Below are 71,705 nucleotides of genomic sequence, written 5' to 3'. Positions count from 1 at the left end.
GGAAGAATGTGGGACTGTTTGGCATTCATGATTTCATGTGATTTTCATATGCTGGGTTGTTTTTCCCCTTCCTTCCTACTCAAGGTCATAGGCATTTATTTATTTCACATGCACATTGAAAGTCTCCTATGTGCCTAAAGGCAAGGAAAATAGAGCCCCTATTCCCAAGGATCTCACAGTCTTCTTGGGAAAAGCTGTATCAACAAAAGAACAAGAGTTTTGACTGAAGGGAAGGGAGACAGGTCACTTGGATCCAGGACAGGTCAGGGTGAAGCTGTGAAAAGCATGATGATTCCATCCCCCAAAGTGACCAGAGAAAGGGGTCCAGAATTGGAGATGGGAAGGTGGTGGAGATAAATTCTAAATAAAATTTTCTTAAGTAAAACTAAGTGAGAGTTTTTTTTAAAGATCTAGTTTTTTTGTTTGTTTGTTGTTGTTTTTTTAAGATTTTATTGGGGAAGGGGAACAGGACTTTATTGGGGAACAGTGTGTACTTCCAGGATTTTTTTTTTTCCAAGTCAAGTTGTTGTCCTTTCAATCTTAGTTGTGGAGGGTGCCGTTCAGCTTCAAGTTGTTGTCCTTTCAGTCTTAGTTGTGGAGGGTGCAGCTCCAGCTCCAGGTCCAGTTGCCGTTTTTTAGTTGCAGGGGGCACAGCCCACCATCCCCTGTGGGAGTCGAACCGGCAACCTTGTGGTTGAGAGGAGTACTCCAACCAACTGAGCCATCCGGGAACTCAGCGGCAGCTCAGCTCAAGGTGCAGTGTTCAATCTTAGTTGCAGGGGGCGCTGCCCACCATCCCTTGCGGGACTCGAGGAATTGAACTGGCAACCTTGTGGTTGAGAGCCCACTGGCCCATGTGGGAATCGAATGGGCAGCCTTCGGAGTTAGGAGCATGGAGCTCTAACCGTCTGAGCCACCGGGCTGGCCCCTAAGTGAGAGTTTTGAAGTCAGAGTAATGGTTACCTATGGTGAAGGGAATTGACTGGGGAAGAGAATGAGGCAATCTTCTGGGGTGGTTACACAGGCATATTCACATTTTTGAAAACTGTTAAGCTATACACATAAGATTAGTGCACTTTATGTATGTTATATATAAGTAAAAAAGTAAAAGTTTTTCCCTTGGAGGCTTGGCCCTCTGCCCCAGGTAGGGGAGGTTTAGGAGAGCTCTGCTTGTTTCTCTATGTGCTGTACCACATTGTTCTGTTAACAGGACTCAGACTTGTATTATTAATACCATGGTTCTGCTACATTATATGTGGTCTTACAATTAAGCTCTCGAACTTGTTGCAACAATGTCGCTAACCTTTTTTGATATCAGAGGGATTATTCATTATGAATTTGTACCAACTGGACAGTTAACCAAGTTTATTATTTGGAAGTGCTGAAAAGGCTGAGTGAAAAAGTTAGAAGACCTGAACTTTTTGCCAACAATTCATGGCTCTTGCATTAAGACAATGCACCAGCTCACACATCCTGTCTGTGAGGGAGTTTTTAGTCAGTAAACAAGTAAGTGTATTGGAACACCCTCCCTACTCACCTGGTCTGGCCCCCAATGACTTCTTTCTTTACCTGAAGATAAAGGAAATATTGAAAGGAAGACATTTTGATGGCATTCAGGACATCAAGTGTAATACGACGACAGCTCTGATGGCATTCCAGAAAAATAATTCTAAAATTGCTTTGAAGGGTGAACTAGGTGCTGGCGTCGACGCATAGCTTTGCAAGGGGAGTACTTCGAAGGTGACCGTAGTGATATTTAGCAATGAGGTTTGCAGCACTTTTTCTAGGATGGGTTTGCGAACTTAATTGTCACAGGTTAAAAAAAAGTCTTAATTTCGGAAGCTAAATACCATTTAAAATTAAGTCTGTATGAAAGTGCAATTGACTTACAAAAGAACACCAGAAGTGCAAGTCAGCAAACATTTATGGAACACCTTTACTATGTAAAGAATGGTGCATCGTGCTGAGCAATTCTCCAAGATGAATAAGACCAGGATGCTGTTGTCAGGAGCTTGACCTTTCCCAGGTTGGGGTCTTTCCCGTGTTACTATTGATTCAAGCCTTGAGTTTTGAAGTTTCAGAAATAATCAAAATATGATGTCTTAAGAAAAGATATTCAACATCATTAAGCATCAGGGAAATGTAAATCAAAATTACAAAAGGATACCATTTCACATCACTAGGATGGCTATAAAAAAAAGATTAAAAAGTGTTGGCAAGGGTATGGAAATATTGGAATCCTCATACACTGCTGCTGGGAATGTAAAATGATGCAGCCACTTTGGAAAACAGTTTGGCAGTTCCTTAAAGGTTAAACATAGAGGTACTATATGACTCCAAAATTCCACTCTTAGATTTCTATCCATGAGAAATGAAAACATGTCCACACAAAAATATTTGCATGAATGTTTATAGCAGCATTATTTATAATAGTCAAAAGGTGGAAACAACCCCAGATATCTATCATCTCATGAATTAAAAAATGTAGTATGTCCATGCAATAGACTATATTATTCAACAACAACAACAAAAAAATAGAGTACTGATATGTGCTACAGTGTGGATTAACTTTGAAAACATTATGCAAAATGAAAGAAGAAAGACCACATATTGAATGATGCTATTTACATGAAATATCGAGAACTGGCAATTCCACAGAGACAGAAAATAGATTAGTGGTTGTCTAGGTCTGGGCAAAGGGGGGAAAAAGGAGTGACTGTTAAAGGGTAAGGGATTTCTTTTGGGGGTGATCAAAATGTTCTAAGATTGATTGTGGTGATGGTGGCACAATTTGTGAATATACTAAAAAAAATCATTAAATTGTACACTTTAAAAGGGTAAATTGTATGCTATGTGAATTATATCTCAATACAGCTGTTAAAACAAAACAAAAAGCAGTATCTTTGAAGAAAGCCATAAGAAAACCTAATGCAAAAAAAAGTGAGTGATTAAGAACTATTTTGGAGCAGACCATCTGGGTTTTAATCCTAGCTCAACCATTTACAACTGTAATATCTGGCACGTTCTTTAACCTCTCCATGCCTCAGTTTCCTACCTGGCAAGTGGAGATACCCCTGGCAGGGCCTACCTCAGATGTACATAGGCTTTATGCATAAACTGAATGTGTTAACTGGGTCAAAAATAGCACTCACATTAGAGCTAGATAAACGTTAGCTATTATTTGTAGATAGCTCTAATGTTGTAAAAGCTCTCTTACGTACATTTTCTCACTTGATAACACAAGCACTTGGGAAACATACATTCCTTCTGCCTCAGTAGAATTTTGAGCAGTTTGTTTTTGGCACTGGAAACTCCCTTGATGTCTGTCACTCTCTCTATTCTTTCACTGCACAATTTGCCCAGGGTTTATCTCTATTTGATTCTTGCTCTTACCTAGTTTCTGCTAAGATATCAATAAATAACACTTAATAATGTGACCCAGACAAGGAAATTTCCATGTTAAAAGAGAAATCTTAAAAACCAAAATAGCTTGTGGAATCCAAAGGAATGGATTCTCCAATCATATAACTGTGTATAATTACCCGTGGCTACAGAGGCAGTGGGGGGGTCTGATTTTTATTACTATATAGCATATATATTTATTTTGCTTTTTCTAAACTTAGCTTACGAGTTTTAAAAATGTAAGAATCCTCTCATATATACAATTTATATTTTTTGTTAGGTTTGTTAGGCCTTTTAGTCTAATAAACCAAGATTCTAAAATTTGCTTTAATTGTGAGAATTTTATTACAAAATAAAGCTGTTTTTTTCCTTGTTAAAAAATCAATGACTGTAAGAAAAAAGGGTAACAGAAAACACTCATATTCCTCCCACTTTGATGGGCGCTTCCATTTTTGTGTGTATATACATACAATATATATTTAAAATAATAGAAATCATGCCCCATTGTGCACCATTTTTCTCCTACCTAACAGTATTTGATTCTTTCATGATTTTTATTTCTTAAACATTTTATTGACTTCATTTCATTACATAGATGTGGGATAATTTATTTAACCAACACCCTGTGGCTGAATATTTAACAAATCTTGATAGGATCACAAATATTTCTACAATTATTTCAAAAGTGAGCAAAATGCTAGGAAATTAAGGAAAGTAAGGCATTTCTTCCGAAAGTCAGCCTTTTGGGCCATTGTAATGGTGGTGCAGTGTCGAGTTCTATAATCTAAGATAAATATTGAAACCTGAGGATTCATAGGAAGACAGTAAACAAAGTATTGAGAAATAAGAACTGAAATTATTTAACCTTAAGAAGTGAAAGCTTATGGATGACTATATTTATTTATATAAAAAGAATGTCTCATAATGTCTTATATTTTCATTATGTCACTCTCACATTCCGTCAGCCATTAGAATTATTATTGTGAATGTCTCCACTTCTGAGAGCTCCCAAAAGGCAGAAATAATTGCAAAGCTTTCTCCGTTTACCCCATGGTGTGTGCTGTTTGAAGAGTAAATGTTCATTGAACAGGAGTTGAACATAATGATGACATCTCAAAGGAAGAGAGAGCAGTGAGAATTGAGTCCTGCCTGCAGTCACTATGCTAATTATCATAAACTTCTAAAGGAATTGTCAGCCATGTGACTGTAAATATTGCTAGTATGCTGTTGTTTTCTGTCCCATGAAGAAGAATTTAACAGCTTTTCCTCACTGCCTTACTCTAGTAAATCAGGTCCTTGTGTATAATATTACTGAAATGTAAACATAATTGTGTTGAAATTATGACCCACTTGCTCATTTGAACTGTATGAAGTGTTAACTAAATGCTTCTGTATTGACACAGGTATGTTTGCTTACTGGATAAGCATACTTGGAAGTGTTTCATTTAAGTGTGATGATCTGACAGTCTTGTGGCACAGCTAAAGGGCAAGTTTTTCATAATAGGAATACAATGCACGTTTTCTGGGCATTTTCTGAACTAAATAGTTAGGACACAAAGCTGTGAAATCGCTAAAGAAAAATTAAGAATGATAGCACCTGGGGCACACAGTAAATCCATGTATTCAAATTATGCTGTCTCAAACTTTGAAGGTTGTAAAATTTTGCTAGTCTCATGAGCAGTAAGGTAACTGTAAACTTTTCGGTTGTTTGAATCGCAGCTTTCTAAATTAGATGACAAAATAACTTAAGTGGTTTGTGCCTTGCTAAAGTAGGTCTGATTCTGGTGAGCTTTGTTTGGTGTTTGTTAACAGGAAACAGAAAATGTGCTTTCCAAACAGAAATCTTCATTTTTATTTGGTAGCAGGTAACAAAATAAAGGTTCTTATTTAGTTAAGTCTCCAGTTAATAAAGGTAAAATAAAAACACCATATCTTGTCTCCTTATGTATTATTCCCCCCCCAATTTCCCAAGCAAAATCAAATAAATAAGTTGGAGTTATGGGAGTTAACTATTCTTCTAAAATAGCTCCTTTCTTTATTCTACTGCTGAAGTTTGTGTGAAAGTGCTATAATGTATTCGAAGTGCTTACTACAGTGGTTGAACATAGTTATCTTTCAATAAACTTTAGCTATTCATTTTTTTTTAAAGAAAACATTTCCTTAACATAAAAACTCACTCAAAAAGTTAATGGGTGCAGTTACAATAGGCAGTGAATTTGATTTCAAAAAGGGAGAAGACCTGGGGTGGCCGGATGGCTCAGTTGGTTAGAGCATGAGCTCTTAACAACAAGGTTTCCAGTTCAATTCCCACAAGGGATGGTGGGCTCTGCTTCCTGCAACTACTATGTTTCCCGGAAAATAAGACCTAGCTGGATCATCAACTCTAATGTGTCTTTTGGAGCAAAAATTAATATAAGACCTGGTCTTATTTTACTCTAAGACCGGTCTATATAATATCATATCATCATATCATCATATCATATCTTATCATATCATATCATATCATATCTCATATGATATAATACTGGGTCTTATATTAATTTCTGCTCCAAAAGACACATTAGAGCTAATGGTCCGGCTAGGTCTTATTTTCAGGGAAACAGGATCAAGATTGAAAACGGCAACTGGATTTGGAACTGAGCTGCTACCTCCACAACTAGATTGAAGGACAATGACTTGGGGCTGATAGGCCCTGGAGAAAACACACTGTTCCCCAATATTTCCCAATAAAAAAAAGGAGAAGAATCAAAATGAAAGGAAAATAGCAATTAAGATAATCAAAGTCATCAGGGTAACTGAGATACATATTGTGTTGCAATTTTTTTAAACCTAATAAGCTAGTCTATAGTTCCTGAATAAGTTAGAGGTTACTTTTCCTTGTTCACAGTGCCACCTTCAGGAAAGAGAAATTTCGTTTTAATTTAGAGCAAATGCATCCTTATTATATAGATGGAGCTAGGTCAAGTACCTAAAGATCAGGCATAATAAAGACACTGTTTTAGTGAGTTTAATTGATTATCATGAGAATGTCTATTCTGATTCTTTCTGCCTTGTGTACAGTGCAGAAGACCAATGTGTGAGCTTTTAAATTTTGGTGGGGCATTAAAAAATTGATTGGAAATGAATGCATATGTTTGTAATTTATTTTCTTTTGAAACACCATACTTAGATCATAATACATAAATTATGCAATTTTTATGTTATCTCCAAGAGATTTAACAGTCTCCCTTGATGATTTGTTCCTTTAACCAGTCTCATAAGGGAATTTTTCATCATATCAAATAAAAAATGGAATTAAGCAATTACTTACTTGTAGCACTTAACATAGTACCCAATGGATACATAATTGGTTAAAGAAGCCAGAGCAGGTCAGATTAAACAACCAGGAAGGAAAAGGGGAAGAGCTACTATAACTACTAGAACTCTCGAGGGCTGCATTGTCCGATATGGTAGTTGTTAACCACATGTGGCTACTGAGCAATGAAATACAGATAGCATTATTTGAGATGTGCTAATACTGTAAAATACACACAGGATTTTGAAGATTTAATACAAAAAATTGTAAACTATCTCAGTAATATATTTTATATGGATTATATGTAGAAATGATGTTTTGTATATATTAGGTTAAATAAAATATATTATTTAAATTAATTTCACTTATTTATTTTTACTTTTCCTAATGTGGCTACTGGAAAGTTTAAAATGATATATGTGGCTTGCATTATGTTTCTTTGGGCAGCACTGCTCTGGGGCATAGAAATTCTAGTGGTAGCAGCATCCATAATAATGATTTACTGAGCACATACCATGTGCTTGGCGCTGTACTAAGTGCCGATGAGAAAACCTTAAAGTAAATTATAGTAAATTTCCATGATCACATGTGTTTTTACCTAGAAATTGAAGCCTGAGAAATTAAATACTTGCCCAAGATATCACAGCTAGTGATATCTAGATATAATATAAGAGGGGGTATTCGAACCAACTCAGACTCCAGAGCCCACTTTCTTAATATCTACCCTCTATTACCTCCTCAAATAACCTTTACCTAGAATCATAAACATCAAAGCAATGTAGAGATGGTAGAGACTTTCATTCAAACTTTCAGTTCTACCATTGGGAAAAATGAGGCCAAGAAAAGACAAGTGAACCCAACATCTCTTGTAGTGGAGTTGCGTATAGTATAGTTTACCACCTCATTTAGGGTGGGGTGAATTATCATAAATTCTAAGCAGGAAAAGAAGAGGATACTATGAAAGCAAATAATTGGGGGTGGGTGTGATATGGCCTGAAAAAGTCAAGAAAAGAAGTGATGTTTGAATTGAGTTCTGGAATAAAGGCAGAAGTTAAGTCAAAGAGGGAGGTAATAGGAGGAACAAAATATACACACATCCCGAGGCGAAAGGAGGGTGGCTGCCTTAAGGAAAGGAAAGGTCATTGTAAATAGAATACAAGAAGGCATGTGGGTCCAGGTAAGGCTGGAGAGAAAGAGAAAGGCAGGGGACAGATCACGCAGGGAATTTTAGGCCCTGTGAAGATTTTGGTCAATGGCTTGGCCAAGTCCACAGAGCAAGGACATGGAAAAGCTAAGATTCCAAACCCCGATCTTGTGTGTGTTTTTTCACAACTCTACGCTACAAAGGAGCAAAAGGACAGGAAGCCAACATTGCATCATTTTGAGTTTAAAGAAGATAATAAAATTCAATAAAAATAAAATTGATTAGGAGCAGAAATCCTAACATTTGTCTTGGAAGAGATTCCTTGCCAGTCTCTTTCGTTCCTGCATGTCTTGTTGAATATGCTAAAGATGTAAGGTCTAGATGACTCTTTATCTAGGCCATTTCTAAGAATTGATTAGCAATTATCAGTCTTTATGGAAAAGGTAATCTCTCCATGTGAGACAAAGATCAGGCTTGCTTCTGCTTACTATAAAAGCAGTGGATTCCCCAAGCTAAGTGTTCCTCTCCTCTAATGCAACTTACTGTGGGGCAGGCATCTATTTGGCCTCTACAATCACCTCTGTGGGATTTGGGGGCAAGGTGAATCGATATAAACCTGATGTTCATGCTGCTTACTGTGTTTTGAGTAATAAAGTCTTTTGTCTCTGACCCAGGAATCTCCTGTCAGCATTCATGAAACAGTAATAGGCTAACTTATTAAACAGTAAGTAGGATAAAAATCAAATCTCAGACCCAAATGCTTGTACCTAAATTATCAGTGGCCCCTGGAAAACTTGGCAAGAAGAAGGTATTAGAGCAAGCAATTATAAAATAGGTAAGAAGGGACAAATATGGATTTTTAAATTTGTCAACTTTTTGCATGGGTTTGTGTAAACTGTCCCTTCAATTCTTCACTCTCTGACTTTACCAAAAGAAGCCCTGATTTTAGGGCTTAAAGCTCCAAATTGCCCCTTGGTGGTACTCTGCTTCTTTTCATGTTAAACTCTAGAAAACTAACGTCTCATGTGTTGGTGGGAACTGTTCCAGTGGGCATCTGTGTTGCCATGATCAGACATAGTGAAGGGATGACTGGCTGTAACAGGCAGTTTCCCAGTCTGGTAGTACCATGCTGAGATCACTTTGGTTGGTAGTTTGTGAACTGTATTATACAGTAGTGGAAAGAATGTTAGAGATCCCTCAATCTACTCTAATCATTTTATACATAATCAGACTTTTGGAAGAGGAGTAACTTGGCCAAAATTGCACTGCAAGTTCATGGCAGAACAAGAATATCTGGCCTGGAGTAGAACTCGCCATTTTTTTCACCATTCCCATTCTATTTTACTTCTCCAAGACAGTTCTTAGATTATAGCAATTGTGGGGTACTGACTTACCAAACTCAAATATGGTGGATAAACCAGAATTCCATTCATTTACTTCCCACACTTAAGCTTAAGTCATAAATCAAAAGGTTACTTGGTGAGCACAGAGTTGGAATACATTTAAATGTGTATTCTCTAGTGAAATAACCATCAAACTAGAGTAGAGCTACATGGATCCCTCTTGATTTAGTGAATTTCTATTTAGAGAACTGGGTTGGAAATAATAATTTATTCATGCATATAATATTTATTGACCGCCTACTTACGTATGTAGGTTTTGGACCTAAGGATACTGTCCTCTGAACAAGTGCTTTATAGAGAAATACTTATTATCAAAGCACTTTCTAAAATTAGCCATGTAGCTACTACATCCTAAAAGAAAGGATTTGTACTTTTAGAGGTGTTATATTATCTCTCCTGATCCTCATCATACATCTGTACAGTAGATAATTATCACATTTTACAGATGAGGAACTTAATATTTAAAGGTGTGAAATGACATACTTCAAGTCATACAATTAACAAATGCGGACCTAGGAAGACCCAGATCTACCTTACTCCAAGTATCTATGCTTTCCACTACATCTTTTAACTTACAATTGTCTTAAAATCGGATTTGTCAAATTCTAAGCATAGTCATATTAAGGTCTTTCTTTTGCAACTCAGTAATCCTAGTTCCATGATTTGGGAACAGTCTTAATCCCATCTGCAAGTCAATTCAGCTGATGTTTATTGAAGGTTGACTATATAGAAAGCTTACTATGTGCGAAGCACTGAGCCATTGTCTGAAGACAATACACAAGACAAGATCCTTGTATCTTGGAGCTTACAATACACTTACACACATATAAAATCTGGAATTAAGCAGACTAGAATTACAAACAAAATATTATGGGAACATAAGGAAGAGGGGGAAAAATCCAATTAGGGACACTTGAGAAGGTTTTTTGGAAAAGAGAACTGAAATTTCAAGGGTACAATTGCCAGAAGTTAGGGAAAAAGAACTCAAAAATGAGGTAGCCTCAGCAAAAGCCAGAAGGCAGGAGAGTGCTGGGCACATCAACTACATCGTGGGGGACAGGAGATATTGGTGGTATTGTGGGAGATGATGCAAGAAAGGTAGGAGTTCAATTGTCAAGGGCTTGTATGTGAGCTAGAGAAGTTGGAACTTAATTCTATTCGTAAGGAAGATCCTTCCAGGGATTTTGGGCAGGGGAGAAATATGATCACCTCAGTAACAGTAATTATAATAATAACAATGATGATGTGTATTCCCTTTTGTAGCTTTATCATTGGACCTCCACTGCTTTAATAGTGCATGCCACTTGCTGTGTGCAAATCAGCATGCTAAAAGAATGGCCTTGAGAATAGACTAGGAATTGAATTATCAGTTAGGTTATTGTAATCGTTTTAGAAGAAGACAGATATAATCAATGCCGTAGATGTGAAAATGACTGTCTTTGATAGCTGGATTTGGGCACATGTGAAAGAGTTAAAGAAGGTGATTTTGACTCTGTTTCACCAGGAAGATAGATGGTGAGATTGGGGACAGGGTGTACACAGGAGGAATAGATGGTTTGGGGAGAATGGGAACAAGAAAATATTCTTGATTCTGTTTTGGATTATGTTGTGTTTAAAGTGCTAGTAGGATAGCTAGTAAAAAAGATTTTCAAGTCTAGAGCACTCACGAGCCCACTTTGCTTTGAGGGGGTACCACATTCATATGCCTGACTTCATCCATTGTTTTATACAGATTGTTTTCCTTCCATTCCCCCCAATTGTGGGGAAGTACCGTATTTAGTACCCTGTGCAAGAACTACCCTAAGGAGAAAGAGAAAGGGAAAACGCATTAAAGAAAAGAAGTGGTTGGAGGTGAAGTGATCTGATTTTCATGCTTTAAGCTGGCAAACTTTACCGTCCATCTTCATTAACTGACGTATGGATAGAGAAATATATCTTAAGGGACTAGCCCTCTTAGAAATCGGGCAGCAACAGACTCCTTGGTGGTACTCTGACAAAGTGTTGGTGGGAACTGTTCCAGGGGGCATTTGTGTTGCCATGATCAGACATAGTGAAGGGATGTAGTGAAGGGATGTTTTTATAACTGAAAAAATTATAAGCCGTGTAATCAGAGGTGATGGCTTTATTGACTATGCCTGTGAGTGAGGCTTTTACGCTGCTAGGACATTTACAAGGTAAGTTTGGAGAGTCCTACTCACAGTCTGAATTCGATGGCATTCATTCACTGCTCCCCATGCTCTGTTTTGGGCTGTGTATTCTGGGGAGCAGACGCACTCAGAGAGTTTATTAGACCAGGACACGATGGTTTCTTCCTTTCTTTCCCCTTCACTACAGTGTAGATATCCTGAACTTTCCCCTTCATCCAGTCTGCCTCTAATCCCCCCTAGGCTGAAGCTTTATCAATCCCCTCCAGGCGTGGCGCTTTCCTCCAACCCCCACCTTGCGGGAGCAAGTGCCCCAGGGACCGTTGAAAACACTAACAGTCCCTTTTGTCCAGTAGGTGCGCACGCAGGGCGGGTCGGGCTGGCGCGCCAGCGCGGGGGGCGCGAGCCAGGGCGGGCTGGCGCGGGAGTAGCTGCGGCGCCAGCCAAGGCAGCTGGCGCGGGACGAGCCTGGCGTCCAACGAGAGCAGTCGCGGGCCGAGGGGCGCGCTAACCGACGATTGGAGTTTGGTATGGAGAGCGCTCCGCTTCCGCTTGGCATTTGTGGAAAAGCAATTGAAGACAGTCAAGTAGAAAAAGCAAGTTACAAAATGATAAGTGCTGTAAGGTCCCATTTATGTAGGATGACACACAGCGTCAAACTGTGTGTACACAGTATGTAGATGCCTTGGAAAAGGGCTGTCGAAGCTCTGGGGAAGGAGTAGGTTGGGAGAGCGGACGGAGGGAGCTTACTTTGTACATTATATATTTCTGAGATACTTAACATTATTATTACTTAGAACGTAATCATGTAATTGAAAAAATAGCTGGATTTAGGAAGCCTGGGTAGCCTCTTGCATTCCACCCATAGGGACCTGGTCAGACTCTCGAAGCACCCGCAAGATGAGTCAAATAAAACTTTTTCACACTCACCCTTCTACCTTTCTCACAGCTCCACCTCATCTTCTTGCTACTCAAAATCCTTTGAATTAACCTTGTCGAGGAGGAGTCTTCACAGTCCTTCTTATAATTACAAAACTAGCTGCAAAACCCACTCTCAAAGAGGAACCATTTTGAAGGATGCTGAATTACTCATAGGCACCTGAACCAGGAATAATTGGACATTATTCCTAAACAATATTTGATAAAAATTAAGATGAAATATTTACTGTATGTTTCTCTTTTCTCCTAAATAGTTATATCACAGTGTTTCTTTAATCCGGTCACATAATGTTAAATATTTTTTCATTTTAAGTTTTCAGTTTGAAATAATTGACTTAGGAAAAAAGTTACAAGATGCTACAAAGAATTCCATTATATCCTTCATCTAGCTTTTCCAAACGTTAACATTTTAACATATAGCACATGATAATAACTAGATCAGCATTTCTACTGCTCTATTAACTAATCTACAGATATTATTCAAATTACAACAATTATCCAACAAATGTCCTTTTTTTGTGGTCCAGGATTCAGTCCAGGATATCACAATGCATTTTGTCATGTGTACTTAGTTTCTTCTGATCTGTGACAGTTTCCCAGTATCTCTTTTTTCATGACTGACACTTTTGAAAAGTAGTACTGGCCAATTATTTTTTGAATATTCTTCAATTTGGGTTTGTTTAGAATTTTTTCATTATTAAATTCAGGTTATGTATTTTTGGCAAAAATACCACAAAAATGATGTTACGTCATTTTCAGTGCATCATATCAGGGGCACAGGATGTCAGTGTGTCATTCATAGTGATGCTATTTGATTGGTTGGTTAAGATGGTATCAGCCAGTTTTGTCCAATGAGATGTTTTGATTTTTCTTGTTGTATTTGATCAAAGGAGGCAAACATCCTCATGATATACACACCAATTTTAGCATTCATGATTCTTTACTGCGACAGTTAGTAGTGGTGTTTGCCAAATGGTGATTTTTCTGTTTCCATCACTCTGATATTAAATTTTAATATGAATATTTAAATGCACAATGATTTTTAAATGCAGATATTTGACTAATTCTTTTCTACTTTATATTAGAGAAAAAAGGCATTTGGAGGTTGCTGTGATATGCTGTGGAATTAGAGGCTAAAATGGAATTTATGAATGTGCAGATAATTGAATTCTGAATGAATAGTTCACTATTCTCAGTATTTGTAAAAACTTGGATTCTAAAATCCCAATTTGCATGGATTTACGAACTCATTAATTGAGCTGGTTTTTGTTACTCCAGTGTTTGTACCGGGCCTTGTAAATGGGCAAATGTAAAATGGTGTTTAAAAATAGAGCAAAGAAAAATGTCTTTAATATTATTTCCAATGTATTGCTATTTTTAGTTGGCATTTGCAAACTTGATTCTTTAAATCAACAATACATCTGACTCTCATCCAATGATATTTCACTTTATTTAGCCTCAATGTTTGCTGAAAGGATTTACTGGAAGTTGGAATGAGTACTCCTTTGAATGCATTACAAGGAAAGTAGAATTCTTGTGTGTGAAACTTAGAGATCTTTTAATCCGTGGATTATTTGACTAGGAAGAATTTTGATAAATCTCATTGGAAGATTAAGTTACCCTGTGCAGCATTTTCCCTAACTTTTATTATTGTAGATGGAAAAATGGTCTAAGATTGGGTCTTAGCCTTGGTGCCATTTTTTTTTCTTCCAGTATGAAGGAAAGGAGAGTGAATTTAGGTTTTTTAAAAAAATCACTGACTTTTTTGAGTATCTGATATCTATGAACATTTCCCCCAGAAAAATGCACACTCATATGTTACAGGAGAGCAAAAGCAATCCAAAGTCAAACTGAGGCGGGGAGGGACGAGGTGATGGGGAGGAAAAAGCCGGCTGCCAGACTGTCAGAGGTTTCCCAGACAATTTCCCCTCCTGCCATATGGCACAGCTTGCCTCTCTTGGCAGCTCAGGTGGGGCAGCAAAGGCTGCATGGCCCATCTGGCTCCTTGTCATTCCCCCCAAACCCCTCCCTCACCTCCCAATATCATCCTCTCCTTTATCACTTAGCCCCCAGTCCGCTCAGCTTTCTAGCTGGCTTTTCACTCCTTATGAGGTCCTCACTGTCACTGGCTCTTTCACCAAGTCCTTCACCTCTTTCACCAATGTATTGTTTGGGAACATAGGTCAAGGAGCTCAAGGGAGAGAACCTGACCACATCCAATGGCTACAGCAGAGAAGAATTTACAAATAAATGTCAACGTTCCCCCTTCTCATCAGCACAGCAATCTTGCCACGTTTCCTGCTTGTTTGAAGATGGAGGACGAGCTGATGAACACGTTGGGGGAACACGTCTTAAGTCAATAGCTTACACAAACGGTGATCATAACCAATGGAGAGAAGGCCGGAGAGTTACTGCACACCTCCAATCCCTCAAAGGCAGGATGAGGTTGGAGAAAAGAGAAGTGAGAGCCGAGGAAAAGGGATCAGGACCCGTTATAACGAAAAGCTTTTGTTTCTGAACATGGAAAGAACCTGAACTTTCAGAAACCGCTTCTTCGCCCGCCAAGCCCTCGTCCCCTGCGGCTGTGACAGCCCTCGGCGCCTGGCCCAGCTCAGGCCCGCCACCGCTCGCGGCAAAGCTTGGCGCTCCGGATCGCGCCTCCGGGGACAAAGAGCCGGCGGCGGCGGGGCGGGGCCTCCAGCTCCGAGGGAGAGGCGGGGCGGAGGCGTGCGCTGGGGGAATCCCTCCCGGGCTCTGACGTCACCGAAGCGCTAGCAAATGAGAAGCCAGAGAGAGGGATTCCCGCTCTGGCTGCCGCCCCGCCGGCTTTTTAAACCGTACCCTGGGGATGCACTCTGGGAGCCGTGGGAGGAGTGGGGGAAATGGAGGTTGGGGGTGAAATATGATGGTCCTGGGGGACGAGACTCTACAGGTTTGACGATTAGGCGTCAAGACTGGTTTAGGCTTGGGGGTTAAACCAGAGACTGTCCAAGAGAGGCCAAAACTCCCGGTAGGGCAAACTTTTCCTGAAATGGAGTGGAAACTGGAGCGCACCGCACCTCGGAGGGTCCGGACAGAAGAAGAGATGCTGTGGGTAAGGCCCTTTTGATTCTTAGCCCCAACTTCCTACGAGGGCATCTTGTGGAAGGCGCCGGTCGTAATACTTCTTTAGGACCAAAAGGTAGTACAAAACTCTAAACCCTGATCTTAATTTTAAATTGGGTTGGGTAATTTAATTATATTCTGGAGGTTGCTTAAAAAAGTGAATGTGGTTTGACAAGATGAGGATTTAGAAACATTCCACAGCTAGCATTATGATTTTCCTAAGTAGTTTCTCTCTTCATATATTATTTATATTTCCAAAGGAGAACATCATGCAGGTGCTCTCCAAAGGCATGAAGCAGATGAGAAGTCAAGGTTCTCCCAAGGTGAGTGTCCAGTGCTTACATGAGGTCTGTCTTAAATATGACCTTGAACAAACTGATTCTTGCTAAAGAAGATAGTTATTGGAAGTCTGGCGGTATGAGAATATGAAAAAATTAAAAATCAATCTCATATTATCACTAATTATATACCTAAAATAATTCTGTAAGAAACTGAAGATCCCTGACAAATAATGGTAGTTATTTGTATCTGAATGGTACTTTGTATTGTTTGCGTCAAAGGCAAAGGATGAAGCTTGGATGTGTCAGGTAGGCAGTGTGTTGCTAGCTGGCTGTTATAATTTCATTTTAACAGTTGTTATAGTTGCATTCCCCTCTGTTGCATTCATAAACTTGCCCCCCAAAGAAATGGAAGTGGTGCCATCTTGTGGACAATGAGAAGTGGCATAATCCACACTTTTAGGTTAGTAGAGTAGTAATTTAAAAGTCGATCCAATGTAGACTTTTTCTCCTTGAAAGTCCACACCGAAAGGCCTTTAGCTTCTCTTGTAATCAGTGTAAAAATGAAACAAATCCAAGTGATTTTTTTTCTTATTTTTTCCACATAAACCGCTCTCACCTGCTTTAAATCTTTCATTATCACCATTCACCTTGCTTCTCTCTAGGCTGGTAGTTCACATTCCTTTAATCTTTACTCACACATTCTAGTTTCAAACCCATCACTGTTTTTAGATTTTTCTATAAAATTTTCTATATTTAAGTGGTGACACAATAAATTGAACACATAACTGCACTTTTAGAATACAGTTCTATCCTTTATAGTGGGAGTAAACAAATGACATTTAAGTCCTTAAATTTCCTAAATATTTTAATGTTGATTCCTTCCCCCAAAACGTAACTGAAGATTTGTCTTATATCCAGCTTACGTATTACCATAACTCCTAAGTATTTTACTGCCTAATACAGACAACTGGTCTTTTGGTCAGTAAATAGAAATAATTGGGAAAGCTATAGTTAAATATAACTTTGTTAATTTACTTGTACTGCAATAACATGTTTTCATATCCAAGCTTTTAATTTGGAAAACCTAAGTGTAAGTATTCTGAAAAATTTTCTTTTTAAGTTTTTGACCAAAGAAAATATTGGTTTTATTTCTTAATCCAGCAGTGGGAGATTTTATTTCTTATAACAGTTTTGGAGGAAAAAGTTTTGTTTATAAGTTGTCTTTAATGTAACTATTAAGATTAAAGTTCTGCCACTGTGTTTCATATTACAAATTTAGCCTCAGTGATTTCATGGGCCATGAAAAGCAGCAGTGACCTGAGTCAGGTAGGCAGTGTATTGTTAGCTGGCTGCTTTGGGTCAATTCAGCAGCCACAACTACCCTGCCACTTGCTTCTGGATAAGTTCTTCCTGTTAATGAAGTGCATTGGTTACCTGTATGTGATGGGTTGGCAGTGTATTGTTAGCTGGTTGAATATGTGAATGACATCAGCTAACATGCAACTGCTATCTTATTGCATGTACAATGAACATCAGAGTATAATTAAATCTGTAAGTAATATATGTGTGTGTATGTGTACTTTTAGCTATGAACCAGGATACTCTTTACCATAATACTTGTTGTTGCTCTTCAGTTACTCACTTATAATACAATAGACACCTTTAAAATGGTCAAGAAACTACTCCAGTTATTTAAACAATTTCCAGGTAATATTTTGGAGTCTATCATTCTTGTAGACAGTATTAATGTATTTGTGACATTATATGTTCATTATTTAATGTAAAATTTAGGATATAATAACAATCTGGATGGAAAGCCTAAAATTTTCCCCAAATTTTCAACCAAGTTATTAGTGTTCTTTCTGGATGATCAGTTTCTCAATATGGCATTAGAGTAGGTCTCTATAATGATGGTATGTGCAGCTGAAGGGAGAATTGAGATGACTTTCCACATGAGTCAGCCAAAGATATTCACTTGAAATAGCAAGAAATTTGGGATTTTGGGGTGGGGTGGGGGCCGGGGTTGAATTGTTTGGAGGATTTTCCTCAATATTTCACTTCATATTTTGTAAAGTCACAGACTTGTAACATATTTGGAAGAGACCATGAAATTTAGCTTGTGAAGTGGGAAGAACTGACTATAGGATATGATTTTGAATATTTTCTCATTCCCTTGGAGGCCATTTTGACCCATGGAGCAGTATCAGGTGTGTGCTGTGTCCCAGACATACAGTGAGGACATTTGCAGCAAGTTGATGGAACTGACTTTGGTGGTTTGCTCAATTAGTTACACATGAAGCGAGATGTGAGCCATATCTCACCCTCTGTACTGTTTTGGATTATAAGTTATTGGTAAAATAATTTTTATTCTTACCTCATTTAAATTTAAATATGTCTAGAACCATGGGTTAAATAGACACCTATAATTTGATTCTAACGCAATTTGCTATTCTACAATCTCACCCTCTTTTTGTTGTTGCTCAATATCGTTCCATTTGCAGGATCCCTTCCATGTAAATATTGTTTTCATCTTGTTTTTTTTTTTTAAGATTAAATTTCAACATGTTATTTTTCACAGAAAGTCACTAACCTGTTGATAAAAATAAAACCTACTAAATTGTGAAGGCTTGGCCTTTGTGTTTTAATTTTGGTGTACTAAAAAGCAAGACATAAAATGCTGACATTTATACTCAATAAACAGAATACATATTTAAAACTGTTCTTCAGTTTTATATTGTTGAGATGATGAGAAAGGGAGGATAGAATGAAAGGAAATAAAGATACATTAAGGAGAGCAATGGGTAAGGAGGAAAATGAATACATAAATTCGAAAAGAAAATGTTTCCATAGATGTGAGAGTGAAAGAGAGGGAGCCACACTTTGGACCTCAAAGGAAAAGCAGAGGGAAAGGAGGTTGAAAAAGAGGAGGAGGGAGACCCTACTGGTGGGGAAGTATTTTCTCCCACATGTTTTCTCTTGGGGCAACCACAGTGCTGTTCTCTGGTGCTGGGGATGTAACTGCTTCTCATCACTGCCCTCTGGAGAGCTTCCTAATTCCTTCCTGCTCTTTATCCCCCTATCCTAGAGACTGCTTCTTCCTTCTGTAAGGTTTGGCCTTAACAGTTCAGCCACTATGAAAGAAAGGAAAGAGTGGAGAGGAGTGTGGTGTGTTAGTTTGTAGGTATAACAGTTATTAGAATTTTATTCCAGGGGAAAGATGAAATCAAGCTGAGGGATAAATATGAACAGAGTGTGTCCATATTAGCTCCACTCAAACATGTCAATTTTCTTTCAAAGGAACACCATGAAAAAACGGTGATATTTTGTCCAGGGACTGCGTGACACTTTTTAGCTCATGCAAGGCAATCTTTTGAAACAGTATGTTTAAAGAAAATAAACACAGAGAAATATAGTTCTTTTCTTCTTAGGCTTTGTCTACATTTCTTTTTCTTTTATTGTAGTGTTTTTCTACTTGAGGGTAACTGCACACAATCTAGTTAGGTCATTAGATGTTTCTGTGGTTATACCGTACACTGTTAGCAGTTTTGCAAAATTCAGTAACTGAATACACTTCCACATGTTTTATAACCTGTCAAAATAATATATTTATAATAAAAATAAAGAATATATATATATATGAATATATATATATATATATATATATATATATATATATATATATATGTTGTTGCTGTAAATTTATCTCTTTGGAGAGCCCAATAATACCCTGATAAATCTGATTTTTAAGAATTTTGGTGTGCTGGAGCCAGCTCATACTGGTTTGTGAAAACTGATGGTTAAATTTTCAGAAATTTTGCAAGCCAGTTACTAAACCACTGTTAGGTTGGCCATGAGGGAGCATTTGCACCATGGAAATTGGCAAATGCTGCAAATTAGGGTTCTTTCACCAGAGAGTTGGTTGTTAAACCTTTATGAGCCTCCACTATATATATACTGCAATTATGAAGACTCATATATATATACATATACATATACTATGGATACACTCTAATTAATTAAGCATTTTCAAAGATGAAAGCTCAAAAGGTTTAACTCGTTTCAAGGCATGCTTCAGGCAAATTCATATTTATTCCAATCTCCAACACTATTGTTACATCTCCTATGAGATGGTGATCAGGCGTTAGTGTGAAGTACTCCTCTACCTCCCAAAGAAAACAAACCAAAACAAGTTTCAAAGCAGTGAATGACTGACCAAAATCAAATGCATTTTTTTTTTTTTATCCCTTCTCTGTGTCATGAAGACAACAGCTGAATACCCTTTTATCTGATGTCTGCTGTTTTCCTGTTACATTCCTCCGTTTAGGCAGCCTGTAGCACTCTCTGCTCGGGCTTTTTGATGCTGATAGGGAAGATATTATGCTCCATTCAAGAAAGATACAATTTTTTTCTCAGTTTGCCTTAAGGTATTCATGTAAGAAATTTGATTTATGGGGAGCAGTACATTGGCAAATGGCTCCACCCTATTGTGGAACATAGAGCCTAATTGTTACAGAACCCAAAATGGACACCTGTATGGCACACTGTCAAATCCTTACCTGCCTTCCCGGCATATCCAAAGGGCAAGGGGAGAGAATCAAGCACTCACTGACTGTGGTAAAGACTACAGGTTGAATAAAGTAACCAGGAGTAGAAGTATACACGTGAAAACCCCCCTTCACATGGCTTTGGTGAGAACCAGTGACTTTGGGCAGAATGGGCCTCTGAATTGCATTCATCGGGACTGTCTGGTCATCCTCCCCAGAGCAGCTCCATTACCTCTGTCTGGCAGTGGGGAATCTATGCAGCCTGTGTGCTGCTGGCTTATACACTTCTGCTCACACAGCTAATGTGAGCACATAACCCTCCCCTCCCTCCAGCAGTCCTGTACCACTGTTATGACCTCATGGGAGTTGTAATCGACAGTATATGGCAAGAATGCTCTGGAAGCAACATTTGGAAGAGTTGCCACGAACCGATTTTTGTTTTTTTGCTTTTTGCTTAGTGGCTCAGAATTCAAATAGGCTCTTGGGGCAAAATTGTAAAGGACCGATAGATTTGTTAGATGGCTTCTATTTCCTCAACAACAATCCAGGTTAGTACTGATTCCTTTCTTGATCACTTAAAACACCTTGGTAAGCATGTTCATTGACTTTGAAAGTTGGAAGGTGCTTTTTGTTCAGTTTGATTGCCCTCATTTACAGGTGGGGAAACCAAAAACTAATCATACTGCTTCTGAGAGGTAGAAGCAGGTGTGCTGACATGCCAACCTGGTATTCTTAAGGCTATCCCTGTAAATCCTCTTGACCTTTGAGGGAAACTACACCTCTACTCCCACCAAATATCTTACCAAATACATTCAGAGCCGGGTGGTTGGATATATACTTTGAAGAAGGTGTCCCTGGAAATATTTTTGGTTTAAGAACTTTAAACACTTAGGCAGAACTATATACTAAGGTGGCATTACTGATGTCACCATAAAAAAGCATCTTCACTTTCATCAGGTCAGATTTTGGGAACCAACTCACAGCTATTTAGATTGGGTCTTCCTTCTTAGCTGAATTTTTCATGACTGTATTTTTACACCCCCTTCCCGGTTTTCCTATTTAATTTTTATGAAACGAATGTATAGTTCATGAGCAACAATGAACCTATACCAACTTGGTAGGTTGCTTTGTTTGCCAATTATAAGGCTAACAAAACATAAAGGTCATGACTTTGGGAGAAAAAGTTTTTTGTAACTCTATCAAAATTTTCAGTGATTGCTAATGTTTAGGACTTGTGCAACTGCAGTTGCTCCCTTTTTTACATTAAGTATTTGACTATTTGGAGTTGATTCTTATTATGTCAGCCATCAGAATGAGGTAGCATTGAATTCTTTTCCAAATGGTTAATCTAATCTGAATACGAGCAACCAGAATTAACTTATAAGGAATCTAGTTATATGATCATACACTCTTGGCCTTTTTCTTATGCTTGGGATTTTCTCTCAGAAATAAAGACGGACTCAACCGTTAATAATCTATGGAATTTGACTTGCTTCTGGAAAATAATAAAGAAATATTAAAAATGATGAAGGCTTTTTCAAATATTATGATAGTGTCATTTATAAATCATTATTTGGCCAGATGTAGTAAAACATATTTTGAACCTCTACTTAAAACACTCAAAATCCTGTACATGAAATAAAATATATACAAATTTGAATCTATATATATATATATATATATATTTTACATTTTTCAATGTTTACTTTGTGTTTTATTACACAAAAATAGCCATTTATAGTTAGTTACTCCAGAAATTTCAGTCACACACAAAGTCTTGAAATCAAACAATGGTCTAGTATGTTGGCATTTCTATTCATTATAATCCTAGAAAATGTCAAGTTGAACAATAGGGTATTGAAGCACATCGGTAACTGTATTTTCTGAATTCTTTAGTGTGGTCAAATGAAGTGTTTTCTTTATTTCATTTTGATTCTTTGGGTACCCTTTATTTTTGCTTTCGGTAACATCTCTGTTGTGGGGACATTCATTACCACTCACTAGTAAAATAACAACAACAAAAAATTCTTCAGTGTCACATTTAATTGTCAGAGTATTTAAAACGAGACTAAACCCTCATGGAGACATTTCTGTATTCTGACTATTGCATTAGAAAGGCTCAATGGTATTTTCATAGATCCTCTCTTTTTTTAATGATCATTTGTCTAATCAGATCTGCTATATCAGGCCTGATGACTTCAATGGGTTCCTCTGGCCTCCAGGATTTCACAACGTGACCCTCAGGGTTGACCAGATACTTCCAAAAATTCCACCTTGGTTCCTTCTTTGAAGAATCTAAAATATCAGAATATATTTTCATGAGTATAATTTTATTCTTTGTCAAGATTTTCAATTCTGTTAGTATTTTTATAAGTGACAACTTTAGAATCAAGTTTTAGGATTGTCACAATGTTAAAAGGGAAACAAAATGCAAAACACCCAAACAAAGCAAAACTCAAGGTTTGATTAAACTGATTTCTATATACTTGGTGACTTCACTTATGATTCTACTGATCTTGAATCATGAAATGAAATACAGTGGTTTATTTCAGATTTGTTTACCTAAACAAAAAATTTACCTTGTCATTAGCTTAAATCTTTCAGTTTCCTAACATTTTCTTACTAGAGAAAATGAGGTTCTAAAGGTCCTTGGTAACGGGAATGTATACATTACTTTTCATATTAAATGTATCTCTGTTTTTAATGTCATTATGTATTACATAGCTGAAAATAGTAAGAAATTCTAAATAGTCATTATTTTGAAAAATTATGACATCCTTTTGTTACATTTTAATTTATTTAAGAAATGTAGATTTCCCCCATTTATATCATCCTGGATTTATGTGCATTATTATTGACCAACATGAGAAAACAATATATAAATAAAATGTATCAAGTGCCTACTATATGCCTAGTAATATATGTTCAGTGCTTGAAGCGGATCCTCTCGTGTAATCTTTACAGCAACCCTGTGAGGTGGGTATTATTTTCCCCATTTTGCAGATGAGAAAAATGGAGGCCTAGACTTGAGGTCATGTGGCTAGTGAGTGGTAGAGCCTGGACTGATAACTAGACCTTCTTATCCCAGAGCTTGTACTCTTAACCTCTGGTCTCTATTACCTTCAGAGGGGACATGGCAAAGCAAGCAGATTTTAGGAAGAAAAAGAATAAAAAGAATAAATTCTTTTCTGTACATGAGGGGATTCAGGTGTATGTGGGACACACAATCAGAGGAGGCCGCTGAATATATGGCTTTAGAGCTTAGGAGAGAGCTTCCTCTCAGGGAAAGGAGATAGACTAAGAAGAGCCCAAGTGGGTTTTTGGCAGAATCTTGAGGATCACCAGAATTAAGGGTGGATGGAAAAGAGGAACCTGCAAAGGAGAAAGAGAAGGGGACAGAGTGGAAGTTACTGGTACCATGACCCACCAGGAAAGTCATGGAGCAAAGAAGCCAGACACAGTGATCTAACAAGGAAATGGAGACAGGGAAGCAGAAAAAACAAGTGTTAACTATTCTTTCAAAAAGTGATGAAGTAGGTAAAAGGAATACACTGTCTAGAGTTTTTGAAGGTGGGGAATACTTTGCTTTATGTTGGGAAAACAACCAATGAGGGAGCATAGGTTAAAAATAATAAATAAAATGTAGCCTAATATTTACCATGCCAAGCATTTAAATTGGTTTTTTCATAATTAGAAGTATTGAGGACTAAGTTTCAGTCCCCACTTCCCTCCCCACCCGGATCCCCTGAACAACATGCATACTTGTACAGAGTGGACCTCTTTGTGACTAAAATGGACCTTTTAGTCCATTTTGGCTCGTCCTAAAAGATCTCATTGCAATTTGGCCATCATCTCATAGTCTTTGTCTCTGGAGCTTCATCTAAAAATCACTGTTATCTTTTGAATACATGGGGTAAGTGGAGTTTCAGAACCCTTTTTAATGGTAAAGGGGAAGAACCTAGGAGCTATTGCGCCCGAGTATTTGGCTGCTATAATTAAGGAATGATTGGGGTCTGTACTCTGGCCTTTCTTTCCTCACTGTACCCCAGGACATCATTAGCTGGCTTGTTGGATTGTGAGCTTGATTGCCTGACTGAGGTCATAGTTTTATCAAAACTCAACCTACAGAGAAAACAGGACTGAGAATATCATCTGCATAAGTTAGATGAGAGGACATTAGCCGAACGTCCCTTAGTGTCTGGCACAGTATAAGCGGTGCACAAGTACTTTCCTTTTATTATTAACACAATCTGCCAAACAATCTTAGGAGGTAGGTACTACTGATAATCTCATTTTACAAATGAGTAAACAGGCACAGAAAAGTTATGTGCCTAAAGCCACATAAAGCAAAAGCAACAGAGCAGGAGTCTGAAGTCAGGTAGACTGGGGCCAAAGTTTATGCTCTTAGTCACTAAACCTCACTTCCTTTGTGCTAACTGACCCTGGAAAATCTTTAAATAAATTTCAGTTGCTAGCCTAATTGTAGAAATAGCCTAACACTACCTTCCTCCAAAAAAAATTATTATATTCTGTTTTAAATTTTAGCAAAAATCTGGTAAACTGAGTATTCATCCTTGAGCATAATATCTCAAATAAGGCAACATAAAATGAACCATAAAGATATGTTTAACTAAGAATACTCAGCAATATTCATGAGAGATGTACAGCTTTTATAATGGGGAGGTATAGTTCCTCAAATCAAATGCTAGTTAAAGAAGAGAATTGAGATATATTGTGAAAATAGCCATGACTACTTCAAGTAAATTCTTCAGAAAAAATGATCAAAAGGAATAAAATACAGTGGAACAGATTTATTTTTGCCATCCAAGGAGTTAAAACTTGATTTCAGGGATGCATAACTTATAGAAAGTTTGAAAGGATGAAATTCTGGCTCTTGGATAGTCTTATAAAACTTTCCCACTAAAACATTTCAAATAGGAAAGTATGGTCCTCATATATTTTAAAAATGAAAGGCAAAAACATTAAATTGGTGAGGCAAGATAGATATTTACCAACAAGAAATCTAAATGCAGGTTCTGCTTCAGGTCCTAGAATCTTAATCTTGTGGAAGATGGGGAATGTTACTCCGTAGTTATTTCTTGCAAAAGATACTATTTCCTTGCTTGGGCGGGGCTCCGATTCTCCAAACTGATTGCACGGAAAAGCCAAGACGCTGAAGTGGAATGGTCCAAACTCTTTGTGCAGTTCCTGCAGTGCTAAGTAATTTCTGTCTGTGAGTTGGCAGTCACTAGCCACGTTTACAACTAGTGTAACCTCCCGGAAAGAGAAAAAAAATCCAACCGGAAAGTGAAGCAAATAAAAGATTAAAAAAAAAAAAAAATTCTGCAAGCAGTTAAAATCTTAAACTATTTTTGGGGATATACAACTTTTGATAGATGGTTATCTCATATTTTTAGACATACCCAATTTTATTGAAAATTATAACCTGGATTCTGAAAGATCAGTATCATTAAAAAAGCATCAGGTACTCATGACAGTTTATTTTAAAATAAAAAAATATTATTGATAGAGTACTTTTTAATGTTGTTAGATCATAGAATTAGTACTTTTACTAATGTCTCCATATTCACATTACTAAGAATTTTCTAAGCTTAATGTATTAATTCAGCATATAAATGAAAACATTTGCAAGAAAATGGTTAAGATAGTTTATCAATTAGAAGCATATAAACTGAGGACTCTGATGGCTAAAGTGATATACTAATAACATTATTAACTTATGACCATTTAACAACAAAAATTGATTCCATTAAGAGAATAAGCAGAGAATGTGGACAAGCAAAAAATAAATAAAAATGAGAAGAAGCAACTTACTTTGCCTTTAAATTTTTCCAGAGAAACCGGTCTTCCTTTTGCATCTTTCACTTCAAAAGTATAAAAGCTGTTGATTTTAGGTTTTAGGAATTTTAGTTGTAGAAGAAATAGCATTACTGTACATAGAACCATAGACAGCAAAACTGCAAATACCTTTGCTTTGGGCCCTGAACATCTTAAAGGGTAAGCTGTAAGAGGCTCCATTTTGGATGATTCTGGAGGGAAGTCTCAGCACGCTGGAATTCAAGGAGGAGCTGAAACTTGAAACCGGCTCAGTTTAACGGAAAACCAGGAAGGACAGACTAGCTTCTTTCCCTGCTAAGGAGGAGAAAGACCTGTCTCAGATGGCGAAAGGAGTGAAATTCCTGAACAAAGTAAAGAGCGCTAAAGAATTTCAATATATTTATGATGTCAATTGCAATTTTTGTTAGAAAAATGAGGTAATTTTTGGTAACGCTTTGACATCCTCCCAACAAAGAAATTATTTCACCAGAAGATGGTGCCCTTGTAACTTGAAAACTGTGAGGTGCTCCCAGTAATGGGTTGAATGTGGAGGATTGGGTACACAATACCCAGAAACAGTTCAGAGTGTAGATTAAATGTGATCTGTTAATATGATGTGTGACCTGAAGGACTTGAATATTAGATGTATGGGTTTTAAACATGCTGTATGAGTTCAAGGACTTTATAGTGGAAAGGTCAGTGAAATACTGAAAAGGCTACTCTAACCTAATCTAGCTAAGGCAATGCCAGGTGAACATAGTAAAAATAAATAGATTAAAAACAATGATGGCTTTAAAAACCCTCCTCTATCATAAAGGAAATTATAGTCCGGTGTTTTTGAAATTTTTGATCATGACCCACAGTAAGAAATGAACTTTACAATTTAACAAACACATGTAACAGAAGTTTCACTAAACAATACTTCCCCTTTGAACAGAGATACACTTCTGTCAATTGTATTTTTAAAACACCTGGTTCTGACCTGCGGAAATGATTTAATGATCCCAAATGGGCTACAACCTGTAGATGGAAAAATACTGAACACTATAATAAAGCAGCAACTTAACAAATAAGATAATTCTTCCAAAAAGGCAAAATAATCCGTGCTTCCCACACTGCGCCCCACCCTTTCTGCCTGAATTCAGCTCTACTTGGGTGCATCATCTAGTTGCTTTATTTTTTTTGTCTTTATTTTTCCTCTGGCTGTTGCCTCCTACAGGAGGCCTAACTTTATGGTTGAAAATTTTAGGGATAGGTGTGGAGATGGAATTGCGTTAACTGAAATCCATGATTCCTTTAGTCACCTTGGAATCTGCCAATTTAAGACACACTGCAAGTTTTGAATGAAGGTGTTTGTTCCATTTGGGCCTGACTGTTGGTGTTGTAGTGTGTTTCCAGAAAGTGCTAGGAAAGTACATGAAATGATGTAAGAAGCTTGTGGGAGTGCCCCTCCCATCACTATTAGATTTTTGGAGCTTTAGAAGGTATGCTAAGGATATGCCAGCACTGCTTCTGGCTCCTGCTTCTGTGGGGTATGTATTTGTGGGTAGTGGAGCAAAGCCAACAGCTTAGGCACATAAAATCTGTCAGAGACCAATAAACCACTTTACTTCTACTCTTGTGGCCTGATAAGAATGGATAGAATAGAAAAGTATTCTCTTGTAAACTTAATTTCTAACAAAAAACAAAATGTACAGGAAATGTGTTGTATCACTTATTAGCTGTGATAGTTTCACTTTGGTGTTCTCTGGCTGAGTTATAGAAAGAGTCAAAGTTCCTATGTTTACATTAAATTCTGGGGCCTTGCTCCTCCAAGTGAGGTCTTCAGGTTGGCAGCACGGCCATCAACTGGGTGCTTGTGAGAAATGCAACATCTCATGCCTCACTCAGACTTCCTGAATCATAATTTGCATTATTACAAGATTCCCTAATGCCAAGTGCACATTTAAGTTTGAGAAACTTTAGACCTCAATCTTTTTTTTTCGGTTTTCAGAGCAACAAGCCTCTTTGGTTTTCCTTTGTCTTTCATGGTGGAGGTGTCTCATGTCTCTCTGTTTATGCTAGAATGTTAACTAGCTCCTCAGGCTGTTCAAGCACATGGCTCAGGAACTTGAGTTTTAAAGTTAACTTATAGAACATCTGCTGTAATTTGAACCACGTGAACCAATCACATTATAACTGTGCTTTGAGGGAGAGGACAGAAGGGTTGCCTCTGGGAGGGAGTTGACTCACCATCCCACAGGTAGGGCCCCATAGGGTGATAGTATTTTGATAAAATCGTTATAGTTTCTAGCCCATTGCTTTGTAAGTATGAAAAATTCTACTAAGTGATCCAGAGATTGGCCTCTGAGAAGGCCAAAATTATGCTGTATAAACTTGCAAGAAATTGCTGTATAAGCCAGCATGTCAGTTTTTACAACCAGAAATCAAACAATTGTGTGGGCCTGATGTTTCATGTTGGTTTGACCAGAAAATTCACTCTATATGAAAACTGCTTTGAAAGCTTAAGTAAATCTCTTGTCAAGGATTAAATCAGAGCCCATTTGTTAACTTTATGATTCTTAAGGCTAAAAAGCCTGGTATATAAATATATCTATTTATGATATATAAATATCCATACAAGCCTATTAACCTAACATTCAAAACAACAATTTGGGGAAACTCCAGCTCTGGACATTGGTGAACACAAATAGATTTTGGCTCTTAGATGTATCTTCTTTTTTTCATTTGACAGAGTCTTTCTCTGTATATATTTTAATAATATCATCTCTCAGCTTTATGGGGGATCTGTCATCATTGCTTCCATGTTCTGTCTTTACAAAACCATTGTCAGATTACAAATATATTAGCATTGCAAATTTCTTGACATAGGGGATACCATGCTGGAAAAATCACCAGCACTCTTTCAAAAGATCAAGGAAAGCTTCCTAAAGGAGGGGAAGAGATAATGAGGCTGAAGGTCAAGGTTAAGGGAAGTTACTGGGTCAAGAATGGGATAAAGCAGTTGGCTCAGTTGATCAATCAACTCAGGCACTGTAGAGGGTACAAATAAAGTATAAGTGATAGAGCCAGCTTCACACAAGTTTGAAATCAATTTTGGAGACAATGAAACAATTAGAGAACAATTATAAGTTGGCAAATAACTGAGTGCTAAATAAATGACTTATGTTTCTACAGAGCTTTATAATATATGTATATATGTATAATATATATAATAAATGACATGTATGTAGAGAGCTTTATACTTCACATAATTCATTTACATATTACATAAATATACATATATATTAAAGGGGATCATGTGTAGTACAAAGCTCTCTACAGACATAATGCAGTAATTCTTTGAAATAGGAAGAAGTTAATAACTCACCCAAGATCACAAGAACTAGTAAGTGGAACAACCAAAACTAGAGTTGAGGAGTTTCAACTTCATAACCAAAATGTTTTCAACTACATTAAACCATCGTGTAATAGATAAAATATGTTTACTTAGAAGAGAATACATAGGTGAAATTGCTACCATGTCTAGTAAAGGGGTTTTATTAATTAGGAGACATTTAGTTTTATAAGAAACCACTGGAAGGGTCAGAAGAGGAGAGGGAGTGGAGAACAATAACAAAAAAGGTTGACCACGTGCACTGAAGTTACCTAGAAGGGGTCGCAGGAAGGCTGCAGAGCAACAAGTCAAGCTGAGAGATGACAGTGTCTTCATGAAGGCCACCGTGGTCAAGGCCATGCCAGGAAAAGGAGACACTAAAGATGCTCTGGAGCCCCCAGTGGCAGGCACTGGTAACGGAGAATAAAATCTCCTGAACTGTCTGCCTGAAAATCATCTTGACAGTTTTGCTTGGGTTGTATTGACAACTAGGATGAGGAAGCACTGGAGGTTCAAAACTGAGATGAACATTTTGTCTTCATGATTAATTTGAAATAGTATTGAGACACATTCAAAATGTCTTGTGGGCAGAAGGCTGCTGCCTTGGGATGGTGATAGTGGGGCAGGTGGGAGGGGCAGAGAGTCAGAGGCTAAGGGAGGGGGATTGGGAAGACATGCCTGAGAGCTAATGGGCCATCTTTGTTACTTTGGTCTCTGCCACAGGGTTCTAGATAGACTCTGGTATCACCAGCATGTCATTCCTGGAATGTTCAGGTTTTTCCTACCCACTGAATATTTGTGTATCAGATTATTTATCACTAGATATGTATGTGTTTCTAGTCTCCCGATTGTTTCATTTTGTTACTTCCTGACCTTATTTTGTAACCTCTCTAGGTTTCTCTTTATTTTTTGGCCCTGGTGCCCTGAATTCCTCCTGAGTTAGTCTCAATATGATGTGAACTCTCAAGGGAAACAAGCCAAACTGATGTGCTGCGAGCATCGAGTCATTCATCCCTTTTCCCTTCTTTGTCTTATTTTTCTTATCTTCCTCTTCCTCTCTATTAATAAATACTTGAGTCATTTAAAACTATGCGACAGGCATTTCCTCAGCAGGAGATAGGTCCTGGAACAAAAGTTTAAAAACATTGAAGATGAAATAGCACAATCCATAGCAGTATTTCCTAAGCTGTAGTCATTTGTATACCGTCTCTGTGATTTTTGCCATATCTGCATATTGTGTTATTTGCTTAACATTTTTTTGTCCAAATTGACTCATTTATTTTACTCAAGTTGATTTTTATAAGGGAAAACCTTATATTAACATTGAAAATTTTAAACATTTAAAAATGCACAATAAATACATACTATTAAAAAATGTTCATCTGTACCACTATGAACCATATGTCCGTAGCAGGGACTGACTGAAAACTGGATTTTATATTAAAAATGTTATGGAAAATTGTGCTCAAATGTTTTGAAAGTTCTTTGTATTGAATAAAATTTGCCTCTTCATGTATTGGTCCTAGTTTTGTCATAGGGAGCAATAAAAGTAAGTTTTCTTTTTTCATAAATTGCCTTCCTTTAAATATTTGAAGACAGTTCCTTTTGGGTCTTCTTTTCTGTGGACTAAACACCCCAGCTGCCCACACTCCATTCATGTATTGCTCCATTACTGTGTTTTCCTGACCTCTTGTCATTGCAGTCCCTTTCTTTTAAATAAACTCAGGTTTTGAATCCTGTCCATCTCTTTCTTAAAGAATGGTTCTGAGGCTGAACACAGTTCTACAGGTAGGTTTTGAGCAGTGCAGAGACAATGGGGTTTCACTTGCTCTAGTTTTGGACACTATTTTTTCCTTAATGATACCTAGAATCGTACTGCTTTAAAAAAAGTAATTGCATTATACTGTTGACTCATATTCTAGTGGTGGTTGTCTAAAACTGCCAGTCCTTCTCTTCTGTGTGGAGTCGAATCACCCTCTGCTTTCCTCTAAGACAAGTGATTGCATTTAGGGCCTACCCAGACAATCTGGGATAATCTTCCCATCTCAAGATCCTTAATCACATCTGCAAAGCCCTTTTGTCATAGAATGTAACATTCACAGGTTCCAGGGATTACGATCTGGATATCTTAGTGGACCATTATTGTAATTAGTCAGGAGTCTAAAGAAACAGAACAAATAGGAGACTATATGTATATGACTCAAGAGGTTACGGAGGCCAAGAAATCCCACTATCTGTTGTCTGCAAGTTGGAGGACCAGGATTACTGGTGGTATAATTCAGAGTCCAAAGGCCTGAGAACCAGGAGCTTTGATATCCAAGGGAGGAAAAGATGGACAGTCCAGTTCAAGAAGATGGAGGGTTTGCCCTTTGTGTTTCATTTGAGCCCCCAGTGGATTGGATGATATCCAATGTTTGCCCACATTGGTGAGGGCAAATCTCTTTAGTCAGCCTACTAAATCAAATGCCAAAGATTCCAGAAACATGTTCACAGACACACCCAGAAATAATGTTTTATCTGCTTTCTGGGCATCCCTTAGCCCAGTCAAATTGATAAATTAAATTAACCATCATAATTATTTAGCCTACCACAGGCTGCCTAACGCAGTTTAGAATTGGGAGGAGGGAACAGTAGAGACAACTTCCTGAAGGAATTGGTGGCTGATCCAGCTGTAAAGATGGGCTAGAAGTTACCCTGGCAGAGAATTGTGGAAAAGTATCTCAAATGGGGAAATGGTATGGAGAGAGTGAAAGTAGATGAGCCAGAGAAACATGGACCTGCCAAGGCAGTGTGAGATTGTCAATGTGAAATTTCTTGATCATTTTTCTTACCCGACATATATCATTGAATTCTTCTTTATTTTCCTGCTTCTAAACTCAGGATTATTTTGTTTTCAATTATATTTAAATTTGGGACTCCAAGGAAAACTGAGCAAATGTGTCTATCATATTTGTTGCAAATTATAGATGTTTCCAAACATGGTAACTCTTCCCTTTCTTGCTCCCTGAAGGGTGAGGGCTGCTTGGCTAGTATTGCAGAGGTTGCAGACAGAGCCTGCTGCCTCACTGTGGCCCACAGACATGCTCTGCTTAGTCCTACAGTAAAACTTTAAAAAGTGGGGAAATTGATGTGAAAAGTCTAAATTTTAACTTCTGTTAAAATATGGGACAACATACCCCTCTACTGTCTTCTTGCAGAGGCTGAAACATGAGCCTTCCCTCCAGATAGATCCCCACCGCCCACTCTTCCTCTGTCTGGGGCTCAATTTCCCTAAGAGCTGGCACGGTGGTTTTCCTTGGATGAGAGAAACCAAAAAGTGGGAGGATGAAAGTCTGCTTGGACCACGTTTCTCACTCAAGGCTTGCTTCTCTGGTCACCTTCCCTACTGTTCCCTTGTCTAGGCTTCTAAGTTTGAAGTGCTTGATTTACATTTTCAGGGTTCTGTCTTTCACTTTTCAGCTTCCCCTTTCTACTCAAAAATCAAGAACAATTTTAAAAAAAGGAGACCCCAAACAACACTGTTTACAATAACTGAGGCCTCAGGTTCCTGACCTCTCTCTTTCTGGGGAAGCTGTCCTCCTCCATGAAGTTTCTGGAGGAAAACACAGAGTAGCAATGATAAGAGAGAGCTCTCCTTTCCAGATGGAGTGACTGCAGGAGGAATGGGTGATCATGTTCACACACTTATTAAAACAAAACAAAACAAAACAAAACAATACACCCCAATACTACAGATAAGAAATGGGACCATATTGAAATACTCGTATATTACATTTTCACTTGGCAATATATTGTGAGCATTTTCATGTTTTATTGAATATTATCCTATGTTATCATTTTCTTTTTAGATATTTTTATTGAGGTAGAATTCACAGAAAATAAAATTAATCATTTTTTTTTTTAAGATTTTTTTATTGGGGAAGGGGAATAGGACTTTATTGGGGAACAGTGTGTACTTCCAGGACTTTCTTTTTTCCAAGTCAAGATGTTCTTTCAGTCTTAGTTGTGGAGGGCGCAGCTCAGCTCCAGGTCCAGTTGCCATTGCTAGTTGCAAGGGGCGCAGCCCACCATCCCTTGCGGGAGTTGAATCGGCAACCTTGTGGTTGAGAGGACGCGCTCCAACCAACTGAGCCATCCGGGAGCTCAGCGGCAGCTCAGCTCAAGGTGCCGGTGTTCAATCTTAGTTGCAGGGGGCAGAGCCCACCATCCCTTGCGGGACTCGAGGAATTGAACTGGCAACCTTGTGGTTGAGAGCCCACTGGCCCAAGTGGGAATCGAACCGGCAGCCTTCGGAGTTAGGAGCATGGAGCTCTAACAGCCTGAGCCACCGGGCCGGCCCAAAATTAACCATTTTAAAGTGAACAATTCAGTGGCATTAAATAGATTCATAATATTATGCAAGCACCACCTTTATGTAGTTCACCATCCCAAAAGAAAGCTTCATACCCTTTTAGCAGTTGCTAAACTGCCTCCTTCCCTCAACCCCTGGCAACCAGCGATCTGTGTTCTGTATCTATGGATTTACCTGTTCTGGATATTTCATATAATGGAATCATACAATATGGATTTTTTGTGTTTAGTTTTTCCTTAATATAAAGTTTTCGAGGTTTACCCACATTGTATCATGTTATCAGTACTCCATTCCTTTTTATAACTGAGAAACATTCCATTATATAATATATAATGAGGAAATATATAATATACAATATATAATATATAACGAAATACATATGTATATACCATTAAGTGGAATGGAATATATACCATTGCACACCTGTATTATCTATAATTTATTTATCCATTTATCTGTTGATGGACATTTGTGTTATTTCCACCTTCTGGCTATTGTGAATAGTGCTACTATGAACATTGGTGTATCTTTATTTTTTTAACGTGTTTTCATTTCTCTTGGGTATATACTTAGGAGGGGAATTGCTTGATCATATGGTAATTCTAGGTTTAAATTTTTGAGGAATTGCCAAACTGTTTTCCACAGCAGCTGCACCATTTTACATTCCCATTTAGCAATGTACAAAGGTTCCAATTCCCCCACATTCTCACCAACACTTGTTATTTATTAATAAGATAAAAGCCATCTCGAGGGTGGGGGGAGTGGTACTTGTGGTTTTGATTTGCATTTTCTTAATGGATATCATCATTTCTAATAGTTGCAGCGTATTCCTTTGATAGATATCGTGTAATTTATGTAGTTAATTCTCCATTGGAAAACTTGGAAAAGATGGAGTCCATCTTTTTGCCTCTATAAATAAATATACTGCAGTAACACTCTCCTGTTCTCAGTGGAGAGCAAGGACTGTGCAATCATACAGATGAGGTTAGGATGTATCACTCCACTTACTCACTGTGTGGTCTTAGGCAATTCCCTTAACCGCTAAATCTCAGTTTCTTCATTAATAAAATGGGAATAAATAACAGACCTGCTTCATGAGGTGTTTCCAAGGATTAAATATGAATATGTGTAAAACCCTTAACATACGGGCTTGTATGTAGTAAACACTCAATAGATGCAGAATGATTTTGCCCATTTCGCTCACATCTTTGATTTCATCCTTAAACTCTCAGAGGTGACATTGCTGGGTCAGTAAAGGTTATGTACATATTTGAAGGCTTTTGGCATACATTGCCAAATTGTCCTTTCCAGATACTAATTTACTCTCCACCAGCAGTGTATGCCAGTGTTTGTTTTTAGAACCTTCAACACCGGGGTTTGTGATTTAAAAAAAATCATTGCTAACATCTCATTATTGTTCTAAATTTGCATTTCTTTGACCTAAATTATTGTTCTAAATTTGCATTTCTTTGAGAACTAGTAAGGTTGATTAATTTGGAGCCATTTATGTATCTCTTTTGTGAATTGCTTTTTTATGTCCTATACTCATTTTTCTACTGGGCTGGTAAACTTGTCTAAATTGCTCTAAGAGCTCTTTATATCAACCAACATGCCTGCTATTTTGTTAAAAAATAATTTATTTCCAGGTTGTCACTTGCATTTTAATTTCATATTGCTACATGCATGGTTCACCACTAAATACCAAACCCCTGGTGTTTCTCAGAGGGGAAGGACAGATGTTGAGCAAGTTAGGCCTCATTTCACAACTGTGAAATGAAGGGGTTGGATTAGAAAATATCTGTTTATTTCCAGATTTGAAATTTTATGATTTTATATCTTGAGTGTTATATAGTGTTATTTCAACCTCATATCTTATATTGATATGTAATAGTAATAACTATAAACATAATTACTCCTTAAGTTCTAAGTGTGTGTGTGTGTGTGTGTATATATGTGTATATATATATATATATATATATATATATACATATATAGTAACATTCTCCCAGTTCACAAAAAGTAAAAAACTCATACATATATTTTATTTGTATTGTAATAGATGAGTCATTTATAATTCTCTTTAAAAATTTTTACTTCTGCATTATTGAGGTCATTATAAATTACAGTTCTTTTTGTTGTTAAACAGGTATTTGATGCAGTTAATACCACATATTCTAACTTTAAGAGCAACTTCACAAAGAGGGAGTCGGCTGAGGTTCCTGTTGCCAGTAGCCCAATTACCACAAGATGGCGACAAAGCCAAGCCAGGAAGTTGGCAGCCTCTTCCTTCAGGGAAGAGCATTCAACCACTGACCTCCTGGAAGCTTCTGGATCCATGATAAAAATAACTCCTGAGAAAGACACCTTGATTCTAGGTGAGGTAATAGAAATGCGACAGGCCAGTTTTGAAATGTTGAAAAGGATATATTCCTGATAGAATTGTTGTCTTATAGAAATATCTCGCGTCACATTTAGTCAACTGCTTTTCTCTTTTTCTTCCTCTGAGTAAGACATTTCCATGGTGTGTGTGTGGGGAATCAAACAAAAACAAAAGAAAGTACATTGTATTTTAAATATATTTCTGAGATTTGCATTAGCAAATGACTACCTTTAAAAAGATTGTAATTATGTAGGTATGTGTGTATATATGTATTAGTAGTCATATTTTGCAAAGCATAGAGTTTTAATGACTCTGGTAAGATTTCTGGTCTACAGCAGTCAGGAAAAGATATATCAGTAATACAATAATCAGGTATGAAACAAGAGAAGAAGAAAATGAGAGGAAAAGAAAGTAAAAAAAAAAGAAGAGGAGAAGTGGGTGTGTGTATGGGAGAGAGAGAGAGAGAGAGAGAGAGAGAGAGAGAGAGAGAGAGAGAGAGAGAGGAAAAGGGAAGAAAAGATGAGAGTGAGGCAGTTTGGTGGGCAGGGATCCAGGATCAATCTGTTGAACACTGAAGCACAAGCTCTCTTTCTAAAATAATATAATTCTAATTTGGGCATAACCTTTTTTGTTCCCATCCTTTAGAAACAAAACTTGCTACCTGTCATTTAGTGACTTAATTTCTCTTCTCACCTTTAAAAATCTTAGACAACAAAATTGTTTTATCAACATGCTTAAGACAAATGTTAACAGCAGTGCCAATTCTTTTCTCAATGACAATAAACACAATGAGGCATGGTAGTCCTGCAGATTGAAAGGCAGCCCAAGTCATTCTTGAACCAATGAAATTTCCATGTAACGGTGAGTATCAATACTGAAAGTAGCTGGTTGAAGCAGAAGGAGGTACACAGTTGTAAGAAAGATCATTGTTACGGCTATCATCTGAAAGAAATCTTTTGTGTCACATTATAATTGACGGATGGTTTCTATGCTGATAGTTTTAGAGAAATTTCTGGCTAAAATTAGGGTATCCCTTTTCCTTTCTAGGCCCTAAATTAATTTATTATTTAAAAAAAGACATTGCATGAGAAATTCAGAAATCTAAGAGACAAATTGTCAATCAAAAGTATTTTACAAGAAAGTCTATTTTATTTTCTAGTAAGCTAATACTGCATATTAATCAGATCCATTGATTTCTCCGTGCTTTGCTGGTGGGGTTTCCTTTTGTTTCAGAAGACTGATCACTGAAGATCCTCTCATCCTAAAAGGGATGTATACAAAGAGGTTCATTTATAGTCATTCTCTGTAGACAAAACCCAAGAGGTTCCTGCTTGTTAGCCTGGTGGACACGACCTCTCTGTTGATAACTGGGATGATTATCTTGTCATCATCTGGATTGCAAATTTTTCTTTCTCATTTGAAGTTCTGAGAGCTGGCTTCTCCTCTATACTTATCTATGCAAATAGCATATCAAAACAAGCATGCAAATTTCTTAGGACTGAGAACAAGATCTAAAAATTTGCAGAATGTTTTATGTTTTCAACCCCCCTTCTGCTGTGATGTAAACTATATTTCTTAGATTTGGGGATGCCCAGGACTCAAGGTGCTGGATTCTAGAAACATTATTAGTGACAATTTATCAAACCCAAGTGAAGAAGGGATTGCCACATGGCAAAAGGTCAAGATTTTCCAATGGTCCCTTGGCTCCTCTGCCGAACACATGATAATGGCCGGTAATTAGTTTTAGAGGATGACTCGACAAGATTTTCAGTGCAGTTAAAAGTCTGGTAAAGGGCTTTCTCAATCCCGAGAAGAGAATAGCTAGGAATAATAACGATGCAAATAACATTCACTCTTCTATTGTTTTAACTTAGAAAGTATTTTACTGATGTCATCGCAAACTACCCTTACAACACCTTTTTGCAATACGAAAACGGAGAGGCAAAGTGTTTTTGCGCATGATCATGTAGTGAATGTCAACGATTGGCAAAGCAGGATCCCATAGAGATTTCCTGGCACAATGATCACAGCCTGGGCTAACCAGACACCCTTTGCTCCATCAATTTAAACTACTGAACTGTTTGCATTCATTCTTCAAATGAGCAAATATGTTCTTTCCATACAGCGATAAAGCATTTTGGCTGCTGCTGCAGTTGGCATGTCCTCCTGGCTGTAGAGGCCACTGAGGCAGTGTTCACTTATGAACCTGGTATTCTGGATGAGATCCTGCATGGTCCCTCCCTCCCTCATCCTCTCTTTCTGGTTCACGGTTTTGGAGAGACAAGGGCCTGTGTCTTCACATTCTGTTCTACTGTGAAAGATGCCGTGGGTTGACCTCCAGTCAAAGTGATTATCTTGTTTTAAAAACCAAATTCAAAGGTAAGTGTTTTTCTTGCAGGATCCTACAAAGAATTACTGAAGACTCCCATCAAAGGAAATCTTGAAACAAATAGCTCGACTCTCCATTTTTGCCAGGCACCTCATGCACTGGATGGAGACCGGAAGGAAGACATTGCCTCAAAAAGCCAGGTAGGTAAGGAGAGAAAACTGGAAGATCTCCCATCTTGACAAGCTCAGACAACTGAGTCCCAAATGTGAGGAAAGAGCTGGCTTAGCTGCTTTTACGAATCAATAAGAAAGTGATGGGTTCCTGATAGAAAAAATGAGTGAGTGAAGCACATGAATAGAAGCACTTTGTAAATAAATAAAACATCTGACAAACACACAGGAAAGTGTTTAGTTAGAATCAATCAAAAAAGTGAAAATGAGAATAACCATAAAAAAGGTAAAGGTTAAAAATATGATAAAATTATACATACTGTGATATGCTTCCTATCAGTCAAAAGATCTCTTGTGCAATCATTTCCAGCTATTTAGTGACTTGGGCTGTCCTTTGGGGTCTCACAGGAGAACTTTAATTCTTCCTCTGTAAGATGGTCTTTTATATATTTCCCTTAATTCTTTTTTGCTGTTGTTTTTTGCTTCTTGACTAAGTTAATTTAGTTCTTTCAAGTATCTTATTTATAATGGTTTTAAAATCTTTGGAGTCTGCCCTAAATCCTTGGGGCACATTAACTGTCAGTACATGTTTTTAAGTTTATCCAATCCAGTGAAGAGCTTCTAAAGGAATCAGTGTTTCGTTTAGAAAGCTTTATGCTAGAAACTCATAAATTCTCGATTTAGGCAAAATTACTCTTTTAGTATGCTGCTGTGCTTGGCATATATGATCTTGCTAGAGGAACTATAAGAATTGTGAATGTGAAATTTAATTATTTGAACTCATATGCAATTGAAAGTAAATGTATTAGAGCAGGTGTTTTGCTGAATGCTTTATTGTTAGGTAAGGGTTTGGGGGTGCAGATGGCAAGGGAGTTAGTTCTACTGAGGTAATGAGGGGCTACCCTGACCAGGTTTTGAGCACCACTGTCCTTTTCACACTCTACTGCTGATTGGCGTTTCTACTGCCTTGACTTCAGGACTCCCTTTTCCTTCCCCTTATGCTGTCTGGTAACTGGTGGCAGCAAAGTTGGTGGCTATCTGTCAGGTCACAATGGTACCATCCGTATAGCAATTGTTATCCAGCCAGAACATCATCCCAGTGTCACTAAGAACCTGGGCAGGGGATAATGGAAACTGTTTTACTACTTTTTATGTAGAATATTAGTTGTCATGACTAGTTGGAAGTCAAACAGCATCAAGGGTGGTGCAGATACAAAGTGAGATCTTTCACCTTGACAATAAACATGTCTTTGTGTGATCCTCAGAGATCACTGGAGGGTGATTCCACAGGGATGGCCAGCATAGCTGTGGAGATGGTCAGAATTCTCATATCCAATCAACTCTAGGCCAAGTTACTTATTAAAGTGATAAGTAGACCTCGCTTAGGGAAGAGCCCCCCGGGTACATCAGGCAGAAGTACACCGTGTTTGGTTAGTGCCTTGGTCAGTTTTGGGGTAATTATGGGATTCTGAAGAAATGCATCTGTGAAGAGTTATGTTGAGCTATTACTGGCCAGTGGGCCATTTTTAGAAATGTTATTTTATACCAGTGGTTCTCAACTAGGAGTAATTTTGCTCCCCAGGGGCATTTGACAATCTTTGTAAACATTTTTGATTAGCACAGCCCAGAGACAGGGCATCTAGGAGACAGAGGCTAGGGATGCTGCTAAACGTCCTATAATGCACAGAAGAGCCCCACAATAACGAATTATCTGCCGCTAACTGCCAACAGTGCTGAGATTGGGAAACCCTGCTTTATTTATTTTTTTTTTTTAAGAGATTTTTTTTTTTAAATAAGATTTTATTGGGGAAGGGGAACAGGACTTTATTGGGGAACAGTGTGTACTTCTAGGCCTGTTTTCCAAGTCAAGGTGTTGTCCTTTCAATCTTAGTTGTGGAGGGTGCCATTTAGCTTCAAGTTGTTGTCCTTTCAGTCTTAGTTGTGTCGGGTGCAGCTCAGCTCCAGGTCCAGTTGACATTGCTAGTTGCAGGGGGCACAGCCCACCATCCCTTGTGGGAGTTGAACCGGCAACCTTGTGGTTGAGAGCCTACTGGCCCATGTGGGAATCGAACCGGCAGCCTTCGCAGTTAGGAGCATGGAGCTCTAACCACCTGAGCCACCGGGCAGGCCCGTCCCTGCTTTATTCTTAATTGTACTTTGAATACCTAAAAATCCATAATTGATTGACTGGCAATGCCTATTATGTGACATAATATCTGGGAAAAAACCCAAAATATCAAAATGATGCCTGTCGGAGAGACTTCTGTCTGAATTATGGTGATCCAGTGATTGTTATACATGTTAAGATTGAACATATTGTTGTGGAGAAGTAAAAAATGAATTTTCTCTGCTTCAACGATTCACCATTATGGGTGTAGAAAATTCCAATGAGTATTTTTCTTTACACTTATTACTAATTTTCCTATCTATTTTTGATCAAAGTTGGATGTAAGAATGTCAACTGTTTTTTATGTAGTAGCCCAAAGGGATAGCTATCAGATATTTGTGCTCATGGAAATTCAGCCAAGTTACTTAAGATCTCTTTGATTTGATGTTCCTATTTCTAATGGGTTAAGGTGATAATGGAAAGGGACCTTTAAGTGATTAGTTCAAACCCTACGTTTTTATAGATGGGGAAAACTGAGGCACAGAAAAAAAATCTCAGTAACAGATGGGGAACATCTCTGGGTTGAAAGCTGACAGGCATCCCACAAAAGAAATCTTTCTTTTGAAAAGTAACCTTAGTAATGCTCCACTTTATTATTTTGGGGAGATCTTTTAATTTTATAAAGTACTAGAAATATCATGACATTTCAGTTCTTGCAGGCTTTGATGATGTCACTGGCCTATGGTTGATTTGTAGGCTAAAATGATTTTTAGGCTAAAAGAATAAAAGAGGATTTTATTCTAGCTGAGTAATACCTGTCCTATGGAGTTGTTGGGGGAGATTAGAAATAATACATATATGTAAAATGCTTAGCACTGTGTTCGTTACACAGTGGTTAATTAGTAACAGCAATTATTGTGTGTTGGTTTGGTAATGTGGAATCTTTGAACGTCCTAGTGAATTATCAGTTTTAACTCTGTCACGAATCACATCTGAGATGTAAATGAATGTTTCTAAAGAAGTACTCTCTTTGTGTTTGTTTTCAGAAATGCCTAAACGAGCTATTTTCAACCCAGAAGGTGGCTCAGCAGGTTAATGGGAAAATGCAGCTCTGTGAGCAATCCCAGTGTGTTTGGAAAGGTATTGGCCAAAGATTTTCTGTTTGCCCTTCTTTCCTACCCTCCTCTCTCCCTACATCCTTCATTTCTTCCTTATCTTAAAATGTATCACTAATTGTGTTATTGGACTAAATAACATAATTGTAAAATTTAGATAATTCTTGTAATCCTCTGCCTTAACCAATCCCCACTTCCAAGTCCCATTTTCTAGAGGCAACCACCCTTAGCTCTTCTAGCTATTCCCCCAGCCTTTATATCTATTTTCTAAATAATATTTGTAAACTGCTGTTTCTTGCAATTTTAGATTTTTATCATGACTTTCTAGCATAGTACATAAGAACTTAGTTTTCCTGATTCGTTCACTTCCTTTGGTCTACTTACATCACACTTTGAAAAACTAATATTAGTCGTCACTGTTAACATTTTATTACTATACAACTATTATTCACTGCCAAGCCAACTAGTGTACCATAACTATGCCTCTTTTCTAGTGTAACTTTTTGTTTTTCCTGGCATTACAAGTTGCTTTATATTTCCATTTACTAGATATCTGTGCAACTATGATTGTTTCCCCGAAATGCTCCTATGTTTTGTTCCCAGCTATCAATTACATTTTCCATGCACCCACCCACATCAGGTCCAGTTTTCCTTGGTCACCTCCTGGCCAGAGCCTGCTGATCTGTTGGCCAGTTGCTCATTTATAATTCTGGGACTTCTCTTCTTCCATGCTAGACCCACTATTTCCTGGAAGTTATGTTGTGATATTTCTGAGTTTGCTGACCTAAAAAGGTCCTTATTCTAATCTTACATTTGATTCATAGTTTGACTGGCTCTAAATTCTAGTTTTACTCAGAATTTTGAAGGTATTGCTTCTATCATCTATCTATCTTTTGATATCTACCAATCGTGTTTCTATCACATTTTTTAGAGGAGTTTGGGTTCACAGCAAAATTGAGGGGAAAGTACAGAGGGTTCTCGTACATCTCCTGCCCCAACACATGCACAGCCTCCCCCACTGTCAACATCCCACACCAGTTACAATCGATGATCCCATATTGATATATCATTATTACCCCAAATCCATAGTTTACATTAGAATTCCGTCGTGGTGGTGTACATTCTATGGATTTTGACAAATGTATAATGACATGTATGCACCATTATACTTGCACTGGTCTAAAAATCCTTTGTACTTCACCTACTTATCCCTCCTTCCTCCTCTAACCCCTGGCAAACTTCTCACTCTCTCCATAGTTTTGTTTTTTTCTAGAATGTAATATCGTTGGAATCATATAGCATGTAACGTTTGTAGGTTGGCTTCTTTCACTTAATAATATGTATTTAAGTTTCCTCCATGCATGTCTTTTCATGGCTTGATAGCTCATTTCTTTTTAGCACTGAATAACATTCCATTATCTGGTTGTACCACAGTTTATCCATTCATCTATTCAAGGGCATCTTTATTGCTTCTACGTTGGCAATTATGAATAAAGATACTATAAACATTTGTGTGCAGGTTTTTGTGTGGGCATAAATTGTCAATGCATTAGGGTAAATACCAAGAAGTGCAATTGTTGGATTATATGATAAGAGCATATTTAGTTTTGTATGAAACCACCAAAATGTCTTCCAAAGTGGCTGTACTGTTTTGCATCCCCACCAGCAATGTGTGGGAATTCCTGTTGTTCCACGTCTTTATCAGCATTTGGTGGTGTTAGTGTTTTGGATTTTGGCTATTCTAATTGATGTGTAGTGATGTCTCATTGTTTTAACTTGCAATTCCCTAGTGACATATGATGTTGAGCATCTTTTCATATGCTTATTTGCCTGCTGTATATCATCTTTGGTGAATTGTCTAGATATTTAGCCCATTTTTAATCAGGTTGTTTTTCCATTGTTCAGTTTTAAGAGTTTTTTGTATATTTTAGATAACAGTCCTTTATCACATATGTCTTCTGCAAATGTTTTTTTCCCAGTCTGTGGCTTATTTTCTCATTTTCTTGACATTGTGTTTTGCAGAGCTGAAGTTTCTAATTTTCATGAAGTCTAGGTTATCAGTGATTTCTTTCATGGGTTGTGCCTTTGGTGTCCTATCTAAAAAGTTATTGCCAAACCTGAGGTCATGTAGATATTTCTCCTATGTTATTTTTTAGGAGTTTTATAGTTTTGTGTTTTACTTCTAGTCCATGATCCATTTTGAGTTAATTTTTGAGAAGTATATATGCTCTGTGTCTAGATTCATTTGTTTTTATATGCGGATGTCCAGTTGTTCCAGCACCACTTGTTGAAAAGACCAAATTTTCTCCATTGCTTTGCCTTTGTTCCTTTGTCAAAGATTGGTTGATTATATTTGTGGGTCTATTTCTGGGCTCTTTATTCTGTTCCATTGATCTATTTGTCAATTCTTTTGCCAATACCATGGTGTCTTGATAATTATAGCTTTTTAATTTTAATTTTTTATTATTATTAGTTTCAGGTGTACAAAACAATGTAATAGTTAGACATTTATACCCCGCACAAAGTGATAAACTTCTTCCCCGAATCTCCTACCCCTCTGATATTGCATCCAGTCGTTACATTTCCACTGTCTCTATTCTTTATGCTGTACTCCACTTCTTGTGAATATATATATATATATATATATATATATATATATATATATAATTATAGTTTACATTCATTATTATTCAGCTTCAGCTTCAGGTGTACAGCGCAGTAATCAGGCATCTGCACCTTCCCTGAAGTGGTCTCCCTAATAAGACATAACTATAGTTTTCAGTAAGTCTTAAAGTCAGATAGTGTTAGTCCTTAAACTTGGTTTTTCTCCTTTAATATTGTGTTGACTATTCTGGGACATCCCCCCCTACATATAAATTTTAGAATCAGTTTGTCAGTATCCACAAAATTACTTACTAGGATTACATCGAAGCTACAAATCAAGTTGGAAAGAACTGATATCTTAATAATATTGAATCTTCTTATCCATGAACATGGAATATCTCTCAATTTATTTAGATTTTCTTTGATTTCTTTAGTTACAGTTTGTAGTTTTCTTTATACAGATATCATACATGTTTTATTAGATTTATACCAAAATATTTCATTTTTGGGGGTATAAATGAGAACTTTTAAGATCTACCCTCTTAGCAAGTTTCTAATATGCAATACAGTGTTATTAACTATAGTCACATGCTGTATATTACATCCTTATGACCTTTTAATTTTATAACTGGAGGTTTGTACTTGATTTTTTAAAAACCTTTATTAACAGTGCTTGATAATTTCTTGTAACCTTGCAGTTCTGCCCACAACTGCAGGTTTTCATAGCTAACACTGAGGCTATGAACAATAACCTGGCTTCTTGGTATAACACTGTGAAGGTCTTATGCTTCTATCAGAAGTCACGTGGTCATAGAGACCACAGTCACCTGGGTGGGCTCAGTTCCTGTTGAACATGATGTTCTCAGTTTGATCGTAAGCCAAGTGGTTGGAGAGATGAAAAGATAGTGGCCTGTGGTTTAGACTTAGTGGGGTCTTTGATGAGAATTAAAACTGAGCACAAGATATGGTCCTGACCTCAGGTAGTCGTGGGTGAAACTAGCCAAGCATAACCCTATGTGCTCTGGTACAGAAACAGTGAGAAAAAGAGCCAAAGTCAATGAATCAACAAATATTTATTGACAAAGACTCAGAGGAGGGCTTAGGTCTACCAGGTAATTGTTGATGTGATAGACATAGGGATATACAAAATTTTCTTTGGTTTTAAAATCTCAAGTGACAGTATACATACGAATATTCAAAGCATGATATAGTGTCTCTGTGTGCGCCCCACAAGATCTGTCATTACATTTAGATCTGGCATGCACATGCTTTTATTAGACAATGCCACTGAATATTTTTTTAAAAAATAATTAAGTCCTTTTTGTTTTCTTTCCTCCCCCTGCAATTTGTAATTCATTTTTACCACGATGACCACTTTCTTTTTCACTTCCTTGTTTCTTATTACCTTCAAGTATAAATATTATGTTTCCAGGATCATAGAGATATATAGAACTGTTTGTTTCTTGTAGGCTGCAGAGATGGAGTCAGAGATGAATCCTTCCATGTTAAAAGGTTCAGTGATATAAACTATTCTATCCTCCAACCAGAGGTGAAGATTCATCTTTCTGGTCTTCGAAATGACTACTGTAAGTTATTGTTTATATCATGAATTGAAAAGTTGAAATGACAAAATATCTCCTGTGCTATGGCATAAACTTGAAATTTGATGCTGTGAGAACCAGAAGGGCCTTTGCCTCATGTCCAAATGGTGTAGCATCCAAATATGGTTAATATACTTTGCTTTTCCTTGTGCAGTGCTCATGTTCAGGAATGGGTATTGTTGGTGTTGGTAGGGCACACAAATAATATACATTTTGTTTTACTGTATTCGAATGAACTGTACAAATGGTGGCCTATTCTTATGCATATATTTTAAACATGAATAAAGCCGACCTGTCAAACAGCCCTGTTGGGTCGTATGTGTCTGCTTGTGATCTAGTTGGGAAGCCAGGACTCATCCACGTGGAACTGCTACCAACATGCCAGTGTAGAATATGAATAACGAGTTGTGGGGTACAATGAGCTTTAAGGCCTGTAAGTAATTCAGTGATCTTTGGAGTTTTCCAGAGAGACTTTTTCAGTTTTGAACTTCTAATGATCTGCTTGGATCCATGATTCTGTTTTCCAACTGACCTCTACCTGTAAATATTTGAAAATATTTTTACTTGGCTATCTAATCACCCTAATTTGAAATTCATTTTTTATAGATCTGAATATCCTAGACTGGAATTCTCAAGATCTTGTTGCTGTAGCCCTGGGATCTTCTGTATACATCTGGAATGGGGAAAACCACAATGGGATTGATAATATAGACTTAAGTCTCACTAGTAACTATGTATCTTCTGTGTCCTGGATAAAAGAGGGGAGCTGCCTGGCAGTTGGCACCAGCGAAGGAGAAGTACAAGTACTGGACAGCTTTTTCTTTCTCATAATGTGCTCTGTGTAATTGTTAGATAACTAAAATCAACTTTTAATCACAGGTTGATATAAAATAAAGAAACTATGTTAGTTGTGGTATTTGAAGCTATGGGGAGTCAGAGGATATACCACTCTGGTTCTTTTCTTAATGACGTTTAATGAGGACCCAGGGATACTCTGCTTAGTTTTTCCAAGCAATCTTTCTGTCATTTGTTTTCTTTCATTTGCCCCCATTTTTAAAGTCTTTTCTCTCAAACTAAAGTTGGGCTTGTAGAATTCCCAGTTTTAGGACATTGACGAGAAGAAGATAACCTCCCATTCTCCTTTCTCACCTCGAGCCATGACCCGAAGCAGAGTTATTTAAAATGAGTGAATTTTTTTCTGATAGGCTCTCTGAATTGGGGATTTACCAAGTTTCCATCAATCTGTTTAATTTCTCATGCACATTATTACTATTGCTTATTAGCAATAATAGAAACAATATTGCTCACATGTTTGATGGTTTTGGAGGGCCACGGATGGCTCTCACTGCTTTCTCACCTCGGCAGTGATACTAGATTTTATGAAGGCTATGCCATGATTTCTTCTTATGCCAAAATTCTCATTCTTCATGTGCGTCAGAATATCATTTGTAGCTGGCAGGAAAGAAGTTTCTTAGCAGTAAAGAAAATTCCTGTCTCTAGGAAGTGTCTAGGCACCCAAATTTTATTTGTTGGTAATGGTAGGTGCATTTCCAGGTTTGGAATTCCTGGAATTCCAAATTAGAAGGAACTAGTCATGTGATAGTGATTCTCAACCCTTGGCTACCTATTGAATTCACTCGGTGAACTTTACAATAAATGCCATATGCCCAGGCTCTACTCCTACCATTGAATCACAATTGATAGCATCCATAGCACTCTCCCTAGGTGATGCTAATATGCAGACAACATTGAGAACTGCTGACTAGGGTCGAAAGGTGTTGAGCTTTCACTTAGTACAAAAACTGACTATATCAACATTAATTGACTATCAGGCCCCTGAGAAGATAGTGGGCTGTGAAAATGTCAATGCTATGTAACTCTGCTTGTTCATTTTTTCAGTTATGGGATGTGGTAACTAAAAAGCAGCTGAGAAATATGCTTGGTCATTTGTCAGTGGTTGCGGCTCTGAGCTGGAATCACTGTATACTCAGCAGGTAAGAGGCATCTTATTGGAACCAATTATATTTGCATCCCCAATTGATTATGGAGGCTGAATGAATAGAACTATAAAATTTAAAACCAAAACCAAAGCCAAAATAAAATTGAACAGGACATTCGTTAGTATCAGATATGATCCTACCCTCTCAGGTGTTCAAGTCTTCTGGTGATGTAAGTGGTCCAGTGGCCATACTTACCGTGGTGGCTATGTGCTTACAGCATGTGCTAGTCCTGAATGTGAGGTTCATGCTTCACTAAATTGTTCAGATAAAATGTATAACTCTGTTTAAGTAAAGAGATTCTTTGCACTAGAAGTACCTATTAGAGGGATATTTTGTTGAAGTCAAGGCTTTATTACTATTGGTATCAATAATTTGGAATACGTTAAGCTTTCTGGGGCATAGACCCCAGAAGTTAGAGCTGGAAGGAACCTCATAGATTAACCAGGTCAGTGGTCCTCAAACTTGAGCATGCATCAGAATCACCTGGAGCGCTCCTTAAAACACAGATTGTTGCTCTCCAGTAATTTCGGATTCAGTAGGTCTGAAGGTGTGCTGATAATTTGTCTTTCTAATGTCCCAAATGATACTGATGCTACATCACTTTTGACAACTATTGATTTAGTCTAACTGCTTCTTTTTAACCAGAAAACTTAGGTGACCGGTCCCTGTGAACCTATATAATTGGTCTAAATATATATTGCTTTTAATAATAGCCATTCATCTTCATACTGTATTTCTTAAAGTAGATTTAAATTAAATAAATTCCAAAGCCTTGTACAATTTCTTTAAGTAGCTCAGCTATAAATTTGAAATATTCGTACCTTGTGATTGTAGGCTAAACTTAAAACCATTTAAGCAAAACGCCCTAGAAATGCCTAAATATTTTCCCTGAGAAGTTGTTGCAAGCAGGTTAGTTCTATCTCAGGTTCCTTTTACAGTCTGCATTGTTTAAGTTTAGTTTCATTATCAATGAGAAATATGAACAGATCCTTTCTTATAATAATAGCAGTTAACATTTTGATGCCAGGCACAGTGCTATGTACTCTATGTCCATGATCGTGTTTTGATTCCTGCAATAAAACTGTAAAGTGTTTTTTTTTTTATCCCCTCCCTAGTTTTTCTGATGAGTAAACTGAGATACTAGCCTGAGGTCATCTGGTTAATACAAAGGGAAGAATTAGGCTTTGAACCTAGGTGGTCTGGCTGCAGAACCCATATTGTTCATCAGAATGCTATTCAATGTTGTGCCTGTATAGTTTTTAAAAATATGATTCTGGACTTTTGAGAAATTTCAGGAAAAAATTATAGGCAGTAACTTACTTGCTCCTTGGAGGAAAATAAGATTAGTCCAGAAAGAGTGTATTAGTTTTTAAAGTGATAGGATCTTTATTATTGTTTGGATCCAAATCACCGAGAGTGAGTAGAGACATTATCCACTGATTTTTAATCATATTGCAGTTGGCTGGGACATTCAGATAGTTTTATACTCTTTTTAGAGTATTAGCATTAGCAAAATTAATAGTGAATCTATAAATTAAAAGAAAAAGAAAATAAATTTCTATGGTGATCCTTTTACTATAACATATATATATACTGTTTTACTATACCATATATAAATATATTAATATATACTAAAACCATTTCATTGAGATTATGTGAAATATTCTGAATTCCAGAAAAGTAATATTTCCTAGATCCAGCGCATAAATCTGGGAAAATCTGGTAACCTTGTAAATCTGTTTTCCATGGTTGTCTGCATCATATTAAAGCCATCAGAGAAATCTATCAAAGGATATCTTCTCAGTATTCCGATCTGAAACTCTGCCAGAAAAATCTATTTCATTGTTGAAAAGAATCACCCAGATAGAACAGTCCATCTTTATTAACCCAAGGAATGTCTACCTGGTTTTGAATCTGTCCTAAGAGGTCTTTCAATAGTTCAAATAATTCTTTCCTTCATGTTTTCAAATGCTGATGTAACAATAGGGCTCAAGTTTTCTGTCATAATTCTGCCCCTTTACCTCTGTGCAGTGGGTCAAGACTGGGCCATGTTTATCACCATGATGTGCGGGTAGCGCAGCATCACGTCGGAACACTTCCCCACAAGCAAGCTGTATGTGCTCTGAAGTGGTCACCAGATGGCAGGCTGCTTTCCAGTGGCTGTAGTGACGGACTGCTGACTATCTGGCCCCATGATCCAGGTGTGCATGCACAAAGTCAACCAATAAAAGTCATAGCCCAACCTACAGCAGTCAAGGTAAGAATTCTGGTAGTTTTCTAGGTGTCCTGTATCTCAGAGACCACTGGGCATCCTTCACACATGAAAACAAAGCCATTACACCAATGCTTTGAGATTTTTCTTCCCCTAGAATTTGTTTTGGATTTTGCCATCCCTCTCCTGAAAGACAACTCTATTTTTACTCCACATGTGTCATATTGTTTGGTTGTAAGTAACAGAAACCAAAGTCAAGTTTGAATATAAATAAAATGTAAATGTATTTTCTTATGTCATTGGGAAGTCCTGGGTACATACAGCTGTTTCAAATATTGGCTGGGTCTAGGGCCTTAAATAACGTCATTAGAGTCCTGTCTCTTTGGCTTTGGCTCTACTTGTCTCTGTTTAGTTTCATTCATCATTCACACTCCATTTTGTGGGCAAAATGGCTCTTGGCTGCTTCAGATTCAGATTCTCTCAGATGGAAGTTGGAGAAGAAACAATTGTTTCTTATAAGTCTGGTAGAGAAGTCCTAGGCAGGACTCTGGTCTGGCTTTGGTCATGTGCTCATCTCTCAATTGATAATTGCAGCCAGATAGGTGGGCACACTGACCAACCAGGCCTGGGTCACGAGCTCACATCCAAGTAAGGAGACCTGTTACTACAAGGAGGAAGGGTGCTACAGAGTAAACTCCACCATGCTCTGCATAATAATTTCTTATTTCTCTGTACTTAAAATTCTTATTTCTAGTAAAAAAAAAATCCATTCTTCTCTTTCTTTGGTGTCACAGATGTTCTCTCAAAGCCCATATTCAAAGGAAGGGAAATGAGATTCTATCTATTGATACAGGGAAATGGGCAAAGTTCTAGAATTGTGTGTGGGATTAGAGATTTAAATTTTAACTCTAAGAACCTTTAAATTAGGATGAAATTAGTGTCTTCATTTGACGTGGGTGTTGTAAAAAGTTACAACTATATGGAAAACTTCTGAAGCTTGCAATTTACTAAAAAATAATTTGTCAGAAACGAAAGACATATGCCAGAATATATTTATTATAGTATTCTTTACAAAAGCAAACAATAAAAACAAAACAAAAAATCTACCCTCTCCAAAAAATTCAACCCAACACAAAACAAACCAAATCAAATTAAAAAAAAACACCTGACTCCAGAATTAGAACAAAAATTTATTAGGGTATAATAACATGATGGAATATTATGGGATTATTAAAAATGATAATTATGAAAAATATGTTAAATATGGAAAACATTTATATAAATGAAAACAACAGAAAAATAAACTAGTTCATACATTATGTTTGATACTTTAAAAATACTTTTTTACATATGGAAGATAATATGCAAAAATGAGAATAGTTACCAGGATGATTGATAAGGATATATAAATATAACTAAAATATTTGTTAAAATGTTATTTAAAATTATTGTTACTAGTCATTTCAATTATCAATATAAATGTGTCATACTAAATCCTATTTTTCAGAATGAACTATAATAATTTATAAATATAAAAAGGCAACTTTATTTTCTGAAATGTATTAGGAGTTATAATGCATGAAATCTTTTGAGTTGTGAGCAATCAGGCATAACTCTCTTTTGTCTTCTCTTCTCTGACCTAGAACCTAAAGACATAGGTAGACAAACCAGAGAAAGGCTGCATTTCATAACCAGATTCTAGGGCACACGTGAACTACTCCAGCAGCAGATTTTTGCCCCATAAAATGTGTTAATGCAGTTTTCCAAACTTAACTATTGTGTGATTTTTTTATGTTGAAAATATTTACAATTGTTATCAAAATTTGAGGATGACACCTCATAGGTGATTTCTAGTTTCTGAGAAGTAATCTCTGGAGAGTGCAGTTGTTCCTGTCCTTGGATAAGAGGTCCAGGACAGCTGCTATGGGTGCAGACCTCTGAAATTTTTGCTTACCTGGGTGCATCACATTCATGAGTTAACCTTCTCCGAGGCTGACCTGTCTGTGTGATTATTTGGAACTTTAAAGGCCATGGATTGGTGTCCCTGGCAGGCTGGCGTCCTTGCTGTTGGAGGAGGAATGCAGGATGGACACTTACACATCTTGGACATAAATAGTGGTCAGAGCATCCAGACCCCAAGCACAAACTCACAGGTAAACGTCTCCTCTGGAAGTCACCTTCATTCTGATCTAGAATCTTGTGAAAATAATTTATGATAAAGCACAGGATGCAGGCACACCTCTCTGTACCTGCTGAATCCATAGGGATTTCAGTTGCTGAAAGTTTCGTTTTGTAAAACCTTCTTCTGCGAGTTGAAAATTAATTTAACATGTGCAGTTTTTTGTTTTTTTTTTTACACATGTCCCTTCTTTTTCAACATTGCTTTGATGGTGAAAGTTGATAGCAGTCTGTCTATTCCTAGACCATAATCATAGTCCACTTCAATTCATAGGTTCACTGCACCTAAGCCTATTTCTATATTTAGTCCATTGTTGCCTTGGGATAAACTTCCCTAGAACTAATGTAATCCTCTAACACCGTAATCCCAGCTAGACTGAAGGATGTATGTAGACAGAGTATTCTGCTTAGAATCAGTTTATATTCATAATAAATCAGAAACTGCCATAATTCTGTGTTTTTTTCGGTCACGATGACAGATTTGTTCACTAATCTGGCTACCTAAAACAAAGGAGATTGCAACTGGCCAGGGTGCGCCTAAGAATGATGTGACTGTATGGGCTTGTCCTGCTCTGGCCAGGTCAGGTGGATTTTTTGGTAAGTAAATGAGTGAGTAAAATGCCATATACCTATAGCCAAGTGAGCTGTCATTGGTGGGAAAAGCCCGGAGTGAAAGATTTTCTCTTTTGGGTTCTTTAAAATATGTATTTCATCCCAGGAAAGAGGCCTATACCCACAGCACTTCAGGGAGTGTGTAGATCAGTGTTTGCAAACTGGACTAGGATTGTTCATCACATATAATTGTCATATCTTCTCCTTTTGACCGACATGTATAGATGATGCAGTGATGATTGTGGACAGTTTTGAACTGTGTTTTTGAACTCTGTCGTTAGCATCATAACTTATCTTACCTTATTCTGAAGAAGGAAATGTGTGGGAGATGAAGAAATGTGAAAGGCTGAGACTTTGCTCTACATCATGGGGAGGCTGCTAAAGAGCATGAGGGTCTGGTGAGCCTCTGCCCTTTCAAGGCAAACTGCTGTTATTTCTCAGCGTAGTTTTACAAACTTTTATTGGGTACTTCTTGAGAGCAAGACCCTATAATGCGGACCATGACACAAGCCTCATCCTCAATGCCTCTTGGGTGTAACCTGGAGTGCTAATGGGGCCCCGGGGTGAGTAGGTATCTTCTACCCAACCCTGGGAAAAGGGGAGACAGAAGTGGTGGTTGATGAGGGAGCAGAGCACGGGCATCCAATCTCTTGCAGAGCTCTGATTACATATCCTATCTTCTTCTCTCCATTCAACCTTGTCTCCTGGTCAATCCCTGGAATTTGTTTATTAAGCTTCTGTTATGTGCCAGGCACTTTTTGGGGTGCTGGGGATACACAAATGCATAAGACAGACAATATCCTTGCCCTCATGGAGCCTACACTTTTGTGGGAGGACATAAGATGCAAACCAAATATATCCAATGTTAGGTAGTAATAATACCATGACTTTCTTTGGAGATTCTGAGAATGTTATTTGGCAACTACACAACTCCCTCAACAGAAAGACTTCCTGCTTCTGCTGTTCATCCTGGCTGGACCTCTGGTTAGCCTCAGAATGACCTTTATATCCTTCAGCTGTTATACTGTATGGTATGGTAAATAAAAAGTACAGGCAATTCTTGACAGAGCCACATCAGTGGGCAGGCATGCATGTAGGAGGAGCATGGATCGATCCTTTGCATATTTTAATCATAACTTATGCAATTCACTGGACATTTAGGTTAGACAAATATTTTAAACCAAGCCTTAAAACCTAAATCTTTACAAAATTACAATTCCAGCAGCTAGGTAAGTCCTTTAGCTAGGTGGGGGCATCTGATAGATACTTGAATTAATTTGCTGATGCTTGGAATAAAGAATGAACTTATCAGGTATATTTCCTTGTTTCTCTGGTCTTAATAAGCTGTAAGTTCTTTAATTTTAATGCCTTATAAATGCTTTTTTCTCATTGATATTAGACAGAATTCCAAAGGAACATTAACCATTTCTCCTTCTCCTAAAAAGTTGACGATTGGAGAAGATGTAGTTACTTTTGAATTTTTAGACACTAATTTTCATCTCTAACTTAGTTTCTTCTATCTACAGTATGTCCCAAAAGTGTTTAGCAGGATGGTTGCTATACAAACACTCATCATATGGTCAGATAAATTTGGAAATTCTGTGTTACACAGAATGGTTTTTCCTTCCTAAGGACATCTGAAAACCTTTGCCGTATTACTATATGTACTGTGAATCTCCAAGAGGAGGTTATAGCATTCAGTGTTTCCCAAATACATTTGGGAACTCTTTTGTATAAGATCATCTTGAGGTACTTGTTCCAGGAACACACTTCAGGGAGCGCTGCCATATGACATGGGACTACTAAAATATTTAACTTCCATGTGTTTTTCACTGTGAGTCACTGTTTCCATTGTGGGTCAAGACTGTCTTGACATAAACCCCGGTGACTGAAAGGTGGGTCTTTCAAACTGGGGGGGTCTGTGACCCATTGGATCATGGATGGAATGAGTCAAGATCAGCATTAAAAAAAATGAAATAGAATAGTATAGAATGGAAAAAATGACAAAGTACGTATTATTTTATGAAATTTTGTTATAGTTATCAGTGCATATACGTGCCTATTCATGGGGCCACTACATAAAATGTAGTTTTGACTGTAGGTTGTGGTAAAAAAGTTTGGAAAAAAGATATTCTAAATTATGGCCACAACTTTACTAAGTGTCACCCTGTTAACCACAGTCATGATTCTCTGCAGGAAAATTTCAGTTAAGAGGTCTCTTCCACCTGGCTACAGAATAAAGATAACTTATGAAACAGGAGTAGCTAACTTGTCAACTTGTAAGTGAGATCTGGCCTTTGATATGGTTTTATCAGTCCACAGCACATGCATAAATACGTGGTCTCATTTATGACTATAGCTGCACAAAGAAAAGAAAACTTTCAATGCTTTCAATGACAGTTTTAGAACTTGGAACTTGGTGATGTGAATCCTGAAAGAGGACTTTTGTCTAGAGATAAAGATGACATTTTCCACTATCTAGTAAGTTAAGATTGTCACTGATATGAGAAAAGAATTTCAAGAATGCCTTTGCTTCCAATCTAAATGCCATTTTCCTAACAAGTTCTGGAAGTAGATATCTGTTTTTTTAAGTCAAGGTATTTTTCAAAGCCTGCTTAGGAAAAGATTTGGGCTTTTTTTCCCTCTGTTATTTCTTTTCCTGTTTTCTTCCTTCCTCTTCATCTTAACACATTGTAATAAAGAATGAAAGCATATTTATCACCTATTATATTAATTGAATAGACTTTTCTTTCTCAGATTTCATTTAGAAGCATTACATATCTATACCATTTTTAATTTCTATTAACCTCATAGAGAACTTGTTCAACAGAATGTTCTTTGAAAAATGATCCATTAGATAACAGAAAGAAGTCTCCTTCTGTCTCCAGAAGTCTGTAAAGACTTATGTATGCTTTGTAGGAGAGATTTTTGTGTCCTTTTCCATTAAGCTGCATCAGTTTATTTGAAAAGTTTCTTGAAATCTAGGTGCTGAAGGGATAATTTTTTGGGGAGAATAAGAAGAGGGATGAGGTAGGTGGCAGGAGCACAGCAATTCCTGGGTGTTGGTGGACTAGGCGAGGTAGAACTAATAACAGTAAGGGGCATGAGGGGTGTGAAAGTCTAAAAAATGGTGTCCCAGAAGATATCCATGCCAAAACCCTGGAACCTGTGAATGTGACCTTATTTGGAAAAAGGGTCTTTGCAGATGTAATTAAGTTAGGATCTTCAAATGAAATGATCCTAGATTATCCAGATGGGCTCAAAATCCAATGACAAGTGTCCTCCTAAGAGACACACAAAGGAGATCAGACACACTGAAGAGGAGGCAATGTGACCACAGAGGCAGAGACTGGAGTGATGTGGCCATAAATCAAGGACGGCCAACAGCTGCCGGAAGCTAGAAGAGGCCAGGAGCGGAATATCTCCTGGAGCCTCCAGAGGGAGCCAGCCCTGTTGACTCCTTGATTCTGGACTTTTGGTCACCAGAACTGTGAGAGAATAAATTTGTGTTGTCTGACGCCATGCAGTTTGTGGTGATTTGTTATGGAAGACACAGGACACTAATAGAAGGGGGAAGTGCCCTGAAGGGGAAACTGAAGCAAAAGCTTGGCCACCCTGTGATGTTGCCCAGAGTCCGCCCTGACTGGTGTTCACAGCACCAAAGGCTCAGTGGGAATGCCAGCTCTGAACTTGGCAGGTTTCAGAGAAGCCCTTTATTCTGGAATGGGATCTGTGGCCCCCACCTTAGGTTGCTTCCCATCCCACAGCCCCAGCCCTTGCAATGTGGAGCATGAACTATCATTCCTTCTTCCCACAGGCCACAGAGGCAGAGTGCTGCAGTTGGCTTTGAGTCCGGACCAGACCCGAGTGTTTTCTGTGGCTGCTGATGGCATAGCCTGTGTATGGAAATGCTGCAATCCGCTCAGCCCCTCTAAGCTTCAGTTTCCTGATTTCTAAGTGCGAATATTGATATTGGCCTTGTCTTCTGCATGGCATTGTCAAGAGGATCTAACAAGATGAAGTGCGTTTCCTGAAGTGAATGCCTGTTCTCCTGACCTTCTTTCTCAGGTTCCCGTATTTGTTCTGCTTCCTCCTATTGCATTTCCCAGCCATTGTCTTTGACCCTCTATTCTTCTCTCTCCACTTTTTCCCTCCTCCTGCTCTTCATTTTTCTTCTTCTCTATCTCTTCCTTGTCAGGGATGCATTTTCACTACTATACTCAGAATAAAATCTATAGCAAAGATTTTGAAATACTTCTTTTCCACTTGAGTTTCCTCCCAAGCTCCAGCCTCGTACTTCTGTCTCTGGATATTTTCTTTTTGAGATCCTTTCCTGTCTTTAACTCACACTCAATACATTAAAAACACAACATGTTCACTTGACAGATATTGGTAAAAATCTTACTATATGCTAAACAGTATGTTAAGCATGCATATTATTTCCTCTCAAAATGAGTTCCTCTGCAGGATTCCCTTCGCCCATCACCCGGGAGTCTCCTGATCATTGTGTTCCGTGCTCAGTCAGATTACCCCATGCTCTCTTTTCTTCTGTTTCACCCTAGTCATGTCCTGAATACCTGATGACCAGTCTGCAGTAATTGCCTTCTAACTGGTTTTCCTGTCTTTATTCTTCATGGGTCCCCACACCACTGTTTGGTTAAATTTCTGAAAGTGTTGTGCTGATCCTCTCCGTTCCCTGATCATAAACTCTCAATGACTCCCTAATACCTAGACCTTGGAGTCTCGAGCACAGAAGTTGAAGTTTGGGGACCTGTTCTTGCCTTGGCTCTGCCGTAATTGACCTTGGCTATGTCGCAACATTTGCAAAATTAGGAATTTGGAGGTAACAGCTGCTCAGGTTTCTTCCAGCTTGACCATCCATTGTTCTATCTTTTTAATGTTAATTCTCACTTGTCTCCTACAGTGACCCTGGGCTAAGTTTGTGATTTTCTACCCTTCGTGCTTCTGTTGGAGCTTTTCTTCTAGTCTGGAATTTCTGCTCCTCTTTGGTTCGGAAATGATGTTACCTGGCTTTGAATTCTTGGCATTAGTCTCTACCACCTATTTGGTATTAATACACTATTTTAGTTGTTTACATTTTTTTTTATTACTATGTGAATCTTTGTTTACTTTAGTTGTAACATTTTTATTTCTTTCCTAGATGATTAAATCGAGGAGTCGACGGAGTACATATTATACTTTTTAGTGCTTCTTAGAATGTTTTGCTTCTGTCAGATAACAAATATTGATTGATTGGTTTGCTTTGTCATAAAACATTTTTTGCCAATATATATCCATGCCCTTCCCTCTTCCCCTCTAACCCCCCCCCTCATAAAACAAAACAAAAATCTTGATAACTGAAAAGTGGAATAGTATATACAAGGGATGTGAGGACTCGCCTGCCAAATTAGTATTAATTTGTCAATATGTTATTTTCTTTTTCCTGTTTTTCTAATTCAGAAAATCTGCTTGGTATGCTAGTAATTCTTGCCTCAGAATATTTTAGGTCACCAAAAACTGCAAATGTGATTCATACTCTTCTGCAATATACACTCTTCTTTAAGATAATGTTTTTTATTTGATCTTCTTAATTAGCCAGGTATGAATTATAGGAAAGTGTGTAGCAGGGAAATGAGCAAAATGATTAGGTAATTTCTAGTGTCTCCCACAATTCTGATCTGGGTGCTTCTGTCTTAACAGTCTCGTGACACTGTGTCATGACCAAAGACCACTTCTCTCAGCTAATACTTGTGTGCGAACAAGGTGCTTTCATTGAAGACAAATAGCAATATATCTTTTTTTTTTTTTTTTAAGATTTTATTGGGGAAGGGGAACAGGACTTTATTGGGGAACAGTGTGTACCTCCAGGACTTTTTTCCAGTCAAGTTGTTGTCCTTTCAATATTAGTTGTGGAGGGTGCCATTCACTTTCAAGTTGTTGTTCTTTCAGTCTTAGTTGTGGAGGACGCAGCTCAGCTCCAGGTCCAGTTGCCATTGCTAGTTGCAGGGGACACAGCCCACCATCCCTTGCGGGAGTCGAAACCGACAACTTTGTGGTTGAGAGGATGCGCTCCAACCAACCGAGCCATCTGGGAGCTCAGCGGCAGCTCAGCTCAAGATGCCATGTTCAATCTTAGTTGCAGGGGGCGGAGCCCACCATCCCTTGAGGGAGTCAAGGAATCGAACTGGCAACCTTGTGGTTGAGAGCCCACTGGCCCATGTGAGAATCGAACCGGAAGCCTTTGGAGTTAGGAGCATGGAGCTCTGACTGCCTGAGCTACCGGGCCGGCCCGCAATATATCTTTAACCTGGTATTAGTTTTGGTGGAAAGTCTAGGATATGGTTTTAGAAAAGAGAATAAGTGAACTTGTAGATAATACATGAAACAGAAGTCTTTGTTACACCTGATTTCTAAATTTTGTAATTAAAATTTTTTATTTTAATTCACATAGAGTAAAGCACACAAGTCTGAAGTTTATAGCTTTGATAAGTTTTTAATTTATGAATAGATTACTGTGTAACCACTGTCTAGATGAAAATATGAACATTTCTTGTACCCTAAAAGATTCCTGTGCCCACTCCTAGTCAGCACCTTTCCATCATTATGACCTTTATCACCATGGATTAGTTTTGCCTTACGCAAGCCAACAGATAAATGGAATCATACAGCAAATATTCTTTTTTGTCTGGCTTCTTTCATTCAACATTAAGTTTGTAAAATTAATTCATGTTGTTGCATATAGTTTATTCTTTTTCATTGCTGTATAATATTCTATTGTATAAGTGTACAATTGTTTATCCATTTTATTGTGGATTGATATTTGAAAAATTTGAAAAATTTTCAATTTTGATTTTGAAGAATAAAGCTCCCATGTACACCCTTGAACACATCTTTGGTGAAAAAAAGCACTCATTTCTGTTTGGTGTATACCCAGGAGTAGAATGCTTTGGTCATAGAATATCTGTACATTTAGTTTTAATAGACACTGTCATTTTTCCTATGATGTTGCACCAATTTACATTTTCACCAGCAATGAACAATGGTTCCAAACTACTTTATAAGTGAACTTCAAAATCTGTAATAAATTTGCCAGTAGGGAATATTCCATCCTCTTATTATTATTAAAATCTTAACTAGGAATTAGGGATTAGAGTGTGCATATAAAATATCATCCTAGTGATTCTTAGAGCCTCTCTTTTAGATAAAAGAGTCTATCTTTTAGATACCAGGCCTCACTTTCTAGTATAGCTGTTCTCATCCCTAACTGCATATAGAATTATTGGGGAGATTATGTAAAGAATACTATGTCCTGGGTCCCACTGAATACAAATTAAATAAAATTTTCTAGAAGTAGGGCCTGGGCATTGGTAATTTTAAAGAGCCTGGTGAGTCTAATGAGCAGCCATGGTTGAAAACCAATGTACTAGTATTTTGGTCAGTTTTTAAATTATGCTCCTTTTAATTTTGTTTTGTTTTGTTTTAAGAGGCTGTCTCTTAGTGTTGCTGTATATTCGTGGTTTAGATACACACACACACACACACACACACACACACGGCTTGACAATTAAGTTCGCAAATTAATCCTAGAAAAAGTGCTACATACCTCATTGCTGAATATCATTACGGTCACCTTTAAAGTACTCCCCTTGGTAAGGTATGCACCAACGCCAGTGCCTAGTCCACCCTTCAAAGCAATTTTGGAACTTTTTCTGGAGTGGCCATCAGACCTGTCGTATTACCGTTGATGTCCTGAATGTCATCAAATGTCTTCCTTTCAACAGTTCCTTTATCTTTGGGTAAAGAAAGAAGTCATTGGGGGCCAGATCAGGTGAGTAGGGAGGGTGTTCCAATACAGTTATTTGTTTACTGGCTAAAAACTCTCACAGACAGTGCCGTGTGAGCTGGTGCATTGTCATGATGCAAGAGCTATGAATTGCTGGCGAAAAGTTCAGGTCGTCTAACTTTTTCATGCAGCCTTTTCAGCACTTCCAAATAGTAAACTCGGTTAACTGTTTGTCTAATTGGTACAAATTCACAATGAATAATCTGTCCGATATCAAAAAAAGATTAGCAACATCGTTGTAGCAGGTTGGTGAATGTAACTGTCAGACCTCATATGTATATGTATATGTATATGTATATGTATATGTATATGTATATGTATATGTATATGTATCTGATGTGTGTGTGTACACACACACACACATAAAATTTATATTCCTAAAGGAACTGATGGAACTCAAAGAAATCTGTTCATATAATCACATCTTGCAGGAGCTACTGGGCTAATGACTATCCAATAAATTCAATATGCTGAATAAACTTCATGGGGCTTTTTCCAAAGGTAACTTTCGGGCCACAATCCAACACTCATTCCCTACTATGGGATAGAAACCACTGTAACCACCATGTTGATTGGACCTACCCAGGCTCAAGGACAAGGAGAACCAAGAAATCACCTAATCCTAAACTTAAATGCAAACTACTGAGAAAGGAGGCCGACTTTCTATTGTATGCTATTCTTGGCTGACAAAGTGCTTCATTTGTATCCCTAGAATTTTAATTTCTATTTCTTGTCTGCCTTTGGAAAATATTGTAAGGCATTTCCTGTTTCTATTTCTCTCATAGACTCAGGTTTTTCATATAAATCTGAATAGCAGGTGTTGATGTAGAGCCATGGCCTTTGAAGGGCAAGTTCATTTCCTTTAACCCAAATGCTCCAGACTGGCTGTTTCTGTTTCCTGCAGAACTGCTGAGCCCTTTACTGTACTTGTTACTAAACAGACTTTACTGTCACTCCTGCTGGATTCCATTGAGACAGTGAAGTGAATAATTCAAGCAAATTTTGCATCTCACTTCACACATGGATGACATTGGTGACACTGGTCCCCTAATCTCTCCCTTGCATTATCCCTGAGGTCACTATATTACTCTGCCTCACTTTGCTGATGGAAATCTGCCCACTAAAGTTATAGGAGAGAAATGAGTACAATTATACAAATTGATTTTATTTATGACAGGATTAAAAAGTGACAGCAAATCAAATGAAACACTATTATCTAAACTGCCCCCTTCGTGGTCTTTCTTATCCAGTTGAGGTATTTCTCTGAGAGAAGTATATAGACGCCAGGTTTTCGAGGGTCTCCACATTTTCCTGCAATGCCAAAGGAAGTGATGCCTCTGAAAGTACCATCACATATCAGAGGGCCTCCAGAATCTCCCTGGGAAAAGACAAGAGGGGTAGTGGAAATGAGTATCGGGCAAGACCATAGCTGAATGGAAGAAATTCCATTTAATGTGGCGTTAAGACCAACTTTCACTAAATTGAAATTAGTGCTTGAAAAACCACACATGTTGAGAATATTTTAATATTTTTGAATTGGCTTAGTCAATTTATTTATGATCCAGTGAAAATTGAAACTTGTTTTATTGTTTATGTTATCCACTAATCTGAGACTGATTCTCTGCATTAGAAAGGAAACTCTTTTGTCATTTTCTCAAAATGCTTAATAACACAAGTGGTAAAATAGTCAAATGCAGATGGGACTTTGTTTGAGGCAAAGAACAAAAACTATGTTTTCTAGTTCCTCCAGCAGATAATCATCTTCCCCCAAAACCAAAACCAAAGCAATTTTTCCTTTCACCCTCTCAAATAGACAAAAAATTCTCCCCAAGTCTCCTTTGAGCATCTGATGCTAGATGGAAGCTCCCAGAAATCAGTTGTTATACTTCAGAATCAACTGACTCCACAGTAGAGAGGCTTCAGTTAGCGGTATGTAAGTCGATTTTATTCTTCCTGATTGTTTCACCCAATGTAGGACCTTGTATTCTCTCATTGAATTCTAGAATCAGCACATTTTAACATATTGGAGGTTTAGAGTCTGGATTGGCCAGTTCACTGCTATGGCTTTATGGAAGACTGGTGGTTCTAAATGGAGGACCATTCAGGCTTGTACATAGAGTTCTGCAAATGCAAGGCTCTGAGGGACCAACTCCATTCCAGCAAAGTGAAGGCATGGATGACCTGCCCCTTCCAGGCAAAAATTGGCCTTATGAGTGTACGACATAAAGAACCATGTGAGACACTGAGGTCTTCCCTGAGCAAGTATATTTCTCCTGCCTAATATAGTGCCTACAATTTTCAGAATGAGTCCTTTAGGTCTAATTCATCAACAATCATTGAGAGAACTGGAAAAGAATTGTTAAGTTTTGCTGGTAGAGGGTGGCTGGTAGGAGGGGGACAGGCATCTTGTGATGCTGTTATGGCCTAAGGATGTTGCATGTGGGTTCCGAAAGCATGCAGGTTCTGGGTTTCTGGACGCCCCGTATAGTGGATGAAAAGAGGGGGAGGAGTGAGGAGGGCAAAGGAGAGAAAAGTGGAAGGGTGCTGAAGACAAATGCTGTCTTTTCTGAGATTTGCCTCGCCTTGATCCTGAAGGCAAGCCATTCAGATTCTGCTGATATTTAGATAAGCACCTGGGAAGGGAAGAAACCTCTGAATCTCTCAGTGTCTGATAACTCCCAAACCATGCATACTCCTCTTCAGACAACACTCTATAGGGTCTTTGGAAAAGGTGAGAAATGACAAGCCAACACTCAGAGCTTAAAAATCTGTAAAGTGTTTCTTTTACTTATATCCTCAGGCAGGGCCCGGTCCCATCCCTTCTCTGGGACTCTGGTCTGGAAGGTTAGATAGTCTCTGGTTTGGGTCATATTTCGATGTTGGTTCCTGGGGATTGAGCTTGGCTCTAGGAAGCTATGGAGTCTAGCCTGAGATCCTCAGTCAGGCTTGGGAATGACAGGCATTTCAGACTTGCCCAGTTAAATGGCAGAAGAATTTTGGGAGAGTGCTGAGATGGGGAAAAGTGTACAGAAGGCCCTGGAGGAGCCCTGACTTCAGCTCTCCTGATTGTAAGTTTTAAAATTAAATCTACATATGTTAATATGGAGAATGCGAAAATAAAACATTGCTTCTCAGTGGTTTTTGATATGAAGTCAAGAAGACATAATAGGTTAACCCATGTACTAGCAGTAAAGTTGTTATTTTTGGTGAACAACTCACTTTGAGTTGAGAATATTAATTTATTTGACTGAGGTTTTATCAAATTTTTTTCAAAAAACACTAGGACTCTATAGAAGCCAATGCAATGAGAAGACTAAGCATGACATTATGTTTTTTGTGTCTGCATGACAATCCAATAGCTAAAACGTGAGATCTTATTTTACTTACATCGCAAGAGTCTCTTCCACCGGCGCTGTTTCCAGCACAAATCATATTCAGTCCAATCACGGGATTATAATTATAGTGCTTTTCGTCATTGCAGGTTTTTCTGTCTACGACGGTGACATTGACTTCTCTCAGAATATCGGAACCAGTTGATTTAGCATTTTTAGTTAACCCCCATCCTGCAACTTGACACTGCGTGTTTGGTTTTACATCATGCCCCTTTTTAGGGAGAGGAAGGATTGCCACATTTTTATTAATTGTTGCTTTTTTAACTAGCTGTTGGAAGACAAGCAGAAAGAGTTGATGAGATAATTAAAATATTCATATTTTTACTTAAATTCTATTCCAACCCTCAGGGACCCCCTTATGTAGCTACAGTCTGTAGCTATAAGGGCACCCACCAAAGAAAGGTTGCCATGTAGTTGACCAGATTATAGGAGCTTCTATGACTTTTAAGTCAATCAAAGGTACAGTCAAAGGTACGTACCTGTAGAAGTTTAAGATCACCCTCATGTGTGTAACTGTCATAGCATGGATAGGGAACCTCTTTCTTAATGGACATTGTCTGTTTTTCTGGCTCATGCTTGGATATTGAGTGAGCTCCAAGAATGATCTTGGTCTGTTTGTTCCTGAAAACAGGTACAACACTGTTAACTGGGTTTATTCTTTTAATCAGGAGCTGAGCATAATATGTGCTAATCAGTTTCACTGTCCCATTTATAAGTATGCTTGCTGTGGAAATACTTATTTGTGGCTCAGAAAAAAGTGTGTACTTTAAAGAATAAAAAGTAAGATGTTTATGAATTTATCATCATCATCATCATCATCACTACAATCACCAACTTATTTATAACAAGCTAGGCTAGGTTCATTGAAAACAAATAATAAGAATTTCATGGCAGCTAAGCCAAGTATTGGGGTTTTAGTGCTGCACTCACCCCAACCCTCCATTAGCTGTGATAGAGAATCAGGCTGCAGATTACTGGAAAACAAAGGTCTCAGCAGTTTAGAGACAGAAGCAAAAGCGACTCAATAGTTGTAGAGTAATTCACTGAAGGGGTCTCTGTACGACAGCAACAAATTTATCTTACATGGAAAAACTTTCAGACATAGATTGTCCAGTGGAGGACCCTATTTGCGTAACATTTAGTGTGTATATATTGGGGGGCGGGTGGTCTGAAGGAGAAACCCAGGATTCTTCTCTTACTCTGGGCTAAAGGTTCATTTTGATTAATAAAATCAAAATGCTGTGATGTATTAATGATCAAGGCTATTATCATTCACAAGCTAGTATAAAGCACACCAACCAGATATTTACTCTGTCATTTTTCCATCACACCAGCTGATACTAATCTCACTTAAGACATTAAACAGTGCTTTTAGTAGAGCAGTTTGATAATGAAATGTTCTATTAATCTGCACTGTCCGATATGGTAACCAGTAGTCCCATGTGGTTACTGAGGATGTGAAATGTGGCTAGTGTGACTGAGGAAATAAATCTGTAATTTAAATTTAAATTTATATAGCCAATATAAGTGACACAGCCAATATGACAGTGGCAGTCATATTGGACAGCCCAGGTTTAGAGGCTTGATTTAAGGAATGGAGAAAAGACCAAGCCTGGAAGAGGTTTAAAGGTGGTGGTCAACAGGGGGTAAGAAATGCCTGAAGGTATGAGAGAGGGAAAAAGGAAGGCATTTGAAACAAGCTTTCTCTACTTGACTGCTGTGCTCAGGCCCCTGAGGGGATTGAGGTCTTGGCTAACTCTAACAGTCATGAAGTCAACACCAGAAGCAAAGCCTTTCAGCATTTGGACCAGGCGGCTCTGAAGGGACCTACAGAAAGAGCTCGTGGATGCTGCTCATCATTGGTCTGATTTTCTGGGGCCGAGTGTGGGCTTCACACCTGAAAGGGGTAAAGCAAGTTTCCAGAGACATAAGAGTCACGTGAGCCTCCTGTGACTTTAGTGAGATTTACTTTTTTTTGTTGTTGTTTTTTCTATTAATATTCACCCAAATAGAACTATCCACATTTTTTTTTTTTTTTAAATCCAAGCACTTACGTGACACAATGAGCTGCAGTCAATACCCAGTTTTTTGCAATCAAAGCCCCACCACAGATTTCGCCTCCTTTAAGTAGTACCATGTAGGGTCTTGAATGAGGAATCGCTTCTCTTCCGCCAATAATTTCTACACAGAAATCTGTTTAAAAGAAAAAGGCAAATCATATCAGTGTCCACACTAGAGGGCTCTACCTAAAGCTGTGTTTCTAAGACCAGACATGCTTGTTCTGCTCGGAGAGGAAGTGCAGATGACAGCGCTCTCTCCCCCCAGCCCCCATGTAGACATTCAGATATCTGAATGTAAATCCCATGCCTCTTGGACTCTCTGAGAGGGTCCTATCCTTTCGGGAGCTGTGTGGTTGGCAGTTCCAGGGAGCATCAGGCTGGAAATCTGTTACAACCACTGACCTCAGGCCTCAGGGCTTGCAAAGGGCAGACAGCTGTGCGTAGGTCTACACAGATGGCAGTTGGCGCAGGAGATGCTAGTGATGATGACAACCTCGAGTGCCCTCCCCATCCTCCCCTGTTCAGGCTGAGTATTAATCTGGGGAAGGAGAGAGCCTTTTAGAAGCCTGAGAACTGCCCCTTTCAGCCCAAGTCCTTGAAAAAACACACAGCTTACACACTGATAGTAGCACCTTTTAGGTATGACCTTGCCCATTGTGAGACTTCTGTTTATTGAAATTTGCACTCTCTCTCCTCATTCATAAGTTGAGAGAATAAACCTATTGCACCTGAGGCTCCTCTTTAATCTCCACACTGAACCACATGGTTTAATCCAAGCCCTTTTCCCAATGAAGTAGGGGAAGGGAGGAGGGAAAATGCTAGGTATAAGGAGAGAATTCTGCCTTAGCCAATTTCCTTGATGATTGACCAGGAACAGATTTATTATTAGAGAACAAGGCGACCTACACACAAAGCAAATCATGTACGTTTGCTAAGAAGACCTTGTCCCCTTGTGATATACTCTCAGTTCTCCACCTTCCTACACCTGATGTTCTTGGATTCTCCTGAAATATTTCTCCCGAGGGGACCTACAGAAAAAGCTTGTGGACGCTGCTTATCGTTGGTCTGATTTTCTGGAGCTGAGTCTGGGCTTAACTCCTGGTTGGGGTAAAGCAGGTTTGGCAGGGACTCATGATTCCTTCAATAGGACATAGTGCATATTACTTTATTATTAACTATAACTCATTGCCGAATTCACAATAAGGTGCAAAAAATGAGAGGGGAAAGAAAAGAGAGTGACAATGAGGGCTCTAATTTCCAGAAGGGACTTGGGAAGAGGAAATTCTAAGCTCTAGGGAAAAAAGGATAAGGAGCCAAGAGAGCTTCACCCACATCTCAGTGTTTCCTGGGATGTATCACATGTAGATAGATTCCAAATGTGCATCTTCGGACCTTCTGGACTGCAGAAATTATAAACTCAACAGCGTACTCCCCTCGCAGTGTCCTGTGTTTGGTGAGCACATATACCGCCTGAGAAGGAAAGCTCACATCTCCCACAAGCAGCATCTCCTGATTGGGCCGGAGGGGAGGGTTTACAGGAGGTGAGAAAGCTTCCAAACATTAGCAATTCTTGGTCCCCCCCCAGAATCAAGATAAACTGGAATTACTGGGGCTGGGGCTGGGATGTCAGTGTTGTTTAAAAGCCCTCCAGAATATCCTAATGTGTGGGAGGGTTGAGTCCAGATCAGTAAGTCTTTCTTTGCTGTGTGTCCCTTCCCTGTATGGGCCCACCTTGATCTCTCTGACCACAAGAAACAAAGTGGAGCCGAGAAAGTTGGTTTTGTTTTTCCCTTTGAAGAAAAGATCTGACGGGAATTTTATCTGCTCTGTTGTCACCACTGTGGAGGATTTGCTTGAGAACATGCCTGAACAGAGTCACAGTAGGCCATACTGATACTATGCCCACCCTTTTGTCCCAAATGTCCTGCAACCTTGTGCTTTTTAATTTTTCCCCCCTTACTTTTAGGTGCAAAATGAACCAGAGGACTTCCGTGGGAATTTCTGGCAAGACAGGTTGCCCTGCCAACCGCTCCCACCTGCAAAAGCTGACAGACTCTGGGGAAAACCCATGGCTGCTCCACACTTGTCAGTCCAGTTTGGCTCAGCCCTAGAGTAGTCCTCACTTTCTAGAAGATTTTTAAGGAAAAGTATAGCTATCCAGGCTTATTACCCTTCTAGTGATAACGGCATGAGTTTTATGATATTTCAAACTCATGTACGTGTAGCTCACACAAAACCAGGCATGGTGGTTACTACTTAGTACACTAAAGCATTAGCTTAATACAAAATAGCACTTCCAAAGAGTTCATGTGGAGACATTCCCAAGCCTGAGAACTGCCCTTTTCACCCCAAGTCCTTGAAAAAACACACAGCTTACACACTGATATTAGCACCTTTTAGATATGATCTTGCTCATGAGTTCTTTAGTCATTGTGAGACTTCTGTTTATTGAAATTTGCATTCTCTCTCTTCATTCATAAGTTGAGAGTCTAATTCCTATTGCACCTGAGGCTCCCCTTTAATCTCCAGACTGAACCACATGGTTTAATTTAAGCCCTTTTCCCAATGAAGTAGGGAAAGGGAGGAGGGAAGATTCCTGATTTATTATGGGCGTTTAGGTCAGTTATAATTGTCATTAAAACTATCTATATTTTCTGCAGCAACAGGCTGAGGCATGAGTCTTCCTTTCCCAAAAGGTACTATTTATTTTCCTAACTCAAGAGTTTTTGGTTTATTTGTTTTCACAGTACCCTTTTTGGCAATTGTTAAGCCATAAATTGGCAGCGATAAAGCACTGGTGGTTCTATGATCTTTTGTGAAGAAATTATAAAGAAGAAAGAATGATTTTTTTTCCCCTTTAAAATAAAGACATATTTAGAGTCCAAGAAAGAATGTTAAGGCTTGGAGGGAAAATCTCCTCTTAGTACACTTAGCTATTGCCAAAAGCTCACTGAAAGTCTGCTCCATTTTGCTTAATGGTTGTAATGTAAATGACAAGAATCAGTCTTACCTTCAGGAATCAGCAGGAGAAAAATGACAATCGAGAGAAAGGATGCCCGAAAGGTACCGGAGCTCCTCATTGTGGCTGGTGTCCCCACATCAATCAATGTGAAAATCTGTTTTCAGTTTTTGACTGACTCTGTCTATATATTGAGAGTACAAAGGATGTGGTTTCCTTATCTTTCTTTCACGTTTCGAGGTCGAGCATTGGGAAATGAAACACAAGTTAAGTGAGAACAGCTCATTACTAGTGGGTATGCTTTCCTCGGCTGGGACTGCTGAGGGAGAGTGGGGGCAAGGGGACCTTGTTGCCCTCAGAACAGAGTACAGAAGAAGAGACTTTAAAATGTCTCAGCAGAGATTGAGAATTCTAGTTTTCACCATCAGCAATATTATCTTCCATATCCATGAATGGAAGCTCTGTTAAGACTTAATTTAGAGCTTTAAAAAAAATGTTCTAACAATTCATCAACCATACTTCTTTCTAGTTATCTATTTGGGTTATGTAAAGACCAATATAAGTCACGGGCAAGGAGCCATGCAAGAGGGAGCCTTACTTATTCGTGAACTCCTGCCTGGATGTTCCTCCCCCATTTTGTGGAGGACAATTTTTTGTGCTCCTGTCTGGAGTCAGTGGCAGGAGTGGGGACAGAGGCTACTGGGGGTAGGGGGTGTTGGCCTTTTCCAGACCTCTGATTATGCTTCCCCTGATTGTTTGATTTTACAGCTTTAGATACATGAAAGTATTTCTGAGTTTCTACTCTCCCTCTTACCCTCCTGTCATATGGGGCGACCTGCGGGGTCTCTGTTCCCGCTCCCGAACACAGGATATGGCTAGGCCAAAAAAAGAACACCCATGGAGCAATAGGTAGGGGAGTCATACTACTATATTCTCACTGGCGGATGGGTTGGAGACACAGGAAGCAGGAGACACAGAATCCTCAATCCACACTCCGCCAACTCCGCACTTGCCAGCCCCCATCTTCTTGCTAGCCTCCATTTTCTGCTAGTGTAGCCACAGCAGTTATATTAGTGGCCATTGGCTCACTGGTTACAGCTGACGGCCAACTAGCCACAACTGATGGCCAGCCAGTCACAGTTGATGGCCATTTACTACCTAAGCCAGCACCTTTCTATGTGAGGCCGAGAGCCTGGAAACTGTACTCCTAGCTCTGTCCCCACACTCCACCCCTACAGGCTCTCACCTCACAATCTACGCGACAAACATCTTTTGCTAGGGGCCCTGTGCAAGGAGCCTGGAGGTGAATGCTATTTCCTGGACACAGCCTAGCTCTCTGGTCACAGCCAGGGTTTCTCAGGGCGCCACCAGTACTTCTGGGCACAGCCAGACTTCCTGGACTTCTTAGGGTACCACTAGTCTCCCCGGGCACAGCCAGGGTTTCTCAGGGCACCACCAGTTCTTCTGGGCACAGCCAGACTTCCTGGGTTTCTCAGGGTACCACCAGCCTCCCCAGGCACAGCGAGGGCTTCTCAGGGCACTGCCACTCTCTCTGGGCACAGCCAGACCTCCTGGACTCAGCCAGGGCTCTCAGGGCACTGCCACTCTCTCTGGGCCTCTCGGTACCGTGCTGGAACAACAGCGGCTCACAGTCAAGGTGCTTGCATATTCTGGATGGCGGCCAGTCAAGACACAAAAGCAAACATCCGCCAGTTCCACTACATGGTGGTATGTTCCCAAACAAAGTCAAGCGGTCAATTAAATCAGGGATAGAAGGCAATTCCCCATAGTCCACAGTCATTCGCCAGGGCTGTGCGCCTCACAATCTGTGCCCCCTCCGCAGGGCGAGGGCTCCAAGCCCTCCCCAACCTGGGGGTGAGGGCCTCAGCAAGTACTTCCCAGCTCACAGGGCCTCAATGACCTTTGCTTTCTCTGCCCTCTGCTGGTTGGGGAACCGTCCACGTCTTCCCACCCCTCCATGGGGGTCCAGCTCTCCGGCAGCTTCTCCTCCTGGTGTTCCTGAGACTGAGTGTTCACACACACAAACGGCTTCACCGCCCTTCGGAGGACTTTGGCTGGCACCATACCCTGCTCGCTGTGCCATGTGTCATGTGGGGCGACCTGCGGGGTCTCTGTTCCCGCTCCCCACATAAGAACACAGGATATGGCTAGGCCAAAAAGGAACACCCACGGAGCCATAGGTAGGGGAGTCACACCACTATATTCTCGCTGGCGGCTGGGTTGGAGACACAGGAAGCAGGAGCCACACTGTTCACAACCCTCACTGCACCGCTTGCAGGCTCAGCCCCCATCTTCTTGCT

The 71,705-nt window shown here is 38.5% G+C and overlaps 3 protein-coding genes across 7 annotated transcripts; 1 reads left to right on the top strand and 2 right to left on the bottom strand.

Moving 5' to 3' along the window:
• Nucleotides 1-15,215: 15,215 nt before the first annotated feature.
• On the top strand, nucleotides 15,216-58,008 carry CDC20B (cell division cycle 20B). Of its 2 annotated transcripts, none has more exons than XM_033109837.1 (12): nucleotides 15,216-15,421; nucleotides 15,693-15,755; nucleotides 35,969-36,197; nucleotides 38,601-38,731; nucleotides 41,855-41,948; nucleotides 45,997-46,113; nucleotides 46,735-46,931; nucleotides 48,028-48,122; nucleotides 50,160-50,385; nucleotides 52,368-52,493; nucleotides 52,998-53,115; nucleotides 56,948-58,008. In XM_033109837.1, the coding sequence occupies exons 1-12, from the start codon at nucleotides 15,359-15,361 to the stop codon at nucleotides 57,085-57,087; spliced, it is 1,599 nt and encodes a 532-aa protein (XP_032965728.1). In that variant the 5' UTR covers nucleotides 15,216-15,358; the 3' UTR covers nucleotides 57,088-58,008. The 2 variants fall into 2 exon arrangements, with proteins under 2 accessions (XP_032965728.1, XP_032965729.1); XM_033109838.1 differs by having other exon boundaries at nucleotides 15,255-15,421; nucleotides 52,392-52,493.
• GPX8 (glutathione peroxidase 8 (putative)) lies at nucleotides 21,994-26,327 on the bottom strand. 4 transcript variants are annotated; one of them, XM_033109841.1, is made up of 3 exons: nucleotides 26,093-26,327; nucleotides 25,270-25,465; nucleotides 21,994-22,552 (listed from the first exon to the last, which is right to left on the bottom strand). In XM_033109841.1, exons 1-3 carry the CDS (start codon nucleotides 26,294-26,296, stop codon nucleotides 22,389-22,391), a joined length of 564 nt encoding a protein of 187 aa, XP_032965732.1. In that variant the 5' UTR covers nucleotides 26,297-26,327; the 3' UTR covers nucleotides 21,994-22,388. The 4 variants fall into 4 exon arrangements, with proteins under 4 accessions (XP_032965732.1, XP_032965733.1, XP_032965730.1 ...); XM_033109839.1 differs by having other exon boundaries at nucleotides 21,998-22,552; nucleotides 25,270-25,534; XM_033109840.1 differs by having other exon boundaries at nucleotides 22,003-22,552; nucleotides 25,270-25,531.
• A 4,143-nt stretch (nucleotides 58,009-62,151) lies between the features above and the next one.
• Nucleotides 62,152-69,534, bottom strand: GZMA (granzyme A). Its single transcript, XM_033110783.1, has 5 exons — nucleotides 69,436-69,534; nucleotides 66,420-66,558; nucleotides 64,845-64,986; nucleotides 64,361-64,633; nucleotides 62,152-62,351 (listed from the first exon to the last, which is right to left on the bottom strand). The coding sequence occupies exons 1-5, from the start codon at nucleotides 69,503-69,505 to the stop codon at nucleotides 62,190-62,192; spliced, it is 786 nt and encodes a 261-aa protein (XP_032966674.1). The 5' UTR covers nucleotides 69,506-69,534; the 3' UTR covers nucleotides 62,152-62,189.
• Nucleotides 69,535-71,705: the final 2,171 nt, after the last annotated feature.

Source organism: Rhinolophus ferrumequinum, chromosome 7 (genome assembly GCF_004115265.2).
Source record: "Rhinolophus ferrumequinum isolate MPI-CBG mRhiFer1 chromosome 7, mRhiFer1_v1.p, whole genome shotgun sequence".
Lineage (NCBI taxonomy): Eukaryota > Metazoa > Chordata > Mammalia > Chiroptera > Rhinolophidae > Rhinolophus > Rhinolophus ferrumequinum.
The sequence above is the reverse complement of the archived record's forward strand: the minus strand, read 5'-3'. Positions and strand labels throughout refer to the sequence as shown.

Excerpts from the sequence above, each read along its gene's own strand:
- GPX8 (XM_033109839.1), bottom strand. The coding sequence starts at position 26,296 with ATGGAGCCTCTTACAGCTTACCCTTTAAGATGTTCAGGGCCCAAAGCA. Across the intron at positions 25,535-26,092 it reads TGGAAAAATTTAAAGGCAAA|GAGGTTACACTAGTTGTAAA; the intron begins GTAAGTTGCTTC and ends TTCTCTTTCCGG. Across the intron at positions 22,553-25,269 it reads TGCATTTAGATTTCTTGTTG|ATTCTTCAAAGAAGGAACCA; the intron begins GTAAATATCTAT and ends CTGATATTTTAG.
- CDC20B (XM_033109837.1), top strand. The coding sequence starts at position 15,359 with ATGGAGTGGAAACTGGAGCGCACCGCACCTCGGAGGGTCCGGACAGAA. Across the intron at positions 15,756-35,968 it reads GAAGTCAAGGTTCTCCCAAG|GTATTTGATGCAGTTAATAC; the intron begins GTGAGTGTCCAG and ends GTTGTTAAACAG. Across the intron at positions 50,386-52,367 it reads CCCAACCTACAGCAGTCAAG|GCCATGGATTGGTGTCCCTG; the intron begins GTAAGAATTCTG and ends GGAACTTTAAAG.
- GZMA (XM_033110783.1), bottom strand. The coding sequence starts at position 69,505 with ATGAGGAGCTCCGGTACCTTTCGGGCATCCTTTCTCTCGATTGTCATT. Across the intron at positions 64,634-64,844 it reads GTGATCTTAAACTTCTACAG|CTAGTTAAAAAAGCAACAAT; the intron begins GTACGTACCTTT and ends GTCTTCCAACAG. Across the intron at positions 62,352-64,360 it reads GTGGAAGAGACTCTTGCGAT|GGAGATTCTGGAGGCCCTCT; the intron begins GTAAGTAAAATA and ends GTCTTTTCCCAG.